At 34.6% G+C, this 72,089-nt stretch overlaps 5 protein-coding genes and 2 pseudogenes across 5 annotated transcripts; 3 read left to right on the top strand and 4 right to left on the bottom strand.

Moving 5' to 3' along the window:
- Positions 1 to 10,849: 10,849 nt before the first annotated feature.
- On the bottom strand, positions 10,850 to 11,313 carry LOC125859229 (uncharacterized; annotated as a pseudogene).
- Positions 11,314 to 15,460: 4,147 nt separating this feature from the next.
- Positions 15,461 to 18,054, bottom strand: LOC125859228 (F-box/LRR-repeat protein At3g03360-like). Its single transcript, XM_049538926.1, has 3 exons — positions 17,515 to 18,054; positions 16,423 to 16,691; positions 15,461 to 15,542 (listed from the first exon to the last, which is right to left on the bottom strand). Exons 1-3 carry the CDS (start codon positions 18,052 to 18,054, stop codon positions 15,461 to 15,463), a joined length of 891 nt encoding a protein of 296 aa, XP_049394883.1.
- A 7,536-nt stretch (positions 18,055 to 25,590) lies between these two features.
- LOC125859227 (F-box/LRR-repeat protein 25-like) lies at positions 25,591 to 28,272 on the bottom strand. The gene is made up of 5 exons (XM_049538925.1): positions 27,374 to 28,272; positions 27,253 to 27,327; positions 26,701 to 26,821; positions 26,497 to 26,594; positions 25,591 to 25,645 (listed from the first exon to the last, which is right to left on the bottom strand). Exons 1-5 carry the CDS (start codon positions 28,270 to 28,272, stop codon positions 25,591 to 25,593), a joined length of 1,248 nt encoding a protein of 415 aa, XP_049394882.1.
- An 18,178-nt stretch (positions 28,273 to 46,450) lies between these two features.
- LOC125859226 (uncharacterized) lies at positions 46,451 to 48,285 on the top strand (annotated as a pseudogene).
- A 5,062-nt stretch (positions 48,286 to 53,347) lies between these two features.
- LOC125859765 (uncharacterized) lies at positions 53,348 to 54,345 on the top strand. Its single transcript, XM_049539581.1, has 2 exons — positions 53,348 to 53,488; positions 53,585 to 54,345. The coding sequence occupies exons 1-2, from the start codon at positions 53,432 to 53,434 to the stop codon at positions 54,170 to 54,172; spliced, it is 645 nt and encodes a 214-aa protein (XP_049395538.1). The 5' UTR covers positions 53,348 to 53,431; the 3' UTR covers positions 54,173 to 54,345.
- Positions 54,346 to 59,475: 5,130 nt separating this feature from the next.
- On the top strand, positions 59,476 to 60,539 carry LOC125859971 (uncharacterized). Its single transcript, XM_049539830.1, has 2 exons — positions 59,476 to 59,591; positions 59,802 to 60,539. The coding sequence occupies exons 1-2, from the start codon at positions 59,535 to 59,537 to the stop codon at positions 60,393 to 60,395; spliced, it is 651 nt and encodes a 216-aa protein (XP_049395787.1). The 5' UTR covers positions 59,476 to 59,534; the 3' UTR covers positions 60,396 to 60,539.
- Positions 60,540 to 60,919: 380 nt separating this feature from the next.
- On the bottom strand, positions 60,920 to 64,632 carry LOC125860419 (probable leucine-rich repeat receptor-like protein kinase At1g35710). Its single transcript, XM_049540377.1, has 4 exons — positions 64,076 to 64,632; positions 63,047 to 63,307; positions 61,821 to 62,693; positions 60,920 to 61,701 (listed from the first exon to the last, which is right to left on the bottom strand). The coding sequence occupies exons 1-4, from the start codon at positions 64,494 to 64,496 to the stop codon at positions 61,220 to 61,222; spliced, it is 2,037 nt and encodes a 678-aa protein (XP_049396334.1). The 5' UTR covers positions 64,497 to 64,632; the 3' UTR covers positions 60,920 to 61,219.
- Between the last annotated feature and the right edge of the window lie 7,457 nt (positions 64,633 to 72,089).

The raw sequence follows: 72,089 nt of genomic DNA, 5'->3' as shown, positions 1-72,089 counted from the left end.
GCTATCCCAATCTTGCCGCGAAAAAACTCAAATGAAGCTTTTGGAATTGACTTGGTGAAGATATCAGCAATATTCTCCTGACTTCGTACCTCCGACGTATATAAAGTTCCATCAAGAACGTAACTTTTTCTCAAATGATATGATGTTCCACCTCAATGTGCTTAGTTCTTGCATGAAATACCGGATTGTTTGCGAGCTTGATGGCACTTTGGTTGTCTCCAAAGATCATAGTTGACTTTGATATAGATAGATGCAAATCTTTAGCAAGTCCATGGAGCCATACACATTCTTGAGCAGTAAGAGCTGCTGGCTGCTGCTTTATATTCCGCCTCCATAGTTGACAAAGAAACTGAGTCTTGCTTCTTACTACACCAAGAAATACCTGTTCCACCACAAAAAATATATCCTGATGTCGATCTTCGATTATCCATATCACCAACAAAATCTGCGTCGGTATATTTGATTAATACCAAATCATTCTTTCTTTTAAAAAATAGACCCATATCTGATGTTGAGTTGATATACTTCAGAATCCTCTTTGCAGCTTCCAAGTGAGACTTTCTTGGTGAATGAATGAATCTGCTGACATATCCAACAGAAAAGGCAATGTCTGGACTTGTAATAGTCAAATACAAGAGACTTCCAACTAGAGCTTGATAGGGCTTGGGATCTACAAGAAGTGAGCCTTCTTCATGCCTTAGCCTCATGCTAGTCTCCAGAGGCGTAGAGCACTTTTTTCTTTGTTTCACCCCAAACCTGTCCACAAGCTTCTTGGCATACCCTTCTTGGGTAACAAAGATCCCTTTACTTGTGTTTGTTACCTCTAAGCCAAGAAAATGATGTAATTCTCCCAACTTCTTGATATCAAATCTCAGGGCAAGCTCTTCTTGAAGCCTTGCAACTTCACCATCAGTGTTTCCTGTTATTATTATGTCATCCACGTACAAGAGAACAACCACATGCAAATCTCCTTGTTTCTTAACAAACAAGCTAGGATCTGAATGTGATGTGGTATAGCCACAAAAATATAGATATTGAGAAATTTTTCCATACCATGCTCGTGGAGCTTGCTTGAGTCCATAAAGTGCTCTTTTTTAAGTTTGCAAACATAATCAGGATGTAAGTTAGAAACATACCCGGGTGGTTGCTCCATATAAATATCTTTGTCGAGTTCTCCATATAAGAAAACATTCTTCACGTCAATTTACCATAGTTTCCAACCATATGAGGCTGCCATGGCTGGTACAACTCGAACTGAGATCATCTTAGCCACCGGACTGAAGGTTTCTTCGTAGTCTTCACCATATTTTTGAGAAAAGCCTTGAGCAACCAATCTAGCTTTATATCTGTCTATGCTTCCATCTGCTCTTCTTTTAATTTTGTGAACCCATTTGCAAGAAACGGGCTATACATCTCTTGGCTTTGGCACAAGGCTCCAAGTTTGATTTTTCATTAGTGCCTTCATTTCATCATCCATGGCAAGCTTCCACTCTTTGACTCCTTTAGCTTTTTCAAAAGATGAAGGTTCTTTATCGTCAATTGGCCCTGCAAAGAAACAAGAATACATACTAACAAAGTTTTCATCTCTGAAGCGAGCTGGCTTAATAATAGTTCTGTTTGGTCTTTGTGAAACCAATGCATCATCTTCTTGTTGAGTTTCTGGGCTCCCCCTTTCGCTTAGCTCCTCAAAAACTGTATTATCTAGAGAAGTGTTACAATGAAAATGAAGAAGAACTTCAGGTCTACAAAGTGTAAACAGTAGGAAATAGGAGCTGTAAATTGCTACAGAAAATCTGAAAGTGAAGAAGGCGGCTTAAGTTTTCTTGAGTTCAATTTTTTCACACTAGATGTTTCATTACATATGGTGTATTTATAGATAAAGTGTGAAAATTACAACCACATAATAAGCAAAATATCTCACACCAAACTATGTACCTATGTGGCTCACTAACCACCACTTATTTTAAATCAAGACTAACATATCTACTACAAAATATCTCCAACCTAGGAGTTTCTAGACAATTCCTACTTTTCTAACATATCTAATACAAAATATCTCCAATCTAGGAGTTTCTAGACAAATCTTAATTTTCTAACAAGAAGCACTTGTGATAGGCAAGTTTGAAACTCCAGGGTTCAGTATTTTAGAACCCTCTCCTTTTGATGCAACTCCATAATACAAGGAGGTTTCATCAAATACGACATCCCTAGAAACAACAAAACGATGTGTTTTCAGATCCATGCACTTCCAGCCCTTTTTCCTTTCATTGTATCCAACAAAGATGCATTTTCTTGCCTTGGGATCCAACTTGCTCCGTTGAGAATCAGGGATATGAACATAACAGATAAAGCCAAACAATCTTTGGTTTTTTATATTAGGCTTTTCTCCAAACATTAATTCATAGGGAGACTTCATGTTGTTTGGAAAAAGTGGCATCCTGTTGATCACATAAGCTGCACATTTCATACCTTCAGCCCATAGGGCTCTAGGTAGATATTTGGCATGAAGCCAACTTTTAGATGTCTCTGTTAAATGTCGATTCTTTCTTTCTGCCACTCCAGTTTGTTGTGGAGTATCAGCACAAGTAAGTTCTCTTTAAATGCCATATTGACGACAAAAGAGAGAAAATCTTCAGAAGTGTACTCACCACCATTATGTAACATCTCACAATTTGAAATAACTAGGAAGAAGCTTATAAGTGGAAATAGTCATTTTTGGAAAGAATTAAAAATCTGGAAATTTGTCAAGTAAGGAAAAGTTGAGTTTTGGTCAACTTCAAACGGCCATAATTCCTAGTTCAGGATGAGTTAGGTGTACTTCCAAATATGGTTGCAAAGCTCTTGGAAGGATCTTTCTAACGCCGCCAAGTTTGCGGAAATCCGAGTTTGTATGAGTGAGTTATGCCCTTTGGAGGTTGGGCTATTAGAATAAGGAAAGTCCAATCCGGATTTTTAAAGGGTGGTTTGGTCTTTTCCTTACTCTTTTGGAAGAAGGGTTAGGGTTTTGAGAGAATAGAAAAGAAGAGGAGAAAGAAGAAGAATCGCCAAGATCGTCGAAGTTTAACTTGTGGAATTCGTCGGGGGTGATCCCTACAAAGTATGTGAGATCTTTTCGTGTTGGGTTAGTTCACCCACACACCAACTTGTTTCAATCCAATTGTTTTGAGTTGTTTACATGTTGAAGAAGTAAGGTTCTTGAAGAACAAATTGTAGAATTCTTGTTGGTTGAGTTTTTGATGCTTGGGGGTGACTTGATTCATGTTTCCGAGTTGTTTTTAGAGTTAGATTGGTTTTATATTGAGGGTACAATTGATCCTAGGTGTTTGGGGAAGGAACTATGGAAGTTAGGGAGGTTTAGAGAGGAAGAACGGAAGAGAAGAGTCGGAAGTCGCTGGGCAAAAGGGTTGAGGCGCTGCGCCTGCCAGAGCGCGACAAAAACATCTCTGAAGTTTGGCCTCTGGCGTGTCGCGCCAACCAGACCTCTCTGAAGTTTGAGGGCTGGCGCCTCGCGCCTCTCAGAGGGCTAGGGACGCCAGTTCTCCCCATTCGTTCCCCACCTTTTCATACTTGTTCCTAAGCAATGTACCTATGTTTTCTAGTTAATTCCAACACTCTAAGGTACATCTAAACATCATGAAATCATCCATAAACATGAGATCATGAACCTTGAATCCATAATCCAATTAAAGGAAAGTTAAGATCAAAGTCAAAGAAGTTAAGAGTCAAGTCTAGAAGTTAAGAAGCATGTCAAAGCAAAGTTTCTTATAGTTTTCAAGAGTTTTTATTAAACATTTATACTTCGTTTTAAGGCTCAAGTTTCAAGTAAAGTAAAGAGTAAAGATTTGAGTTCATTTCTCAAAAGTTATTAGGGAACTAAGTATTCTTAAAGAAGTTTATAAATGTTTTCACATTTGAGCAAGAAATGAACTATGATTTTTCAAAGAGCCTTCGAGCTAGTTTTCAGAAAAGAGAAATAGCTTTCTAAATGAAGGGAGCAGGGAAACTAAGATTTGCAAGATAGCCTTTGAGCTAAGTTTTTGAGCACTAATCTCAAATCACAGAAGAAGTATGTTTCAAACATAAAGAACTAAGTATATTTTTGGGAGTAGTATTGAGCACCGATATGGGGATGCGAATTCATATTAACTCAAGTCTCCATAAACCATGTAGCCATCATGGGTAGAAAAGGGTCATACTTTTTAGATGAATGTTTTTCGCATATGTGGATCCACTTAGTGAGTTAGCTTCCTATATCATGGCAAGGTATAGGATGGGCCTCGGCAGCGTGAGGTAAAGCGTTGTATCATCACTATAGTTCTTAAGTGATGGTTGTCGGTTAGAGAAACTCCCACAAGAGTAGTAGCATGGTTCCTCAAGGGGTTCTGCTTAGTGTGAATGGGGGTATGGGACTTCATTCATGCATTGCACAAGTAGACTTTGAGAGGGAGCATGGTTTGTCTTTTTATGATATTATGATTATGAATTAACAACATGTTTTCAACAGTTTTCTTTATATTGCGCTTGTTTTAAACTGCTTTATAATGAAATAAGTTTATTTAAGTATTCAGGAGTTGAGAAGAGCCAAGGTAAGTGTTTCTTTCATAATCTCTTTCAAGCCTATGTTGTTTTAGCATTCCAACTTGAATACTCGTACATTCAATGTACTGATGCCAGTTGGCCTGCATCGTATTATGATGCAGACACAAGTAACTAGGATCGACATCCGGCGCATTCGTTTATCCAGTGAGCAGTTCAGAGTCTGTTGGTGAGCCTCTTTGCATTCCAGAGGACTCCTTTACATTGCTTTCAGTTTTAGTATTAGTTCATTAGGATGTCATGGGCCTGTCCCGACATCCATCTCAGTTGTTTAGAGGCTTCATAGATAGTCAGACAGTCAGTTAGTTAATTCAGTTGTCTTTACTTTTCATTTCATATATTAAATACTTGAGTTTGCCTTAATGGCCAGTGAATGTTCTTTATAACATTCTAGTTACATCTTAAATGCGTATATGATGAGTTAAGTCTTCCGCTAAGTTAGTAAGCCAAGCCAAGGGTTTGCTTGAGGACAGTAATGGTCTTCGAGTGTCGGCCATGTTCAGGGTGTAGGCTCGGGGCGTGACACGTTATCTGTTCGCAACCTCCTCATTCTTGAGCCAAGATCGCGTTCAACTGTTTCCTTGAATTCTATAAACTTGTTGAGAATTTCTGACTTGTGCTTCACAAAATAAACCCATGTGAATCTAGTAAAATCATCTATAAAAATTAGCATATAAGCACAACCAGAGAACGAAGGATTTCTTGTTGGCCCCATCAAATCACTATAAATTAGCTCTAGTGGAGCAATGCATCTTGACAAGGCTCTATTAAACAGAAGACGATGTGCCTTTCCGTATTGACATCCTTCACAAATTTCTCCTCCACCAAAATTGCTTAAGTTAGGTAATCCTTTTACTAGATTCAATTTTACCATAACTTTTAATTTTTCCATGTTAAGATGCCCAAGTCTAGCATGCCATAGATATGCAGTATCTACGCTACTCATCTTCTCAATATATGAATTAGAGGCAGATAAAACATATAAATCATTAACTCTCTTACCGGTATGAATGACATTTTCTGTAACACCCCGTATTCAAAACAAACCAAAAATGCAGATTTTGAGAAATTTCAAGTGCAACTTACGGTCACCATCCACGGACCGTAGGTCAGACCACGGCCCGTGCTGGTGGACCGTGGTTCACCACTGCAACCCCTCCCCAGCCAGCTCAGAAAAATTGACTAAGTCTTGACCCACGGACAGACCCACGGTCCGTAGATCAGACCACGGTCCGTGGTCTGTGTCCGTGGATCAAGACCTCCTTACCCAGCCTCTGACATGAACTACGGTTGACCAGCACGGACCGTCGTTCGATCCACGGTCCGTAGGTCTAACCGTAGATCGAAGGATAGCAGCCAGTTAGCTGAAAATTCTGATGGGTCAACTTCAGATGGTCATAACTTTTAGCACAAAATGAATTATGTGTCACATGACCTATGGTTAGATAGATAATTGAATTACCTTTCCAACGCCACCGAGTTTGCTAAATTCCGACCTCCGAGTAAAAAGTTATGCCCGTTTTAGTGAAGACCTGTCGGGCAGACTCGAACTACGGACCCAATCTACGGACCGTAGATTGACCTACGGCCCGTAGGTCCATTCCGTGGATCACTCCGACAGCAATTAATTCAGGGGTCTTTTGGTCTTTTCCTATTTCGTTTAACCCCTTAGATACGTCGTTTAAACCCTAAATCATGAGGTTTTAATCAGTTTAAACCTAGAAACATAACTAGAACTTATCCAAGTCAAATCATTAATCAAAACTTAGAAAATTAGAAGCAAGAAGGGAGAAAAAGGTCAAGAACCCTAGTTCAAGAACGCAGCAAGTTTCCTTCAGTTCCAGCCCCGAAATCGAAAGATTTCTCCGTGGAATTCGTCACCAGGTATGTGGGATTTCACTAGTGGGTTCCTTTCGCCCATTAGGTCCCTAGAATTCAGTCAGATTCTTGATTCCATGATTATGAACAGACCTAGGGTTTCTAGAATTACAGCAGATCATCATGAATTAGTTATTTAAATGTTCCAAATCAGATTATCATGTTATTGCTCAGTTTATCGCATGAATTTCAGAACCCTAGCTATGTATTTCTTTAGTTCTTGAATTACACATGCTAGGTCAGATATTTCAGTATTCAGTTTTACATGCCTCAGTTTATGAATGCATCATTATCAGATTAATTGTTGCATTCTCAGTTTGCATGTTCAGTTTCGAGCTATCCAGTATTTACAGAAATTCAGTCATAACCAGTTAACCACTTAATTCATTGGGAGTAGCATAATACCGAGTTGGACTAGGGTTTCAGCGTACCCATATAGTCCCAGAACTACGAGCCACGTAGGTGTAAGTCCCCTCTGTGGGCAACATCAGTTTAGTGATCACGCCAGCATGCCTCTATACCTCTGGCAGGGTATATTGGGTCCTCTCGATGGGGCGTATACATCGGACTCCACATTTAGCTCATGTGGTTTTATGTCGGTTATTAGTAGCTCCCACAGTTCAGTCAGACTCTATTGCATTGACCATATTTCAGTACAGTCAGTATTCAGTCTCAGCATGTTATAAATTTGGTCATTGCATCAGTTAGCTCAGTATTCAGTATTTTCAGTATCTATATCATGTTCAGATTATTTCATTGCTTTATTGCTTTGTTCAGTTATATGTTATTTCAGCTTTACTCTATCCTGCATGCTCAGTACCTTTCAAGTACTGACGCATACGTGCGCTACATCTTCTCGTGATGTAGGTTCAGGTTCTCAGTATCCAGATCACGCTTAGATCGATTCCCGATCTTCAGTTCAGCAGCATCAGTGGTGAGTCCTCATTCTTCGAGGACAATAGTCATGAGTTTCTTTTCAGTATTTTTAGTCTTTAGTTTCAGTTTTGCTAGATCTAGTTGGGGCATGTCCCAACATTTCTAGTCAGTTTAGAGGCTTATTTCAGACATAGTTAGATTCAGCTTAGTATTTGAGTTTGATAATTCTTTTGTATTAAACTCTCAGATTTCATATATTCAGTTACAGTATATGGGTATTCCCATTTTTTTTCCAGATTTATTTATGAATTAGCTTCCGCATCAGTTTATTATCTTTAGTATGCTCATGATCATGCCAGCAGGGTTAGCTTGGGATCACTTGTGGTCCTAGGTCCCGTGTCCGCGTCTTGGGGGTAGCTTGGGGCGTGACATTTTCCTTGAGTTCTTTGATATTTCGAAGGAACTTCACATCATGTGGGCCAAATAGGACATAACTTCCTGCATCCACGACATTTGCAATGGAAAATAGATTTTTCCTCAACCCTAGAACACGAAACAAATTGTTGAGAGTGACTAAGTCTTCCTGCTTCTCATTGATGACGACCGTGTCATCCTTCTCTACGTGCTGAACTGTATTATCTGTTGTTACAATGACATCACACCCATTATATTTATGAAAGTCGAAAAATTTAGATTCATCATTTTCGGTAAGATGATGCCCACATCCTGAATCGACGATCCAGTTGTAACATCCGACAATTTGAAATAACTATGAAGAGGCTTAGAATTGGAAATTTTCATTTTTTGAAAGAATTTAAAAATGAAAATTTGGAAAAGTGTGGAAAATAATGAATTTTTGGCCAACTTTGAACAGTTATAACTCCTATATCAGGAAAGTTCATGGATTGGTCTTTCCAACGCCGCTGAGTTTGCTCGTTTCCGAGTTCGTATGAGTGAGTTATGCCCTTTGAAAGTTGGGGCAGTTGGCAGGGAATCCGTCCGAAAATTTGCAAGGGCATTTTGGTCTTTTCCCTAGCCTTTTCTTTTGGATATATATGAGTGTGTTGGACTGGTTTTGATCAGTTTGTCTCATTTTTAAAGAGTGAAAGCAATGGTTTAAGAGTGAAGAGGAGAAGAAGAGGAAAAAGAGAAGATCAAGCTAGGTTTCGTTAAAGATCATCGTGTTTTTCTTTGGGGGTGATCCCTATTAAGGAATGTGAGTTCATAGTGTTAGGTTGGTTCTTTCCCCCACACGCCAAGCTCATTTAATTTCGAGAAAAGATTGATTATGTTTGATTGAAGTTGTTGGTTGAAATTGTTGAAGTTGTAGTTGTGTTGTGTTGTAGTTCTTGTTGGTTTGGTGTATGTTTCCGGTGGTGTTTTTGAGTTGAAACTAGTGTATGTTAAGGGTTTTGATGATCCTAAGTGCTTTGGGGTTGAAGCTTTGAATATTGGAAGGTTTAGAGTTGGAGAAATGGAGGAGAAAAGTCAAGTTTTCGGGGAAAAGGGCTAGGGCGTCGCACCAGCCAGCGCGCCCCAAGAGGGACTCTGAGGTCCAGACCCTGGGGCGCCGCCCCTACCAGAGCCCCAACCAGACCTCTCTGAAGTTTGAGGTCTGGCGCTCCGCGCCTCTCAGAGCGCCAAGAGCGCCAAGCTTTCCCATTCCTTCCCCACTTTCTCATACATGTTCCTAGGTGTTATACCTATGTTCCCTAGTTGTTTCCAACACCCCAAGGTACGTTTAAACTTCAAGAACTCATCCATAACATGTGATCAAATACCTTGAATCCATGATTCCAATTCAAGGAGAGTAAGTTTCCAAGTCAAGGGAAGTTAAGAGTTGAGTCTAGAAGTTCAAGAAGGGAGTCAAAGCAAGTCTTTAAAGCTTTCCAAGAGTCTTTGTTGAATGTTTTAACTTCATTTTTAAGGCTCAAGTTTCAAGTTAAGTCAAGTTTCAAGTTTCAAGTTAAGTCAAGAGTTTAAAGTTGAGTTCATTTCTCAAAAGTTATTAGAGAACTATGTATTCCCAAAGAAGTTTCCAAATGTTTTTACATTTGAGTAAGAAAGGAACTATGATTCCAAAAGAGCCTTTAGGCTAGTTTTCAAGAAAAAGGAACATTGTTTCCAAGTGAGCCTTCGGGCAAAGTTTTGAGTAATTATCTCAAATAAAGAAAGGTGTGTTTAAAACAATTATGAGCTAAGTATTTTTGGGAGTAGTCTTGAGCACCGAATTGGGGACACGAGTTCATATAAACTCAACTCTCCATAAGAACCATGCGCCAACATGGGAGTTAACGGGTCATACTTTTTAGATGAATCCGTAAGATTAAGCTAGTGGATCCACTTAGTAAAGTTATCTTCCTATATCACGGCAAGGTATAGGATGGACCATGGGCAACGTGAGGTAAAACGTTGTATCACCACTAGGGATCATAGTGGTGATTGTTGGTTGAAAGAGTCTCCCACTAAAGTTATATTACTTTTATATAAGTAAAGTTGAGTTGTTATTGTTTTATCTTTAACAAGCTAAGTTGTCTACACTATTTTGCAAGCTTTATATATTGCATGTGTCGTATTGCTTTATATATTGAGTTCAGTTATTCATGAGTTGAACAGAGCCAAGGTAAGAGTTCCTTTGTACTCCTTCCAAGTTTAAGTTGTGGTTTAGCTTTCCAGCTCGCATACTCGTACATTCAATGTACTGATGCCAATTGGCTTGCATCTTATTATGATGCAGACACAGGTACCCAGGGCCAGCATCCGGTTCGCCGTTGATCCAGTTGAGTACTTCAGAGTCAGTGGTGAGCCTTTTTGCATTCCGGAGGACTCGGTTATTTTGTTCCCTCAAGTTTTGTTTTATTAGGATGTCGTGGGGTCTGTCCCAACATCCATCTCAGTATTTTAGAGGATTCATAGACAGTCAGTCAGTTGGTTTGGAGTCTCTCATCTAAGTATATATGTAAATATTCTATTTTGAGACTCGAGTTGCCTTTTGGCTAGATTTTATTTCAGTCAGGTTGTTTTAAAACCTTGCATTGCATTGAGTTTTCCGCTGAGTTAAGAAAGCTAGACCAAGGGTTCGCTTGGGGGCCAGTAATGGTCTTCGAGTGCCAGCCACGTCTAGGGTGTAGGCTCGGGGCATGACACCAGTCTCTTTCAAAATTAATGGATGTCATGCGTCTATTGCTCGAGTTTCAGTTACGAAACACTTTCCCCAGTCTTCTTCTCCTTCAACAACTTTCTCAGTTTGAGCCATATTGCTTTCCTTGGTTCGACAAAATCCTTTTATGTGTCTGATTTTGCCACACTGATAACATTTGAAAGTCTTATAGTTATTAGTAGACTCTCCCTCATTTCCTAGCGGAATTGAACAACTTTGGAATTGAGAGTGTGGCCTATCTCTTAATGTTTTTCCTTTAAATTTTCTCTTGTCGGCTACAAGAGCATCTCCTTCTCTATCTTTGACAAACACACTACCCAACTTCTCTGCTAGTAATTCCTATGACGACAACAAATTTTCAAATTCCTCCAAGGATGGCTGTTGAGCCCATCCTTGAATCGACCTCACAAATGGAATATATTCAGGTTTCAACCCAGGAATGACTATTCTTCTCATTCGTGCTTCAGAAATAGCCTCCTCTGGATTCAATAAACATATCTCAGAACATAAGTTCTTAATCATTACAAAATATTCGGAGATAGAAAGATTACCTTGAGTGGTGTTACCCAATTCATTCTCCAATATCTGCAGCCGAGCTTCATTCTTCTTGTTGAACAAGAGATCGAGGGTCCTCCATATTTCATGTGCTAATTTACACTTTATAATATAATCAAATAAACCAGAGGAGATTGTCCTCTTCAGAATGAACTCCGCCTTCGCATTAATCTGCTTCCACTTCTTGTATGCGCTACAATTTCCCGGTCCGTCATCAGGAGGACTTGTGTCATTCCCATTAACAACATCCCACAAATCATCTCCCACAAGGTATGCTTCCATACATGTCTTCCATACCTTGTAATTGGACTGAGTCAACAACTATATCTCTAGTCCATTAACATGATCGCTAAAATACATCTACAAAAACTAGTTGAATCTACCACCAACCCGATCTTGAAATAACTCCCGCAAGCCAATCTACGGCTATGGCTCTTATACCATGTAGAGAATAGCAGAAGAAAAGTATAATTCGGGAAGGCTTCTGCTTGCCCAAGATGGTTAAGTAAGATCAAAAGATTCAACTAAAGAAGAAGAGGAAGCTAGAAAGTGAAAGAAAGAATTTGGAAAGAAGAACTTTGTAGTGGAAGAAGACTCTTTAATTGCTTTGACTTTCCCTTGAATACAAATGTACAAGGTCATCCCTTATTTATACTTAGCTATGGATGGTTCTAGAAACTCTTCTAGATACATCTACAAGAAAGTTCTAGTGACCTTATCTTCTTGTAATTACTCTAAATAGCTAGATATTTCTTCAAGGCAACTACTCTAGAATATCTAGATATTTCTTCAAGACAATTTCTAAGTTTCTACACTAGGACATTCTAGAGAAATCTATGTTATTCAAAAAATCATCTTAAACTTTTTTCACACTGAAAACATTAGTTCCTAATCCTGAACTGGATTCAAGGTGCTCTTTACTACAGTTACTCGTACTTTCTGAATAAAAGAACTAGGTAAGAAAGAGACACGCACAAAGTCCATTTCTACTTGTCAGTTCAATGAGGGAGAGTATGTATGTATAAGCTGGAGTGTGCACGGTCGCAAGATCTAAAACATGCTAAGTAAATCCAAGAATATTTTGTATTATACTTTCTATCAGTGATAAATGACAAACGGAAGAAATGAAAATGAATGAAGACAAACGTAAGACTTTGATGATTTGGGCACTTAAAAGAGTAAAACGTGGTATAATATAAGGGTTGGTTAATCAACACGAGTTCCATGTATTCACAAAAATAAGCGCTAAGGGATAAATTGCTAGCGAAAAGTCAACCGAACACAGTGAAAAACCACTGGCTGACAGATACATGCACTGGGAAGAAATATTTACCAAAAAGCTAGGATTCTTAAATGGCTTGAATTTCAAAAAACAAATGTGGGATATGATCAGTGTGCATTGGAAGAAATGATTACCAAAACTTAGGCTAAAAGTAGAAAGTTGTAGTTAAGTAGATTCGGTCTTTCAGAGAATTCTCAAGTATAGAGATTTACCTAATCATCTACTACTATTACTAACAACAACAAGTGGGGTGTGGGAGGGTGAGATGTATTTACACCAAAAAGTATTTTTCCTTTCCTGAACCTATTGGATATCTGACACATTCAAAGTAAATCATTGAGGAGTTACATTTACATTGACAAATAAAAGGGAGAAAAAGGTAAGTAAAATTGCCAGACAAAGGTTAAATGGAATGTCTACCAGCTTTACAGTCCTATGAACCATGATCTTGCATAACTGAAAGCATTAGTTCCTAATCCTGAACTGGATTCAAGGTGCTCTTTACTACAGTTGCTCGTACTTTCTGAATAAAAGAACTAGGTAAGAATGAGACAGGCACAAAATCCATTTCTACTTGTCAGTTCAATGAGGGAGAGTATGTATGTATAAGTTGGAGTGTGCAGAGTCGCAAGATCTAAAACATGCTAAGTAAATCCAAGATTATTTTGTATTATACTTTCTATCAGTGATAAATGACAAATGGAAGAAATGAAAATGAATGAAGAGAAACATAAGACTTTGACGATTTGGGCACTTAAAAGAGTAAAACGCGGTATAATTAATGTGAAACTCCAAGAGCTCCTTTGGTCGTCCACAAGACCTAAAGTTGTAGACCAAATCAGTCAATTGCTGGATGCTCTTCTCCTTTGCTCTCTTATACCGACTGATCAAACACTCGTAACAACAGCTCTCTCAAAAAGGTGGTGCTATCTCTGGAATTGACTTGATACCTTTTATTTTAGTACTTTTAATTACCATGAACGATATGTATCCTATGTTCATTATGTATTAGGTTATTCCGTTTCGTCCAAAATTAAAAAATCCAACTTGATAGCCTTGAGCCAGATGCACACAGGTGGAAAATATGAAACTCCAATTAGTTTCTGAAGAAGAGGTTTGTGCATTGCCCGAATGTTTATGCACTTGTTCATCGTTTATAACACTAATTTGGGATTTTGATGCTAATATGTCCATAGCATGAAAATCTCTAAATACATAAAATTGAAGTGGATAGTGTTATCCAATGGCCATATTGTGAACTTACTGTTGGGTTGTCCTGCATTAGAAACTATGGAATTATCTTGTTTTAAAGATTTTAGTCGCATGGAAATTAGGTCTTCAAAATTGAAGAGACTGAATTTGATATCATACAATGATGATGAAGAAATTGATCATTCCTTGGAAATGTGTCCATAGCATGAAAGTCTCTAAATACATAAAATTGAAGTGGATAGTGTTATCCAATGACCATATTGTGAACTTACTGTTGCGTTGTCTTGCATTAGAAAGTATGGAATTATCTTGTTTTAAAGATTTTAGTCGCAAGGAAATTAGGTCTTCAAAATTGAAGAGACTGAATTTGATCATACAATGATGATGAAGAAATTGATCATTCCTTGGAAATTGTTGCCCCCTATCTTCATCATTTGGAAACTTCAAGAAGTCTTCATGGTCTCAAGTGTAGGCTAGTAGACATATATATATCCTCCATGGTTAATACTATGCTTACGTTTGACATTACATGTATCAAAGACATGTAACATGTGATATAATATTGGATGTCATTGATGGATGTAATGTCGAACATAAGCTTGGTATTAACCTCAGATGATATGGCTACAAGCGTACACTTAAAAACATGATGACTTCCTGAAATCTCTAAATAATTAATGTACTATAGGAGACAACAATTTCCACGAAATGATCAATTTCTTCATCATCATTATATGATATTAGATTCCTCTTCAATTTCGAAGACCTAATTTCAAAGCGACTAAAATACTTAAAACGGAATGATTCCATAGTTTCTAACAGAGAGCAGTCCAACAATAAATTCACAATATGGTCTTTAGATAATACCACCTACATCAATTTTACACTACATAAACTTTCACGTTATAACCACATGGACATCAAAATCTCAAAATTAGTATTATCAAACAAATGTGTATAAACATTCCTGCAATGCACAAATCTCTTCTTTAGAAACTGACCGAGTTTCGACATTTTCCCTTTATCAAAGTTGTCAAGTTGAATTTTTTTAATTTGGGAGAGAAACAGAATTACTTAAGCCATAATCAACCTAGGATACATATCCTTCGTGGTATTTAAAGTTACTAAAAGAGAAGATATCAAGTAAATCTCAAAGATAAAGCTACATGTTTGAGAGAGCACTTGTTACGGATATTTGATCCCGTTAGAATAATAGAGAGACTGTGAAGAAGAAGAGCTTCAGGCAACTAATTGATCGGTCTACTGTTGTTCCTTTTCGCCGGATTCCATGACTGGATTTTGGTTACAGCTGTTGTTTCTTCTATTTTCTCAGCCCGAATCCATGGCTGTTGTTTCTTTTATCTTCTCGCCAGAATCCATGGTTGTTTTTTCGGCATAAGATGTGTATGTGAAGGAGAAGAGCGATCCGGCAACTGATTGGTCGATCTACAGCTTTTGTTTGCCGGAATCCAGAAATGCTTAGAAGGTATCGCCCCCCTTTCCCTTCAGTTTTAACTTATGCACAAATGAGCAAATTGAGTGATATATTGGCATCAATTTGTACACTTTTGATCCAATTTTGATATAATTATTTAGAAAAAATGCTTTTAAATTATGTGAAATTGAACAAAGTAATTCTTAATATGTATTTATTATTAATAATTTAGTCTATAAATATTCATACTGATACTTAATGGGTCAAAAATGTTATTTTCCTGATAAAAATTTTTTTAGAAAAAACACATTTTATTCCTGATAATTTTTTTTTTAAAAGAATGTTATTTGGTTTATTTTGTTGCACTCCCCAAAGCACTAAACAGCCAAAAGTCCTTAAGAAAAAATATCTCTCTATTGCAGGCATTTTGTGTAAATTTTGTTCCTACATTGATTCAATCTAGACTCTAGTCCTTCAAGGAAAATAAGACCCAAAGCATTGAACTGGCTAATGAAGAAGAAACTGGAGGAGGTTCAGGACCAAACCGGCTAATAATTAAATAAAGATTGAAGACAATATGTTTAAGAAAAGGGTGCTACACGTACTATCTATGTCCTAGCAGCGTGAATCCGGATTAGTTAGCTCAATGGGTATACTTATGAAACTTGTCTTGCACAAAGTTAAAAAAAAACAATGATCTTCATGTTCCTATCAATGAATTAGATGATACTTCATTTTTTTTAACAAAACCTTTCCAATAAGAAATTTCCATATGTTCATAGATGGATTATTTTACACTACGAATTCAAGATTATCTTAATAAAAACTGAAGGTACTTTCGAAATAATGAATAAGACAGATTTTCTTAATTCTAGTTCAAGTTTTGGTAAAAATGGTGAATGTTGCCTAAAAAAGTTTGAATTTGCAGTGCCTTAAATATTTGCAAAACGAATCACTTTTCGTTTGGAAATTACTCATGAAATTGTACGCCTAAAAATGGATATATTAGAGTTCGGTAAAAATTATGTAAAGATTCTCGTTTCTAAGCAAAATCAGAAACAACACTTTTGATTTTGCCATTTAAAACATATATTAGATTAGCTGTGCTAATTGATTAACATATGCCATCAAAGTGAATAAAGAAAATGCTTCATAAGGAACCAAGATACCATAACATTTGGTATACCACAATGGTAATTCCAATAGTAATTAGTTACAAACATACATAAGTTAAGGATTCCTTGAGTAGTTTATCAGAAACTCAACATTTTAGTATCTTGAGACATGAAACGACTAGTAGTGAACTCATGGAAAGCTCACTCCCGGAAGATAATCTCAGAATTGGTGGACGATCTTGGACAACCTAACAATTTGTTAGCCAATCGAGATAAATATTGGGATAGACAGTTCATTGAACATGTCACGCACCTTCTTTTCTTTGATATGATAACAAACTTCTCCAAAACCGGTGCATTCAATAACAGAAATTCTGAAAGTTTGGAAAGCTTTTCAAAGCCCCATTTGACATGATCTTTCAAGCACCGCTCCGGGGAGATGACAATCTTAACCTCCTTGAGGTTGCGAAACTCAACGAATGAAACTCCACTCAGCAAATCCATATTATGTCCTTTGGCCAAATCAAGTAACTCAGAGTTGCAGCGGGAATTGACAAGAAAGTCGACGGACCAATCATCTAACTGGAGACAAAATATAATCAAGACCAAATGCAGTCAGATCAAATGAAATTGTACAAATGTGACAAAAACTTCAACCAAATGAAAAGATGTAAAAAGAAGAGATAATTTCCAGGAAGTTACCACCGTAGTTTCCAATTCTATGCTGATTGTTTCCACATGTGGCGAGGCTCTCAAAAGACCAGCTACTCCATACAAATTAAACTTTTTTCATATGCAACACCAGCGTTAGATATTTGCAATTCAATTCTGAAACGGGCAGCCCTTTGAATTGCAACATGCACATGACCTGGTGCAGTAATCCCAATGAAACTAGTAAATAATGGAGAAAGCAATAACAACAAAAGGGAAGTACTTCACAAATCTAATTGTCTAAACACAGATCTAAGAAACATCAATGTAAGGACTTTCGAGTTAAAGACAAACCTGTGTGAACCAAGTTCCAAATGTTAGATCAGTTACATAACATAACTCTTGAAGATTATCTTGGACGAGGATATATACTACTTGATGATAGTCATGGCAGCAGTACTCTTCCACATAAATACTTGGGAAGTCTCTGATACAGGCAATGCTGAAAATAAGCTTAGCATTAACTACAGAAGACACATCAACCAGCCTACACTTGAGATCTATTCCTGATATTTCCAAGTGTTGAATATACGGGGCAAGAATTTCTAAGTCTATCTCGATTTCCAGCAAACGTAAGATAATTTTTCAACTTTAGTGTCTTTAATTTTAGAGAATTAATTTCCAGGCGACGGAAACCAAAATAGCTATATAATTCCATTGTTTCCAATGCAGAACAGCGTGAAAGTAATTTCACCATATCATCATCGGTTAGCTTCAAATGCCCCAACTTTATACTCTTTAAAGAGTTCCACGCTATGACTGCTTTATTAAGGTCACAATTTTGAACATCTAAAGTTATCAACGAAGAACATGTGCAGAGAGATTTAGGCAATGTGAACCTATTACTATTCTGAGACCACAACACAACATTTTCCACTTGTCTTTCAACAGCAAAACTAAAACAACGACTGATTAGGGTTTCATACTCAGGCCTGAAACTGCAGTCTGATAGACGTAAGTAAGTTAAGTCGAGTTGGAACTTTATAATTTTGGAAGAGAGGGAATGTGCTAATGCATTATGAATAAAGGATAAATCTTCTCTTTCCCGGCAAGTGAAATTGAAGCTATGAATTAAAGTGAGGAGACGCCGCCACGTTGTAGAGACTAGACAAGTTCTGAATGCATCCTCTGTTGGGAGAAGTGAGAGAATTTGAACGAGGAGTGGATCCGGCAACTTATTCATTGGTGCTTCTTCCTCGATTACCTTTTGTTTCTTCAGATTTGTCAATTCCATGATCCGGCAACTTATTGATTGCTTTCTTTGTTTTTATCTCAGGCAATAAAATGCTTTGACAAATCTTCTATATATGTATATATACACACTATCTTAAAAGTCACAATCTTCAGAATTTGAATTAAAAGTTAAATTACTTAAATGCCCCTCTTATAAAAACAGGAGCCACTTCAGCAAATTCGTAATGTTTAGAAGAAAAGTTGCCACTGTGTATTGAAAATCAGAGTTGTATTTCTCCGTTATTGTAATTTTCTCAACATTTAGTTTATTTCTCGACATTGAAAGTATGAGTGGAGTGGAGCTTTTACTCTTAAGAAATTAGTAGTAATTTAGATATGAGTGGAGTTGCATTAGAAGAGGTTTAATTTGTTCGGAGCAGGGCAGAGACACTTAAGATAGACATGGATATTACATATCATTATCATTTCTCAACTTCATATAGATTTGTTGGTCCTGATTATATTCTGTCTCCAGTTTGATGGTTCCTGGAGCCAATTTGAGTCAAATTATTTGGTCAAAGGGGGGGACCCTACCTCAAGAACGTCGACTCTTCTGGATGTGTTTGAAGGATCATTTTAAACATGGTTATGAAAAAAATTTCAAAATTTTAGAATGTAATTGTTTTGGAGAAGTTCATTATCATGTCAAAGACAACAAAGTGTGAGGGTTGTTCAATGAACTGAGTCATTCAAAATTTCAGAATGTAACTGTTTTGGAGAAGTTCATTATCATGTCAAAGACAAGAAAGTGCGAGAATCGTTCAAAATTTCAGGATACCGTGGGCATGCAGATACATGTAGTCATTTATCACCCAACAAATTTCTTCTTATTATTAGCAAGTCAATATTTTTACCACTTGATCTCCTACCAGAGTTTGGCCTCTAACTTTGAGCAATACTCGACGCCATTTAAATGATGATTTAGGTGTACCATTAAATTTCTTTCACTGTGACACCAAAACAATCAATGGATGATAACTATTATTGCCACAAACAAATTGAAAAAGAATCAACACAAATCCACATATATTAAAGCTGATCAGAATAACTATAACTTAATACAAGCACTGGGAAGAAATAATTACCAAAAAGCTAGGCTAAAAGTGGAAATTTTTAGTTGAAACATTCAGTCTTTCAATGATTTCTTAAATGGTGAATGGCTTAAATTTCAAAAAAAAAAAAAGTGGGATATGATCAGTGTGCATTGGAAGAAATGATTACCAAAAACATAGGCTAAAAGTAGAAAGTTTTAGTAAAGTAGATTCAGTCTTTCAGAGAATTCTGAAGTATAGAAATTTACCTAATCATCTATTACTAACAACAGCAAGTGGGGGTGTGAGAAGGTTATATGTATTTACACCAAAAAGTATTTTTCCTCTCCTGAACCTCTTGGTTATCTGATGCATTCAAAGTAAATCATTGAGGAGTTACATTGACAAAATAAAATGGAGAAAAAGGTAAAGCTGAAATGGAATGTCTACCAACCTTACAGTCCCATGAATCATGATCTTGAGAAACTGTAAGCATTAGTTCCTAATCCTGAATTGGATTCAAGTTGCTCTTTACCATATAGTTGCTCGTACTTTCTGAACAAAAGAACAAGAACTAGGTAAGAAAGAGACACACACACAAAATCCATTTCTACTTGTCAGTTCAATGAGGGGGAGTATGTATAAGTTGGAGTGTGCAGCGTCACAAGATGCACTTGGCCTGGCTTACTTACTCAGCGGAAGACTCTAAGCATTATTACAATTATCAACTTAGAATGTTTAAAAGTCAACATTCAACTTGGCCAAAATGGCAACTCAAGTCTCGACTTAACTGAAAAGGAAAGTAAAGACTTATGAACTAACATCAACTAACTCTGTCTATGAAGTCTCTAAACAACTGAGATGGACTTCGGGACAAGACCCACGACATCCTAATGAACTAAAATACTAAAAGCAATAAAAAGGATCATCTGGAAAGCTAGGAGGCTCACCAACTGACTTTGAGTGCTCAACTATAACACCCGGCAATTTGAAATAACTATGAAAAAGCTTGAAATTGGAATTAGTCTTTTCTTTGAAAAATTTAAAATCTGGAATTTGGTCAAGTGTGGGAAATCAGTGAGTTTTGGCCAACTTTGAGCAGTCATAACTCCTATCTCAGGATGAGTTAGGAGTAGTTTCAGTTATTTTTGGAAAGCCCTTGGAATGATCTTTCCAACGCCGCCGAGTTTGCTCGATTCCGAGTTCGTATGAGCGAGTTATGCCCTTTGAAAGTTGGGCAGTTGGCAGGAAATCCGTCCGGAAATTTAAGGGCATTTTGGTCTTTTCCCTAGCCATTTCTTTTGGGATTATATTGTTGTGTTAGGCTGATTCTTGGATCATTTTTAGTCCCATTTTTTTTAAGAGTGAAAGCTAGGGCTTGAGAGAAGAAGAAGAGAAGAAGAAGAGAAGAAGAGGAGAAGAAGAGGAGGAAGAGAAGATCAAGCAAGGAGTTTCCGTCAAGGATCCTCGTGGATATCGTCGGGGGTGATCCCTACTAGGCATGTGAGTTCTTAGTATGGGTTGAATCCTTTCCCCCACACACCAAACTCATTATTATTGAGAAAGATTGGATATGTTGTTGAAGTTGTTGGGTTGTGTTGTTGATGTTGTTGATTGTGTTGTTGAAGTTATTGTTGGTTGTGGGACATGATTTGGTTGTGTGTTTGAGTTGAATCTCTTGTATATTGAGGGGTTTTATGATCCTTAGTGTTTGGGGTTGAATCCATTGAGGTTAGAGAGGTTTAGAGTGGAAGAAAAGAGGGATAAAAGTCGGGTTTTCTGGGGAATGGTCCGGCGCGTCGCGCCTGCCAGCGCGCCCCAAAGGGGACTCTGAAGTCCATCCCTTGGGGCGGCGCGCCTCTCAGAGCGCCAGCAGGTGCCTTTTGAGCTTCGAGGGCTGGCGCTCCGCGCCTTGCAGAGCGCCAAGGACGCCATGTTCTCCCTTTCTTTCCACACTTTCTCATGCATGTTCCTAGGTATTGTACCTATGTTTCCTAGTTGTTTCCAACACTCTAATGTACATTTAAACCTCCCGAACTCATCTATAAATGTGTGATCATATACCTTGAATCCATGATTCAATTCGAGGCAAGTTTGGATCAAAGTCAAGTGAAGTTAGAGTCAAGTTAAGCAAGTTAAGAAGTAAGTCCAAGCAAGTCTTCAGAGTTGTTCAAGAGTCTTTATTGAACGTTTTAACTTCATTCTAAGGCTCAAGTTTCAAGTCGAGTAAAGAGTATAGAGTTTCAAGTTAAGTCAAGAACATAAAGTTGAGTTCATTTCTCAAAGTTATTAGGGAACTATGTATTCCCAAAGAGGTTTTAAAGAATGTTTTTACATTTAAACAAGGTTGGAAACTGAGATTTCCAAAGAGCTTTCGGGCTAGTTTTTGAGTAATTATCTCAATCAGCAGGAAATCAGATGTTTTAAAAAAAACATAGGAGCCAGTACATTTTTGGGAGTAGTATCGAGCACCGAATTGGGGGAGCGTTCAAAGAACCCACAGCCCCCATAGAACCATGTTGGCCACCATGGGTAGAAAAGGGTCATACTTTTTAGATGAATCCTTTTCCAGATAGACTAGTGGATCCATTAGGCAGTTCAAGTCTTATACCTTTGGCCGGGTGTAAGATGCTCTGGCAGCGTGAGGTCGATCGTTGTATCATCACTATAGCTCTTAAGTGATGGTTGTCGGTTAGAGAAACTCCCACAACAATTATTGTATTTTTATACACATCAGATCATTGTATTTCTATATACATCTCAGGCTTATTGTGTCTTTATATACACACAGAGTTTATAGCATGTTTAAAGCAGTCTTTCTTTATATCGCTCTTGTTTTAAATTGCCTTATAGTGAAAGAAGTCAGTCAGGTTGAGTTGAGTTGAGCCAGATAAGCTATTCAGTTTCTTTCAGATTTCCTTCTAGCCTTTGTTGCTTAGTTTTCCAGCTCGCATACTCGTACATTCAATGTACTGATGCCAGTTGGCCTGCATCTTATGACGATGCAGATACAGGTACCCCGGATCAGCATCCTGCACGTCGTTGATCCAGCTGAGTAGTTCAGAGTCAGTGGTGAGCCTCATTGCTTTCCGGAGGACTCAATTATTTTGTATTCTTAAGTTTTGTTTTGTTAGGATGTTGTGGGGTTTGTCCCAACATCCATCTCAGTACTTTAAAGGCTTCATAGACAGTCAGTCAGTCAGTTAGTTTGAGTCTCTCTTTGGTGTATATATATATATGTAAATATTCTATTTTGAGACTCGAGTTGCCGTTTTGGCCAGATTTTATCATTTGGGTTGTTTTTAACCTTTCCTTGCATTGAGTTATGTTGTTGAGTTAAGTTTCTGCTGAGTTAAGAAAGTCAGGCCAAGGGTTCGCTTGGAGCCAGCAATGGTCTTCGAGTGCCGGTCCCACCCAGGGTGTAGGCTCGGGGCATGACATCAACTAGATCAACGATGCACTGGATACTGATCCTGGTTACCTGCGTCTGCATCATAAGACGATGCAGGCCAATTGATATCAGTACATTGAATGTACGAGTATGTCGGTTGGAATGCTAAACATAACTTAAGCTTGAAAAGAATCTGAAAGAAACACTTACATTGGCTCTTCTCAACTCATGAATAACTTAACTCAAAATAAAGCAATGAAACACATGCAATATATGAAAATCTTTATAAAACGGTAAAAACAACTTAGTTTGTTAAAGAAAATGCAATAACAAACTCAACTTTACTCATATAATAAAGGAATATAATTTATGTGAGAGTTTCTCTAACCGACAACCACCACTATGAGCCTAAGTGGTGATACAGCATCTTTCCCACGCTGCCAGAACTGTCCTATACTTTGCCGTCATATAGAACGCTTAACTAAGTGGATCCACTAGTATATGCTAAAAGCATCTTATGGAGTCATCTAAAAAGTATGATCTTTTACTACCCATGATAACTACTTGGTTTATAGGGGCTGTGAGTTATTTGAACTCTCCCCCATATCGGTGCTCAATACTACTCCCAAAATACTCAGCTCATATGTTTAAAAACATAACTTCTTTCTTTGGTTTGAGATAATTACTCAAAAATTTAGCTTAAAATCTCTCTTGGAAATCTCAGTTTCCTTTCTTGCTCAAATGTGAAAACATTTTAACTCTTTGGGAATACTTAGTTCCCGTATAATCTTTGAAAAATGAACTTTACTCTTACTCTTTACTGAAAACTAGCTCAAAGGCTCTTTTGGAAATCTCAGTTTCCTTTCTTGTTTAATGTGAAAACATTTACTCTTTGGGAATACATAGTCCCGATATACTCTTTTGAAGAAATGCACTTCAAACTTTACTCTTTACTCAACTCAAAACTTAAGTCTTTAAATAAAGTTAAAACATTTGTAAAAGACTTTTGGAAAACTTTATGAACTTCTCTTAACTTGACTCTTGACTTCTCTTGACTTGACTCTTAACTTCTATTGACTTGACTCTTAACTTTCTTGACTTGACCTCTTAACTTCTCTTGACTTGACTCTTAACTTTCCTTGAATTGAATTATGGATTCAAGGATTGTGATTTGTCATAGGAAAGATCTCATGATGTTTAGGAATGATTTTAGATAGCTAAACATGAGAAATGATCAAGAAATCACCGCATGGAACCTAGTCCGCGACGCAGAGGTGTATTTAAATTTTGGTCTCGAAAATACTTTTTGAGGCAGAACGGTCCGTGACCGCTCTGTGACACGAGGAAGAATTTTGCGAAACTGGGGGCAGGTTCGCAATGCGGCCTGGAGCACCAGAATTGCCCGACATTTTTCTTCTTCGTTTTTCCAACCCCAAATCGCCTAAACTCGATTCTTTTTATCAAATTACCTTTAGATTCAAATACCCAGTATGTATACACAAGAATCTAAGTCAAACAACTCAAGAAACAACACTATAACCTCAAGGAACTCCTCAACCTCAACCTAACTCAAGAACGAAGGCCAATTTGCAAGAACACCATTCAAGATTCATCAACTTTCAACTTTCTAGAATGAACTTCGCTGAAATAAACATGCTTGGCGTGTGGGTGAGCGAACCCAACTCTATGAAAGACTCACATACCTCTTTAGGGATCAACCCTTATCGAAATCGACAAGCTAAACCTTCAAGAACGACGAACTTTGCTCTTTCTCCTTTTTTCTCCTCTTGCGTTCTTTCTCCAAAAACCCTAGCGTAAATCTCCAATTACCTAAACTGAACCAATTCAGTTTTGACCCTTAATTAATTCACCAAAAACGAATTAAAATAATAGGGTATGGAAAAGACCAGAATACCCTTTAAAAATCTAGATTGGACATTTTCTTTTTTGAAGAGCCCAACTTCCAAAGGGGATATCTCACTCATATGAACTCGGAATCGCGCAAACTTGGTGGCGTTGGAAAGATTATTCCAAGAGCTTTCCAACCATACCTGGAAGTACACCTACCTCATCCTTATCTAGGAGTTATGTCCATTTGAAGTTGACCAAAAACTCAAACTTAACTTAACCAATTATCAAGATTTTTATTATTTCCAAAAATCACTCTTTCTAATTCTAGCTCTTTCTAGTTCTTTCAATTTGCGAGATGTTTCACCTAATTTAGATATGAGTGGAGTTGCATAAGAAAATGTTTAATTTGTTCAGAGCAGAGACACTTATCATTTTACAACTTCATATATATTTGTTGGTCCTGATTATATTCTGTCTCCAGTTTGATGGTTCCTGGTGCCAATTTGAGTCAAATTATTTGGCCAAATTAAAGGGGGGACCCTACCTCAAGAACGTCGACTCTTCTGGATGTGTTTGAAGGATCACTTTAAACATGGTTATAACAATTTTTTCAAAATTTCAGAATGTAACTGTTTTGGAGAAGTTCATTATCATGTCAAAGACAAGAAAGTGCGAAAGTCGTTCAAAATTTCAGGATACCGTGGGCATGCAGATACATGTAGTCATTTATCTCCCAACAAATTTCTTCTTATTATTAGCAGGTCGATATTTTTACCACTTGATCTCCTACCAGAGTCTGGCCTCTAACTTTGAGCAATACTCGACGCCATTTAAATGATGATTTAGGTGTGCCATTAAATTTCTTTCACTGTGACACCAAAATGATCAATGGATGATAACTATTATTGCCACAAACAAATTGAAAAAGAATCAACACAAATCCACATATATATTAAAGCTGATCAGGCTAACTATAACTTAGTACATGCACTGGGAAGAAATAATTACCAAAAAGCTAGGCTAAAAGTGGAAATTTTTAGTTGAAAGATTCAGTCTTTCAATGATTTCTTAAATGGTGAATGGCTTAATTTCAAAAAAAAAATGTGGGAGATGATCAGTGTGCATTGGAAGAAGTGATTACCAAAAACTTAGGCTAAAAGTAGAAAGTTTTATTAAAGTAGATTCAGTCTTTCAGAGAATTCTGAAATATAGAAATTTACCTAATCATCTACTACTATAACAAACAACAAGTAGATTCAGTCTTTCAGAGAATTCTGAAGTATAGAACTAGGTAAGAAATAGACACACAAAATCCATTTCTACTTGTCAGTTCAATGAGGAGGAGTGTGCAGCGTCACAAGATCTAAAACTTTCCAAGTAAATCCAAGAATGTTCTGTATTATAGTTTCTATTCACACCAAGTAAAAGCAAGGGGAAATGGAGAAATTTGAGGGAGAGAGCAGTGATAAATGACAAATGGAAGAAATGAAAATGAATGAAGAGAAACGTAAGACTGTAACAATGTGGGCACTTAAAAGAGTAACACGCGGCATAATTAATGTAAAACTGAGCTCCTTTGGTCGTCCACAGGACCTAAAGCTGTAGACCAAATCAGTCAATTATCAGATGCTCTTTTCCTTCACTCTCTTATACCGACTGATCAGACGCTTGTAACGGATATCTGATCCCGTTGACATAAGAGAGAGAATGTGATAAATGACAAATGGAAGAAATGACAATGAATGAAGAGAAACAAAAGACTTTGACGATGTGGGCACTTAAAAGTGTAAAACGTGGTATAATTAATGTGAAACTCCAAGAGCTCCTTTGGTCGTCCACAAGACCTAAAGCTGTAGACCAAATCAGTCAATTGCCAGATGGTCGTCCACAAGACCTAAAGTTGTAGTGCCTGAATCACTTTTCGTTTGGATCATTACTCATGAAATGGTTTTCTCATGTAAAGACTGCCATTTCTAAACAAAACCACAAACAACACTTCTAATTAGCATATGCCAGCAAAGTGAATACAGAAAATGTTTCATAAGAAACCAAGATACCATAACATTTGGTTACCACAAGGGTAATTCTAATAGTAATTAGTTAAACACTACATAGAGAAGACAAAGATTCCATGAGTAGTTTATCAAAAACTCAAAATATATAAGGCAACATTTCTAATATCTTGAGACAGGAAACTACTAGCAGTGAACTCATGCAAAGCTCACTCCTGGAAGTTAATCGCAGCATTGGTGGACGATCTTGGACAACCTAACAATTTGTCGGCCAATAGAGATAAATGTTGGGATAGACAGTTCATTGAACATGTCTCGCACCTTCTTCTCTTTGATATGATAATGACGAAATTCTCCAAAACCGGTGCATTCAATAACAGATATTCTGAAAGTTTGGTAACCTTTTCAAAGCCCCTTTTGACATGATCTTTCCAGCACGCATCTGAGGAGATGACAATCTTAACCTTCTTGAGGTTGTGAAACTCAACGCTTGAAACCCCACTCAGCAAATCCATATTATCTTCTTTGGCCAAATCAAGTAACTCAGAGTTGCAGCAGAAATTGTAGATCGGGAAATCATCTAACTGGAGACAAAAAAAATAATCAGGACCAAATGCAGGTCAGATTAAATGTGACAAACATTTCAACCAAATGAAAAAATGTAAAAAGAAGAGATAAGTTCCAGGAAGTTTACCAGCGTATATTCCAATTCTATGCTGATTGTTTCCACATGTGGCGAGACTCTCAAAAGACTAGCTACTCCGTACATATTAAACGTTGTCATATGCAACATCAGCGTTAAATATTTGCAATTCAATTCTGAAATGGGCAACCCTTTGAACTGCAATGTGCACATGACCTGGTGCAGTAATCCCAACAAAACTAGTAAATAATGGAGAAAACAATTACAACAAAAGGGAAGTACTTCACAACAGACAGATAGTACTTTGACAAATCTAATTGTAAGGATTTTCGAGTTAAAGACAAACCTGTGTGAACCAAGTTCCAATTGTTAGATCAGTTGCATAACATAACTTTTGAAGATTATCTTGGACGAGGGTATATACTACTTGATGATAGTCACGGCAGCAATCTTCCACATAAGTACTTGGAATGCCTTTGATACAGGAAAAGCTGTAAATGAGCTTAGCATTCACTACCGAAGATACATCAACAAGCCTACACTTGAGATCTTCTCCTGATATTTCCAAATGCTGAATATACGGGGCAAGAATTTCTAAGTCATCTCCATTTCCATCACTCCGAACATAATCTTTCAACTTAAGTGTCTTCAATTTTAGGGAATTAATTTCCAGGTGATGGAAACCAGTATAGCTATATAATTCCATTGTTTCCAATGCAGGACAGCCTAACAATAATTTCACCATTTCATCATCGGTTAGCATCAAATGCCCCAATTTTATACTCTTTAGAGAGTTCCACGATATGACCGCGTTATTAAAGCCACAATGTTTAACATCTAAAGTTATCAAGGACGAACATGTGCAGAGAGATTCAGGCAATGTGCACCCATTACTATACTGAGACCACAACAGAACATTTTCCACTTCTCTTTCAACAGCAAAACTAAAACAACGACTGATTAGGGTTTCATACTCAGGCCTGAAACTGCAGTCTGATAGACTCAAGTCAGTTAAGTCAAGTTTGAACTTTATAATTTTGGAAGAGAGGGAATGTGCTAATGCATTTTGAATAAAGGAGAAATCTTCTCTTTCCCGGTCAGTTGAACAAGTGAAATTGAAGCTATCAATTAAAGTAGGGAGACGCCGCCACGTTGGAGAAACTAGACAAGTTCTAAATGCATCCTTTGTTGGGAGAAGTGAGAGAATTTGAAGGAGCAGTAGATCCGGCAACTTACTGATTCCTTGTGGTGCTTCTTCCTCTGTTACCTTTTGCTTCTTCAGATTTGTCATCTCCTTCGGCAAAAGAGGGGAGATTGATTGATTGGTTTGTTTGTGTTTATCTCAGCAATAAAATGCTTTGACAGATCAATATTACCTACCACACATATATATACTATCGTAAAAGTCAAAGATCTTCAGAATTTAAATTTAAAAGTCAAAGATCTTCAGAATTTAAATTTAAAAGTCAAAGATCTTCAGAATATAAATTTAAAAGTTAAATTACTTAAATGTCCCTCTTATAAAAACAGGCGCTGCTTCAGCAAAAGACCCATTTTTAGAAGAAGAGTTGCCACCGTTTTTTGAAAAGTCATAATCTTCTCGAGACGGAAGAGTTCATTGCTCAACATTGAAAGCATGAGTGGAGTGATGATTTTACTTTTTAAAGAGATTAGTTAGTAATAGTTAATTCATGCATTGATTACTTGTGTTTCAGGTTGTCCTAATTTAGATATGAGAGGAGTTGCATACGGAAAAGTTTAATTTGTTCGGAGTAGAGCGGAGACACTTAACATAGACATGGATACTTTCAGATTTGTTGGTTCTGAAGTGTTTGTGTGCCAGGCACTTCTACTTTGAAATCAATTTCCATTAGGCTAACCTGCAGTTGGTCCTGATAATATTATGTCTCCAATTTGTTCCTGGTGCCAATTTGAGTCAAATTATTTGGCACAAAGGGTACCCGACCTCGGGAATGTTAAGATTGTCGACTCTTCTTGGTGTGTTTGAAGGATCATTTCAAACATGGTTATGACAAACTTCTCAAAATTTCAGAGTGCAACTGTTTTGGAGAAGTTCATTATCATATCAAAGACAAGAAAGTGCGAGAGTTGTTCAATGAACTGTACCCTTGTCGCGTACCAAATGTTATGCTATTGATATTTTCTTGATTATCATCAAAGTCTTATGATTATATTGATGCCAAAAAACTCTGAATTTCATAGAGTCATTATGACATTTAACATTATATTTCTTTTCAGGCAAAGTGAATTGAGAAAGAAGAATGCAATGGAAAAAACAGATGATCAACTGGTCTGTACAAACATTTCACAGCATTCCGTCAAATCTGAAAAGATATCGTATTTTATGATGTAGATGTTGTACATTTCTCCCTTTTGAGATAAAACTGCTCAGTATCCGAAGGATGATATTGATTAAATAGGCATTCCAAACAAACCTTGTACCTCTTCCTCAAATGCGGTTCATTTTTTCATCATATGCATCTAATATTTCATCTGATATACAATAACGATATGTTATACATCAAGATTTTAAACTGATTGGGAATCTGAAATCTGAAAGGTCTGGACTTTAAGTAAAATGATGAGCAAGTTGAAGCATGATGATTGGAACGTTGGAGTTATTTTTAAGATGCATTTTTCTGCATACTTTATAACTTTATGTCCTCTTTTGTTAGGAGACAAATATATTGTCATACAACTTGGATGGGTTTCATTAATTTTCAAGGTCTATGTAGTTAACTACGAAATTTTAATGGAATACTGATTGTTTTGAATATAGCTGAATATTTGTGTGCTTAAATTCATTACTATTTTTGGATGTTAAAAGATAACATGTAATTACAGAATGTAAAATAAAAGCAATTATAATGACCAAATTTGTTATAGCCATTGAAGGATTTTAACGACTTGAATGATAAATTTGGTTGCTAAAAAGGAATATAACATAGAATCCGATCATTACCTTTTAACGACCTGACTGAGAAAATGTAACAAACTAAACTTTGAATTGATTGATAAAGAAACTTATTAGTAGTAGATTGTGTTGGGATATATACTATTAACCATGTGTTTAGATATAGTATTTATTATAGAATTTATTTATTTTTATAGATCATATATTCGTTTATGGTGCTTGTTTACTTATATAGTTGATGATTTAGTGTATAGAGTTTAAGCTTATACACAGAGGATTAAATCATCGGTTCTTATAAGTATAAAGTTTTTTTTTTGTTCACAATCTAAGATGAAAATTGGACATGCCATCGGGACGATTGTAGCACAAGTTTATATGTAGTTTATCTTGATTATGGGAATGGTATAGGTTCAACTTCTTGTGCTAGTGCATTTTGTATGTATTGAACGAGACCAAGTAGAGATAGTTGCTTTAGACTGACTGACAAAAGCATATTCTCTAAACTATTAAATGTACTTATATTCTTAATCCTGATATAACTATTATGATATGTATATGTTAATCATCGTTTTGATTTATTAAACGGTGAGATTCTAAGATGGGTCAATATTCCTGGTAGATTGGGTAATGATAATATATATTGGTGAAATAATAAGTTAGTTGATGGAATCCATGTCTCGGTATAGAGATTGATGATATGCCTTTTGAGAAGCTTAAAAGTTTTCATCGTATCAAACCTTGCAAGTGGATTTAAGAATCCGACACATGAATTAAGTTAAGCAATGCTCTAAAGGAAATTGATCATTGAATTAAGTTCGTCAGTAATTTAATTTATTGATTAGTATCTGTAATCTTAACATGGGGAATTTCGAAATATAAATAGAGGAGTGCAATTACGAATTTCTAGTGGAATGATTTGTAATTTATTATGGTAAGAATAATTCAAATTAATTATTTGGAATTATTTTCATAATAGGAAGCCTCGGTAATTAATTATGTGGTCCCTACCGTGCACATATTTATCTAGAACTCAGAATTTATTGTAAAGGGAAAAAAGAGAAGTATGTGTCTTTCTCTATTCTAAGGAAAGGGAGAAGTATGTATCTTTCTATGTTCTAAGGCAAGGGAGAAGTATATCACTTTTTCTATTCTAAGGAAAGGAAGAAGGACATGACTTTTTTCTTTTCTAAGGAAAGGGAGATGTACATGTCTTTCTATTCTAAGGAAAGACATGGTATTCCTTTTACTTGGACTAAGAAGAAATCTCTATAAATAGGGATTCTTCTAACCCTTGAAAAATAATTTTTTCCATAAAATATTTGTCCACCCAAGTATTGAGAGGGTTCGGAAATCAACTTGGGATCACTGTAGAAGACCGTAGAACTGTGGTCTAGTTTGTGGACTAGCTTATGAATTTGCTTGAAGTTTCTAGCTTGTCGACTAGCTTGTGGATTCACTTGAAGGTATCGGCTCACGCTTCAAGAGGTAATTCTAAAATTAAATTCAGAAAGTTTATATGCCCTAACATGATTGTACTTGTTCTAGTATAAACAATGTATTGTCTATTATTCATGTAAGTTGTATGATTTTAGTATGCTTCCGCTGTGCATATAGTTTTTCCAACTGATTGTTCATCAATTCAGTAACTAGAGGAAAAATAGAAAATGGAGATTCCATAAAATAGTCATCATTATTTTTTTGGGAAAAGGGCCAAGAATATATATAAGCTAATTGGAAATGGCTAAAAAATAGCATTTTCCATCTTTTGGTTTAAAAATATTCTTTACCATTATTTTTTATTCAAAAATATCCTTCAACAGTTATTGCCTTCCTGCGCGTTGACTGCACGCCTGATACATTTTCTACGCGATAGCGCGTGTCTAAAGCCTCTTAATAGCCATCCAAAGACGTGATTCACTTTCCTAGTTCAAAAATTTGCTCTAGCAAGAAAAGCTCTCAAGTATTCAACTAATTTCTCTCGGGTTCATCCATCATTCAAGACAAGATTTGTCCATAGAATATTGATGATTTCTTCATATTAACACAAATTAATACCTTTTACCAATGGAATCCGTAGGATTTCAAGAAAATTCACCTCTAAGGTTCAAGAAACGAATTATTGTCATGTTTTCCTCCAAAGATCACACCTTTCTCAAGAATTTGGAGCATATAAGGTATGTAAAACTATCATAGTGAGGAAACTAAATTCTTCCTCACGCCCTACATCTACAATTTCAATTAGTAAGGTCAAAGTTAGGATTCTTACCCCAAAGTCCATATTTTGAATTCTTCTATTTCGAATATGCCCATTGATTGTTACATTATTGAAATCATTTTACTTATGTTGTTAGTGATCCTTGATTGATTTAGAGTTCATGTTATTCTACCACATGATACCTTTTAGCTAAAACTATTTAAAAACTTTGTCATATTATATCTTATGCATTGTTTCAAGAGGTACTTCAAGAAAGTATTCGTTTTAAACTTCAAGTACATTATTTCAAGAAATAGTTCAAGAATGTATATTTATATAAATACATATTTTAAAGATTGTGTTTTGAAAAAGTTTAGTAAGATTCATTATGAAAGTTGACGATTCTTCACACTACAATAATTACAAATATGATATATATAGCTATGAATTTATTAGCTACGACATCAAATTCGTCACCAATTGTTCATATTTAGTGACAAAATTTACTTTTTGTGCTTAAATATATGAGACACATACTTTGTAACATCCGACAATTTGAAATAACTAGGAAGAGGCTTAGAATTGGAAATTTTCATATTTGGAAAGAATTTTAAAAGATCTGGAAAATTTGGCTATGGAAAATAATGAATTTTTGGCCAGCTTTGAACAGTTATAACTCCTAGCTCAGGATGATCTAGGTGTGGTTCCAGTTATGGTTGCAAAGTTCGTGGATTGGTCTTTCCAACGCCATAAATTTTTCTCGTTTCCGAGTTTGTATGAGCGAGTTATGCCCTTTGAAAGTCGGGCAGTTGGCAGGAAATCTGTCCGGAAATTTGTAAGGGTATTTTGGTCTTTTCCCTAGCCTTGTCTTTGGATATATATTAAGGTGTAAGACTTAATTGTGATCAGTTTTTCCCTTTTTAAAAAGAGTAAGGTTTAGGGTTCTTGAGAGAAAGGAGAGAAAGGAGAAGAAGAAGCAAGATTTCGTCAAAAGATCGTCGTGGATATAGTCAGAGGTGATCCCTTTTAGGTATGTGAGTTCATAGTGTTGGGTTTGTTCTTTCCCCCACACGCCAAGCTCGTTTAATTTCAAGAAAAGATTGTTTATGTTTGATTGAAGTTGTTGGTTGGAATTATTGAAGTTGTAGTTGTGTTGTAGTTCTTGTTGGTTTGGTGTACGTTTCCGGGGGTGTTTTTGAGTTGAAACTAGTGTATTAAGGGTTTTGATGATCCTAAGTGCTTGGGGGTTGAAGCTTTGAATATTGGAAGGTTTAGAGTTGGAGAAAAGGAGGAGAAAAGTCAAGTTTTCGGGGAAAAGGGTTGGGGCGTCGCGCCAGCCAGCGCGCCCCAAGAGGGACTCTGAGGTCCAGCCCCTGGGGCGCCGCCCGTACCAGAGCCCCAACCAGACCTCTCTGAAGTTTGAGGTCTGGCGCTCCGCGCCTCTCAGAGCGCCAAGTCTTCCCATTCTTTTCCCACTTTCTCATACATGTTCTAGGTGTTGTACCTATTGTCCCTAGTTGTTTCCAACACCCCAAGGTACGTTTAAACGTCAAGAACTCGTCCATAACACGTGAGAAAATACCTTGAAACCATGATTCCAATTCAAGGAGAGTAAGTTTCCAAATCAAGGGAAGTTAAGAGTTGAGTCTAGAAGTACAAGAAGGGAGTCAAAGCAAGTCTTTAAAGTTTTCCAAGAGTCTTTGTTGAATGTTTTAACTTCATTTTTAAGGCTCAAGTTTCAAGTTAAGTCAAGTTTCAAGTTTCAAGTTAAGTCAAGAGTTTAAAGTTGAGTTCATTTCTCAAAAGTTATTAGAGAACTATGTATTCCCAAAGAAGTTTCCAAATGTTTTTACATTTGAGTAAGAAAGGAACTATGATTCCAAAAGAGCCTTTAGGCTAGTTTTCAAGAAAAAGGAACATTGTTTCCAAGTGAGCCTTCGGGCAAAGTTTTGAGTAATTATCTCAAATAAATAAAGATGTGTTTAAAACACTTATGAGCTAAGTATTTTTGGGAGTAGTCTTGAGCACCGAATTGGGGACACGAGTTCATATAAACTCAACTCTCCATAAGAACCATGCGCCAACATGGGAGTTAATGGGTCATACTTTTTAGATGAACCCGTAAGATTAAGCTAGTGGATCCACTTAGTAAAGTTAGCTTCCTATATCACGGCAAGGTATAGGATGGTCCTTGGGCAACGTGAGGTAAAACGTTGTATCACCACTAGGGCTCATAGTGGTGATTGTCGGTTGAAAGAGTCTCCCACTAAAGTTATATTACTTTTATATAAGTAAAGTTGAGTTGTTATTGTTTTACCTTTAACAAGCTAAGTTGTTTACACTGTTTTACAAGCTTTATATATTGCATGTGTCGTATTGATTTATATATTGAGTTCAGTTATTCATGAGTTGAACAGAGCCAAGGTAAGAGTTCCTTTGTACTCTTTTCAAGCTTAAGTTGTGGTTTAGCTTTCCAACTCGCATACTCGTACATTTCATGTACTGATGCCAGTTGGCCTGCATCTTATTGTGATGCAGACACAGGTACCCAGGGCCAGCATCAGGTTCGCCGTTGATCCAGTTGAGTACTTTCGAGTCAGTGGTGAGCCTCTTTGTGTTCCGGAGGACTCGATTATGTTGTTCTCTCAGTTTTGTTTTATTAGGGTGTTGTGGGGTCTGTCCCAACATCCACCTCAATATTATAGAGGCTTCATAGACAGTCAGTCAGTTGGTTTGGAGTCTCTCATCTATGTATATATGTAAATATTCTATTTTGAGACTCAAGTTGCCTTTTTGGCCAGATTTTATTTCAGTCAGGTTGTTTTAAAACCTTGCATTGCATTGAGTGTCCCACTGAGTTAAGTAAGCCAAGCCAAGGGTTCGCTTGGGGGCCAGCAATGGTCTTCGAGTGCCAGCCACGTCCAAGGTGTAGGCTCGGGGCATGACATACTTTTAGCGACAAAACATAAAAGTTCGTAGCAAAGTTTTGTCCACTAAAGTTTTCCACCAAAAAATTAATTGACGCCATTTGTTAAGTAGTGTTAGTCACAACTTTAAAGTTATCAGTGACACATTATTTCGTCACTAATAATGTATCTAATTCATGACAAATTATTTTTTGTCTGAAAATTTATTAATTTTTGGACACAAAAAAATTTCAACTTAAAAAATATGTTGTTACAATATCAACAAATTAGAGTTCGTAGTTAATAATGTAAGTTTTAGCTATAAAAATTTAGATATAATTATGACATTTATTTTCGTCACTAATAGTATAAATAATTTGTGACAAAAATTTTATTGTCTCTAATCAATCTGTGATTTAGTGACAACCAAAATATTGTCACGAAATATGTAAGGTGTTAAAGAGCGATGACTTAAAATTTGTAGTGAATAATCAACTATTTGCTACGAAAAAATTCATAACTAAATACAATTTTTTTTGCTCCAATTATTCATAATTAAAAGTGACAACTTACAAAGAGAATAATGCAAGTGCTTCATAAGAAATAGACAGAGTCCATTTGTTAATTGGCGAGGGAAAATATTAAAACCAACGAATTCGGTCGATTTTGTAAAAATGAAAAAGTTCAATTCATCAATTTTCTTAAATTACACAATTATAAAATGCATCATTTGAAAAAATACAATCCAAATTATAAGTATCGTGAGTGGGGTACAGGTCTACCACTAGATCACTAATATTTGTTGATTTCACACTTTTGTTTTTTATTTGATACATTTTCATCGATAAAGGCAATAGAAAAATAATTTCTCAACTCTTGGTGCTAATTTTTGTGCGTGTCTATTGATTTGTGATTGGTAAACTGCATAGACTAAGTCGATCTATTTGCTTGTATCTAAAAATATGTACATATTTAATAGTAATTCCACATACGTACATAGACCAACTATACATACATAACATCGACTTACAAACTTAGACTTTGCAAAGGTGCAAAATATTTCATGAATTTCTATTAAATTTTTCCATCTGTGTGAAAGTCGAAATAAACTAAAAAATGAGGCAACAAATGAAAGAAATGAACCAACTAGGATTGCAAATATATTATGATGAAGTACTATAGTTATGGGAATCGATGTTTTTTCAAAACAATTGATTTACTGATCGAATTGAACCGATTATTAAATTTTTTTAATAAAATCGATAGTTTAATTTTATATAAATTTATAATTGTACTAAATAATTTTTAAAATTTATAAAAATAAATAAAATGACAGAATTGTACTAAATATATTTAAAGATATTTTTAAAAATATACAATTTAATTAAAATATAATCTACATTTGAATGAACTGTGGGTGGTAAATTTCATGCATTTGTGTATGAGTATAAATAATCATATAATATATAATATCTACACAAGTTAAATTTGGAAGAAGTGAATGAAGTTAAAAATAAAATAAAAATGAGAGACATGAGAGAGTTGATCGGATGGTAAGCACTCCTAACTTCCATCCTTAAGGTTGTGAGTTTGAGTCCCCAAGAAAGCATAATGTGGGAGCTCCTAGGGAGGGGTTAAATTAAATTGAGATGACAGACAATAGGAAAATTACCTTTTTTTGTAATAATAAATTTGTCCCTAATAAATACATTTAAGACAAAATATTTTTTTGTATATAAAATATAGTCATTAGTGACGAAATTAGATTTTGTTCAACTACGAAATACATATAACTTTAGAGACAACTGATGTTGTCACTGATTGAAGTAAAATAATTAGAGACGATATAATTTTGTCGATAATAATAGCCTTTTTTGTGACAAAGCATACTATTAACTACAAAAAAAAAATATTTTTTACGACAAATAAATTTGTCACAAATGTTTAAGCATTTGGAGACGATTTTTCTTTTTGTAGTTAATATAATATTTTTGGAGACAAAGAATTAAATCGTTTTAGTATACTTTTAGCGACACACATTTAGTGACGACTGATTGACAAATTACTTTTCGTCTCACAAGATTTTTAGTGATGAAATATGATTTATAAATGACAAAATTATTTGTCCCTAATAATCGAATTTGTTGTAGTGGATCATTACAGATAGATATATGATTTTCAAAAAAAATTGTTCTTTATCATGAGAACTCAGAATATCCGTGTGTTTCAGATATTTGTGAGCATAGTTTCACCAGTTGTATAGTCTTACAAATTTGAGCAAAGACTCGCCATATGTTTCCAGTTACAAATTTCATGATATGATATGAGCATATAGAAGTATATTATTTTAGGAGGATTATTTAGTACTGAGAGGATGTGGATTTAGAAAAGTCAAATTTCCTAACTACGTGCCACAATAGGATTTGAGAATGTTGCTTTGACGGTCAACTCATTTAGCCAATAGTGGCTCAAATTAGTGGATCTACATTAGACAGACAGATTCTAAACCAATTGGTATGACAGTCATCCCCAATTGGATTTGTAAGTTGGTGTATCAAGAGCTCACATGATGTATGTCGGTTGTCCGTAACTCTCCACATAAAGATTATGTATATACATTATAGTTTGAACTGGTATGATTATCTATGTAGTATATGTTTTATTCGAAAATATAAATAAAAAAAATGACTAAGTTTTCAAAAAATTGATTAAACTTATGATCTAAGAGAAATCAAATTTCCAAAAGAATAGAGTCGCCACTTCAATTTTTAGTAAAAATCAAGAAAAAACTTAAGGTTTTCAACAGATTTAAACAGATAAAATCAATTGAAAATAAAAGGGTTCGAAGTTCAATGTACATTCTGAGAAGGTGTTAGGCCCTCGAAATACCCGTTAACTCGCGGTTAACAGGCGATTTGACCAAAAATGATTTTGACTAACTTTGAAATTTTAACTAAGTAAAAAAATTCATCACGACTTTGACTAATTTTGAAATTTTAACTAAGTAAAAGAACTCATTTATTTTAACTAATTTTTGAAATTTTAACTAAGTAAAGAACTCATTTATTTTAACTTATTTATTTATTACTATTACTATTTTTATCATTTTTATTTATCTTAAGGGGAATGAACTAAATGGAAATTTTCTAAAGAAGAATAGTTCATAAAATGTCAACAAGACAAATGTTAAAATAAAAACTAAGTAATAAAATATATATACTTTAATTCGAAAAATAAAATGAAATGGCCATTCTTGGGAAATTTAATTAAATTAAATCATAAGATAATCAAAACGTTAGTCAAATATAACAAAATAAATAAGAGCAAGGAGAGGAATATCAAATTTGGGCCTTTGGCCCAAATCTTGGACTTGCTGAAATTCCCTTGGGCTTTTGGCCCCCATTTTCCTTAAAGAAATCTGTGTATACGCATCGCATATACCATTGTATACGAGCCGCATCCAACATCCGAAACCTGTATTTCCCCTTCAAACTTCATATTTTTTGCACTCCTCGACTCGTATTTCCATGTTTTGCCCCCTGTATACAGTATTTCCAGCTGTATACAACAATCATATCAACGTATACAGGCTATTTTCAGCCTTATTTTAGCTTTTCAGGACAGTATTTTGACTCCAATTTTCCAACAATGACTAGGGCCGACTCAGGAAAAACTCAATGATATGCAAGGGATGAGTCCAAGCGGACTCTGATTGACGTCGCATGTATCAAAAAAAATAAAAGCAAAAAGAAAAAGAATTAGAATTGGATAGAGTCTGGAAACTCAGCATATTATTCAAATCACCAGCAAGGGAACTAAGTAGTAATTCATGTAAATAAATGCTAAATAGACCTCCAATTTTATATATATAAAAAAAAGCAAGATCACCTCAAATTTACAAAAAGAGAAATAAACATGGGCAACTAAAGTAAGTGTTACTGCATGGTATTTTTTAAAAAACAAATAAGACACAACTTTATGTACATGGCAAGTGTTTGACAAGTAAATGATATAAAAAGAAATTATTAACTATCACTACAAACGGATAAATTATAAGACACAACATGCTTCTGATTACAGTAACTACACAGAGAACTAAAAGTGACAAACTTTTATGACCGACTAATCAATATTTAGATATGATAAACTCAACCACGAGATCATCTCACGGTAAATAAATCATGCTTCGAGATACCGATATCTATTTAAAGGTTCTAAATTATTGAATTAAAGGAAGAGGGAATTATCTCATATTATCAAAATTAAGACAAGATTTTGAATAACAAGACGACTATTGGAGCATTTACCGCATAGAATAAAAATCAAAATAGGCATAGGCCAAACTTCAAACAAGTCATGAAACTGGAATGAATACAACAGAGGAGTCCCAAATCTAAACTAGACGCAGAAAATCACTGTATGGGGGAGGGGGCAACGAATAGCTTCAAAAATGTTGGAAAAAGAAGAAGCAACTTTCACATTTGTATTAAAGCAAACAATCAACTAGTTCGCAAATCCCCATGAAATAGAAAGGCTTCAACCAGATTACATGTTCGGAACATTAAATCAAAACCAAGTCGATTCGAAATAGTTGTTATCAATACTAAACAGATCAAATGCTATTCCACCTACATCAAGACTAAGCGACTAAACTCGAGCAAGAAGAGAGCTGGGTAAGAATTTAAGACAAGATAGACAAGCAAGAAGAATCAAACCTCGGCTAGACATGAAAAGAAACACTAAACGACTCATGAGTTTAAGCAAAATGGTTCGCTACAAGGCACATATAATGAGCAAGAACAAGTTGAGACGATAGCAATACTAACGAATATATGAAATCGACCCATCAAAGGAATGCCAAAGAAAACTGAGCATAAATTCGGACTACAATTAAAGCACACAGATCAGTGACAGAACTCGGATGAAGACTGGGAAGGAGTTTACCTTCTTCGGAGCAGCGAACGGGACGGGACGAGCTAGGAGACAGCAGCGAGTTCCACACCGACTTTATACTCGGATAGCCGACTCAGCGGCTCAAATCAACTCCCCAAAGACCCCTCTCCGGACTTAGAAATAGTAAAAAAAAATTCGTATTTCCGATTTCTTTAAGTAAAATCGATTGTTCCAAACAAGAGGTCCCAACTTTTCTCTCAATCCCCTGTCTTCTGCCCAATTTTTTTTTAACTCAAAAATCTCCCCCCATACACTAAAACAGAGGGTAGTATTTATAGAGGGGTTTTAGGGTTCCAATCCTTTTAGGGGGGAAACGGATAGAATTCCGGATAGAGAAAGCCCAATTCAAAATTCAAACACTCAAAAACCTTTCACCAATTCGGACAAACACCATTTTCTCTGAAATTTCGACACATTCCGAAAGAGGAAATGGGATATGGACGCCTTAGATTGATTCCAACGTCCTTGGCGAGCTACGTGGCGTGATCCCGCAACTGCAAGGACGGTTCTTGGCTGGAAATGGCACTGGTACAGTACTGAGTTGCTGCTGCTTTGTCGCGTTGAACTGCTGGGTTTTCTCTTATTGAACAGAAAAATGGAGCTGGGTCGGGTTAAGGAATGGGCTGGGAATTGAAGTGGAAAAATAAATGGGCTGAATGGAGGGTGAGTTGGGTCGGTGGGGCATTAATGGGGCTGAGTTATAGGAATTGGAAATAGGGAAATTTTTCAAAAGAGCGATATAATTTGGTCTAGTATAGGACTCTTTTCATAAATAAAATACTAAAATCTGAATACATATTATTTTATAAAAATATTGTCATTCTGTCATTTTAAATAAATATTTTAAAGTATTGTTATTTTGACTAATAATGTTAAGTATTATGACTTAATTGCTAATTTTCCCTTGAAAATAAGAGAATTGGGCTGCTGAAAAATGAGAAAAGGGCCCAAAACTTTAAACGAGTTAAGGATAAAATTTGATTGATTAGAATCTGAATTTAACCTTTAGCCACATGAATTTAAATTATAGGCAATTAGAGATTTAAAAGGTAGTCAAACTTAGTTAATTCGACTAGCAATTAAATAAGATGAATTAATATAATTAATTTACGAGATTCTTAATCTTAACAAAAATAAAAATAATTAACTTACTTATGAAATAATTAATTCGAATATATAAACTAAAATCAAATGAGCTAATTAACAAAGCACTTAAAAAGTAAACTCTTTTTGAAATGATTTTTTTTTTTGAATGTTCGTAAAATGTAATAATTATATACAAAATTATATATAAAATATATATATATATATATATTGAATTTTTGTAAAACTAATTATTTCAAATCATTGAAAATTAAGAAGCTCGAAAGTTAATTCTTATCGGGGAGGATCAAAATTAGGTGTCAACGGTATAATCTCTCAAATTTATAGTTTTAGACATGCATGTATTTAGTTCAAGTTATACAAATGGTTTGACTTTATCATCAGATGATTAAAGTATTGTTAAGCATCTTGCATTTATGTTTGTCTTTTCTAAATCTTACATATTCAGATATCACGTTTGAGTTAATCAGTTTTAGAAAATCTCTAAGCTTTCAGTTGATAATCTTAGTTTATATTATTGAGTTGGCTGTTTAGTCTATCTTCAGAGCTACTCATTTAGTCCAGTATGTTCAGTTATTTCATTTCGTTATTTTATATATCATACATTTCGTGTATTATCGTCATTCGACGTTGCATCTTTAAATGATACAGATTTAGGTATTCGGGATTGACAACAGATGTAGCATTAGAATCACTTTCATCCATTTTTGGTGAGACCTCCCGACTTTTGGAGGACTCCTGTTTATTTATGTTGTTAGTACAATATTCGGTGTGCTTAGGGTCTTGTCATGGTAACCTTTCTTCAATATGTTAGAGACTTCATAGATGAGTCAATTGAATTACGATCATAGTTGTTTTATAAGCATATGTCTACTATAACAGATTTCAGTCTTTTATGTATAAAGTTGTTGGGTTTGTTTTTTAAGTTATTGTATTACATGATCATCTTTTAAAAGCGTTTGCATATATAGTCTGTATTAGGCCTCATTTGTTTGCACTTAATGGAAATCTGAATGGTTCAGACCTAAGCCCATTAACTGCATTTGTTTTTTTTTTAAATAATCTCTTAATAGGTTTGAATACATTTGGCCGAATCAAATTTATGAAAGAGTCTTAATACCATTCAGACTTAAAAATTCATGCTCTTATTTTTTTCTCTCAAACTCACACTTTTTTTTTATTTTATTTTTCCTCAGAGCAATTTCATTCTTCCTCATCGCTTTCAACTATCAATCAATCAAGCTAATATATATTTTTCTCTTGAATCAATAGATTATCAAATTCTGTTTGGATATTCTCGAATCCAATTCCCCATCTTTATTCTGTATTTTTTCTTGAATCAGTAAATTGTCAAGTTCCATTTGGGTATTCTCGAATTCAATTCTCCATCTTTATTTTGTATTTTTCTCTTAAATTAGTAAATTATCAAAATCGGTATTCTTGAATCCAATTCTCCACATTTATTCCGTATTTTTAATGCTAGTTTTCAATTGTGAAATTAGAGTTAAAGAGACCAACAAGATGTCAACTTAAGCGTAACAATTATTTTGTATTTTTAGTGCTAGTTTTCAATTGTGAAATTAGAGTTTAAAGAGACCAACAAGATGTCAACTTAAGCCTTACAAAGGGAAAGTAAAGCTTCCGTTTGGATATTCTCGAATTTAATTCTCCATCTTTATTTTGTATTTTTAATGCTACTTTTCAATTCTGAAATTAGTGTTTAAAGAGATTAACAAGATTTCAACTTAAGTCTAACAAAGGAAAAACTAACTTAAGCTTAACAAAGGGAAAATTTAAGCCTAACAAAGAGAAAATAAAGCGTCGAAATTTCTGTGAAAAAATAAAGAGAAAGAAGAGCATTGAGAGTAGATATTTTACCATTAAGAGTTATCTTTAAGCTACAAATTTTGAAAACGACTGAAATTTTTGGATATACCTGAGTTATCTTGTGTATTAATTACACTCTGCGGATATAACTCTAAAAATGACTGAAATTTTTGGCTATACATGAATTATCTTGTGTATTAATTACACCCTGACTGAAATTTTTGGATATACATGAGTTATCTTGCATATTAATTACACTATGAAATTTTGGAATATACATGAGTGATCTTGTTTATTAATTACACTATGTGGATATGCTCTTTCTTGTGAGAACTGAGATGTTATGATCTTTCTTGCGAAGAACTGAGATAGTTTGCTACTATGGTAGTCTAGAATTTGTACTTTTCATTATGTAGTTACAAAATTCCTACTCTTTTCAAATATATTACACGGTTAATTATATTTTTATTTAAATTATATACTTATGATATTTAAAAATAAATAAATTATGCATATTCAGGTATTGAAAAACAAACGATCGGTCATAATCATTTAGTGTTCAAATGTAGAGACAACATCTTAATAATTCAGAAATGCGTTCAGATTTAGACGTCTTAATCTTAATGAAAACAAACAAGGCCTTACAGTATGTCAAGATTCACTCGGACAAGCAATGATTTCGAGTGTCAGTCACATTTAGGATGTAGACTCGGATCGTGACAATAAATACCTCTTTAATTTTGTATAATAATGTATGTTAGGTGTAGGGGCGTACAAAACCGAACCAAACTGCAAACCGAGTCAAACTGGAAAAAAAAAACCGACTAGTGGTTGGTTTGACTTGGTTTGGTATTGAAAAAAAAACTCAACTATATTTGGGTTGGTTTGGTTTTAACTAAAAAAAAACAACCCGAGACCAAACCAATCCAACATTATATATATAATTTTAAAATTTTATTTTATACATAAAAATATTTACTTTGATATAATTTTTAAATATTTCTATAATTTTTCATAGTTTTTATCTTTTAACATATTATTTCAAGTTTGAAACTTAGAATTTTGAATGGTTCAATAAAAATCATAGTACACAGATGTTGGTAATTATAATAAAGCTTAAATTAAAAATCAAATTAATACTAATGCAAAAAGAAAATCAATTCAACACTAAGAATGACAATAATATTGAATATTTGTTCTTTGGTTTTACATTGGTTTAGACAATTCAAATACATAATCTAATTTTAATTTCCTTTAATGTCTAGTCATGTAACTAATACTTATTAAACTTGTTTTAGCATGATTTAGTACTTTTAAATTAGGAAAAATACATAAAAAAAAAAAAACCTAAACTTGGCATGAAAACTTACTTTAGTACTTAAACTACACGGGTGTTTATATACCCCCCTTATCTTTTATGTGAATTATTTTCAACCCTTCGAACACCAGCCCAGTTGAAGGCTGGGCATTGTTACACACGTGCGTTTTCTTTTGTCCATGTCGCTAAGGGTTTAAAAACTATCTTACCCGTTTTATATTTTCTATAACCCACCCGTTCCCAAAATACAACCCGACCCATTTCTAAACAAATATCCTAAATCTCTAAGCCCGATTCTCATTCTCTCAAATCTACAAGACCTAATCTGAAGATTTTTCTTTCGTTAGTATGAAGGATTTGCTGAGTTTAGGGATTTGCGTGAAGAAACAAAGTTACCAGCTTAGTAATCTTCGTTTAGATGATTGTAGCATTTGACCGAGTTTAGGATTTTCGTAAAGCTTAGTTTTTTTTATCTTTTCAGTTTAAGGATGGATGTGTACGTTACCTTAAGGTTTCACCATGGTAGAAAACTACAACAAAAACCTCGTATTAAGTATGAAAGAGGTATTGTCACTGATTGTTTTGATGTAGATGTTGATAAATTGTCCTATTTTGAATTTGTTGATATAGTTAAAGAAATTGGCTATAATTGTTCTGCTTGTGTTGTTTATATTAAACCACCTAAATGTCGACATGTTGTTGAAGTTAAAAATGATAGGGATATTATCGGTATTGTACCTCAGTTAAAAAAATGGAGATATTATTAAACTTTATGTGACTCATTTAGTTGAAGAAGTTGTTGTGCTCCCCCCCCCCCCCCCNGGATATCTAAATGATGTGGGTGGGGAATCTAATGCTACTTTTGATAAGGAATCTAGTCAAACTTTTGAGGGTAGTGAAGGTTTAGGGTTTGAAGAGGTTGCACAACCTGAAGAACCTATTGTGGGTAAAGATTTGGGTAAAGAGTTGGGTGAAGTGTTGGATAGGACTTCTGCTAGTGCTGGAGAGGACTTGGGTAGGGCTTCTGCTGGTGTTGGAGAGGACTTGGGTAGGGCTTTTGTTAGTGTTGGAGAAGACTTGGGTGGTACTTCTTCTATTGCTGCATCTGATATTCCAGAAGTTGGATTGGGAAAGTGAAACAGAAGCAAGTGATGATTCAGACAATGTAGATTTGTCTAATGAAGGAGAAGATGAGTATGGTAGTGACGTTCATGAGGAGGTTATAAATCTTAGGAAAGAAAAAGGCCTGCTAAAAAAAAAGGGCCCTAGATCTGAAAGAGTTGATTTGGGATATGATGAATATTTATCCAAGAAACAAACTATTTTTTAGGGTAAGATAGCTGGAGTACTTTGATTCAGATGAAGTTGTTAGTTTTGAAATAGATACTGATGAAGATGTTAATGAGGAAGATGAGGTTGAACAACCTATAAGAAGACAAAGAAAAGCAAGAAGAGCAAAAAAAAAATAGAAAGAAAGTTGTATTTGATCCTACCTGTTAGTTAATAGTTTGGGAGACTGGTCTTATTTTTGAAAGTGTTAAGCAGTTTAGAGAAGTTATTACTAGATATGCAGTTCAAGAACATGTTGAATTAGATAAATATGTTAATGATGCAACTGGGGTGAGGGTAAAGTGTACAGCTGATTGTCCATGGTTGTTGTTTGGAAGTATTAATTCAAGAACAGTACATTTTGTGGTGAAGAATTATAATCCATTACATAAATGCAATGGCACAACCAAAAATAAATTGGTGAATTCAAAGTACTTATCAGAAAGGTACAAGAACAGAATTATTTCGGAGCCTGGAATTAGAGTTTTTCAATTTCAAAGTTTAGTGAAGAAAGAGTTGAATGTGTATGTAGGGAGGACTGTAGCAAGGAAAGCTAGAAACATTGTGTTGAAACAAATTATGGGTGATCATGTGGAGGAGTTTAAGAGAATTTTATATTATAGAGATGAGTTCTTAAAGACTAATCCAGGCAGCACATGTGTGGTGAGACTTATTGAAGAAACTTTTGAAGGTGGCAGAAAAATGTTTCAATCATTTTACATATGCTTTGATGCTTTAAAGAAGACATTCAAATCTAGCTAGAAGATGTATAGGATTTGATGGTTGCTTCTTGAAAAGTGTTTCTAGAGGTCAATTACTTGTGGTTGTTTGTAAGGATGGGAACAACGAAATGCTACCACTAGCATGTGCAGTTGTTGAGGTTGAAAACACATTCGCTTGGAAATGTTTATCAAGCTTGTAAGACATGATCTTGAGCTAGGAGATGGAATAGAATTGACAACCATTACTGATATGCAGAAGGTATTTTTATTTTCTTTTTTATTTATTCATTTATTTTCTTTTTCATTTATTCATTAAGTTAGATCTCATGTTATTCTAAATGTTGTTAAAGGGTCTTGACAAAGCTATTCAAGATCTTCTGCCAAATGCAGAATAAAGAATGTGTGCAAGACATGTTCTAGCCAACTGGTCTAAGAATTAGAAAGGCATTAAAAGAAGAGATTGTTTTTGGAGATGTGCCAAATCTACATATGAACAATAATTGACAAGAAATTTGGATCACATGGAGAAATTAGGCACTGGAATATGTGATGACTTATTGTGGTACAATATAGAGAGGTGATCTAAATTATACTTTAAGTTTTTTAGTTGTTGTGATAGTGTTGACAACAACATGGCTGAAAGCTTTAATTCATGAATTTTGGGGCCAAGACACAAAACTATCATCACAATGCTTGAATAAATAAGGATCAAAGTGATGAGAAGAATAGGACAATTGAGGGAGTTCTGTGATACTTGAATAACAGACAGATCTCCAATGGCCGTAAAGGTATTGACAGAGAACACAACAAAGTCAATGAAGTGTAACCTTGAATGGAATGGTGAATATGGTTTTGAGGTTAAAGACAGTTGGGATAACACATTTGTTGTGAATCTAGGCAATCAAACATGTACTTGTGGATCTTGGATGCTAAGAGGTATACCTTGTTGCCATGTTATAGCTGCACTTCATTTTAGAAAATTGGAGCCCATTAACTATGTTGCACATTGGTATAGCAAGGAGACTTATCTCAAAGTTTAAAGTCACTACATTCAACCAATTACTAACATGAAAATGTTGCCACAGTCGACCAATCCTTCTTTTATACCACATGTTATAAAAACACTACCAGGAAGGCCTTGAAAGTGTAGGAGAAAGGAGCAGAATGAAAACAAAACAGGAAAATTGTCCAAGAGAGGTGTTGAGATGACTTGCAGTCTTTGTTATGCAAATGGTCATAATAAGAAGGGTTGTCATTTGAATAATCAAGCTAATGCAGGTAGAGGAAGAGGAAAAGGGAGAGGAAGAGAGACTAGTTCAACAAGGTCAAGTGTTGGTTCTTCTACAGCACCAACTGAATCACAATCAAGCACAAATAGAGGAAGAGGTCGACCAAGAGGTTCTACAAAACAGGTAATGTTTATAGTAATTCATTTAGTTGTTAATTTATATCTTAATCAGTCTAATATTTTTGTTGATCAACTTATGTTATAGGCTAGTGCTACTGGAAAGGGAAGAGGAACTGCAACTGGTAATGGAACAGGTATTGGTGTTGCTGCTGATGGTTCTGGTGCCACTGAAAGGGGAAGAGGAACTAGAACTGATTTAGCTGGAAGGGGAAGAGGAACTACAACTGGTGTAGCTGGAAGGGGAAGAGGAACTAGTGTAGCTGCTACTGCTACTGATGTTCTTGGTGCTATTGGAAGAGGGAAGAGGCCAAGAATGGTTGGAATGAGGATACTACATACACAGAGTGATTTTACAATCCACAATGTAAGTTGTCTTAATTATTTACACACTTTTCAATTTTAACATATGAAGCATCTAAGACAACATATTTTTGTGAATCTAACCTGGAATGCCTATGAACTCTTCAATAGTGACTGAAAATCTTGGACATCATAAACCAAGATCAGGCTTAAAATGGAAAGGAAAGGTTGTTGTAACTCAACAAGGTCTTCAAGAGATGAGAGAAAACAAAAGAATGAGAACAAGGTCCAATGTTGCTGAAGTTTGATATGGAGACTACTTTAATTTGATATTTTAGCTGTTTTTGAAACAATTATGCAGATGTGACTGCATTAGTTTGATCTGTTTGTTTTTGAAACAATTATGTTGTAGTTGCAACTGCATTAGTTTGATCTATATTTGTTTTTGAAACAATTATGCAGTTGTGACTGCATTAGTTTGATCTATGTTTGTTTGAAACAATTATGCAGTTGTGACTGCATTAGTTTGATCTATGTTTGTTTTTTAAACAATTATGAAGTTGTGACTGCATTAGTTTGATATTTTAGTTGTCTCTTTTTGAAACAATTATGCAGCCAGTTTTGCATTACTTTTATGTGTACAATTATGCAATTGTGATTGTAATTTAGTGAATGCAGATGTAAATAAAACACAAACGAAATACACAAACCAGCAAATTACATTAAGAGAATAAGAAGAACACACAATTCATTACAAAAGAGTCTTGCACCTAATTGATTACAACATAAACAGTGCTGCACTACACCAACATTGATCTCACTACATCAAGAGTTTAAGGCAACTTCATTGAACCTTTCTTCGTTTATATCACTCAGAACCAATAGCTTATAGCTATAACCACAACACAACAACAAGCTACAACAAAAAAAGCACATTCTGCCATGTTCTTCTTCATTTATTCTGCATTACTTTCATCTTCTCAACCTCTTCTTGCAACATTTTCAATTTCATACCTAGACAATCATTATCTTGTTTGAAATCTCCCGGCTTGTCAACTTCTTCAGTAACCTCAACCAATTCAAATGCAGTGCCTGAGGTTTGAGAGGATTCTACTATATTCTCAAGCTTACTCAATTTCTGTATTAGTTTAGGAATCACAAATTTCGACCCCGGATCAATATTTTCTTTATCCTTCCAACACCAAAAGTTGCAAGATCTACGACCCTTCAATAAAGAAAAAGGATGAAGGAATTAGTGGTTAATCAAATTCCTAATCGGCTAAAAAAAATTTAAACAAAAATGATCTTCACCCCATAATAAGGACATGACTAATATTTTCTTTCGGGGTTATTTGAAGTCCAAGATGTTTTCAAACGCACCACAAGTCCATGATTACAATAAACTTTTTTTCTTCGTAGTATAATCATATTCTTCCATACAAAGATTTGTCAAATTAATTGATCGCATTGTGTGCTACAATTTTGTGCAAGAAGTAACGAGAATCTGGAAAAAACAGAAAATAAGAAAAAGGGAGGAAAGAAAATCAAAATAATAGATGAAGAAGAATAGGTTTGAATCTTACATTTTGAAGAACAATTATTCCTTCAAAGATTCAACTTTTAGGTTTGAAGAGCTAAGATTTGAGAAAAATCAAGAAAAAATAATGAATTAGGTCACCATTTTTTGGATGATTGGGTTGGTGAAAGAGAAGAGGTATTTAGGGTTCTTAAAAAGTGAAGATTGTTCTTCAAATGGGTAATGGATCGGATATTACCGTTGGAGGGGAAATTTTAATTTTAAAAAAAATGTTAAAAGATGACTAATGCGCCGTTCTAATAAAATCAATAGAAAAAATAAGAGAAAAAACAATGAATGTAGGTAAAAAAAAGTTTCAATACAAGGTAAAAAAAAATGTGTATCAACTTAATTTAAATACAAGATAAAGAAATAAGAATATTTTTTAAAAAAATTAAAGATTTGTTTTTTACAAAAAAAAATAAAAAATCATTATTTTTTATTTTTTAAAAAAAATAATTAAAAAAAATATTTACATACGTGACGGGTGAGTGTGTACAAACACAATCAACTTGGGTGGTTGAAGGTGCCACATCAGCACATAAGGTGCACAAAAATACAAAAAAAAAATGAGTTTAGGAGGGTAATAGGACCTTAGTTAAGTTTAGGTGTGTCTCTGGAATTTCGATCATAATCTAGGGATACTTATGCCTTATCCCTATTTATTTGTATCGTTTAATTTGTTTTTGTTTTTTCTATTTCCCTTCTTGGATGAGAAAGTCAAATAAATAATGATCATAATGGAGACACATCTTCAAAAGGATTCCATTTAGTTCATGATATATACCTATTTAAAATTATGTGTTTTATTTTTCTTTTTAATAGTTAAAATAACCACAATGTGACTTTAGCTTGTCATGTATTCTAAAAATAAAATTTTATTTTTACTTGTGACTTTTAACATATCAAGAAAAGATAATAATAATTATTTTTCTGTTTTACCCTCGACATTAATTACTTATTCCCCAAATCATTTTTCAAGACCTAAAACAATACATCAATCCGTAAAATACTCATCATATGCATATTACTTCATTGTTTCTTAAGAAGCATGAATGCATGCATAATTCAAAGTAGACAAGTAAGCGTGTATCGAGGAAGTATTAATAAGGTGAGGATGGAGCATTTCTAATGGAGTCAATATGATCACATGAAAATTCTTTAATTTCATTTACAACAATAGATATAGTTTCATGGTTCCACATGGAAAGATGCATGCATGAAGCCAAATATGAAGAGGGAGCCCCCTTATCAGAAAGATATATAGATGCATTGCAGCAGCCTGGCATGGTAATGGCAAATGCAGCAGAGACATCATATCAAAGTTACCTTTTATGAAGCAATATAATATATCTACTGGTCCAACTTCCCAACCCCATGCACATATGTCCCTTTTATTACAACTACTCTTTCTACCACTTATTTACTTTTTTTTAGACCCATAACTTGTCCATATATATTTCTTCAAACTTATCTTCCTCATTCTTCCGATTTAATCCATTCAATATTCTTTTGGAAATATATATATTCCTTTTATATCTGCTTAAGTTGTCCTACATCAATTGTGGGATTTGGACTTGGCCCATTTTATACGTGGTTTTGGACAATTATCGTCTCATGAGTTATTAGTATATATAGGGCTGAGTTAAATCCAAAGTCAATTTTTCTTATATACATATATACCCGAGTTAAACTGATTCTTGATTTACCGTATATAATTGGGCTTCCCATTATGTTGTTCACGCTCCAATTGGAAAACATTGTGTGTGGGGATGTTAAATTTTCTCACATGCATTAATTATAGGATGTGGATTTGGTTTCCTTATATGGTCTGATCAGGAAAATATTCACCTCCTCAAGCTGGTTTTTAGAGTTGAGTTAGGATTCAAAGTATGTTTCTTATCAATTATACGATACATATGCTGATGAGAGATGATAATTACTTGATGGAATAGTTGAAGTTTGCACAAGGTGACTCAAACAGCACGTACCATTATTAAAAGAAAAATAAAACTAGGAACAAGGACATATTAATTATACGTGGGTGAGTAGTGGCTTCACCGCCACAAGGCTAAGATATACTTAAAATTATAAGAATTGTAACAAATTGGTCCCTCACAAATGAAAGAGATAATACTATAAGACCACTAGATATCAGATTGATACTTAATTGGACTATTCCTTGCTTTGTTTTCAGCGTTTGTATATACTATATAGTGTGTTCAATGCATGAACCTCCATGCAGTTTATCCTTGGCTTTATTATGTCAATTATTTAACATGGTGACAAAATAAATCTGTTTTTATTGACTTGAACGTGTTCATTCATTTTGACTACTTTCCGTATTACTGGGAAAAAGAGAGTTATTTTCATGAAAAAACACTTTCCTTCGTGAAAGAAGAAACACAATCCAACATAGTGTTTATAGATGCTCTTGGGACACATATTGCTTAATTTTTCTTGAGTAATTAAATTCCACTAATTAATTATTTTTAAGAGAAATCAACCACAACAACCAATTTCTAAGATATTTAAGCTAACAACCAAATCATGACTAAATGCATTATTTCTTGAAGGATTTTGAATTGAACCGTACGTACTCTAAAAGGACCAAGGCCGGACAAGACCAATTATATACCTATAATATTTAATTAATGATTAATAATTCATATAATAATTATTTTTTTTAAAAAAAAAACTAGAATCTTGAAAAATACAACAAGATTGTTGGATGGGTGTCAGGTCTAACATGAACCTCATCAGTTTTGTCTCTATGAGAGACTAATTTGATATATATAAATATATTAATTGCTTCGATAATATAATCCTACTTACACATTATAATTAATTTTCATTTGTCTCCCTCATGTACAACACTACAGCTAGCTAATTAATCGAATATTTTGGTAATGCCAATCGTTTTATATATTAATGCAACGCACGGTGTAACCGGAAAATAAAATAAGAGTTACTCCTAAATACTCTATGATATTAAAGAATTTTTACGCTATCAGATCTCCTAAATGATAGTAATTACTCGATTAATTATCGGTATGAGAAGATTTAGACTTCCCTTGATAGTCCCTAACCTTAGGATTAGGAAGAAATAAAGCCTCATGAATTGGTCTTTGATATAATGATATATATATTGCTGATAATTTGTAAATTTTGTGGAGGTAATCGTGGTTAAGGTAAAATCTAAAAAGACCTCATATCTCGTATCTCATATATCTCTTAGAAGTTATAACAGTCGGACTCCCTCGTCTCTTTCAACGAGGTTGGGCTTCATATTCCTATATCGTATATGTATTTTGCTACGTTCTATTAATCTACAAGGTAGGGGTCTAGCCTAACCCTCTACCAAGAAGGGTTATATTGTTCATGTGTATATGAAAGTTAAATGTTTTAATTAATTAATACTTTCTCCGTTCATCTTTACTTGTCCACTATATTATTTTGGAATGTCCAACAATACTTGTCCAGTTTATAAAATCAATGAATAATTTACGATGTTGTGCTTATTTTACCCTTGTTATTAAATATTATTCATGTTCAGATGACTTATATTTAATACTAAGAGTGATTTGGTAAAGTTATTTCTATTATTTACTGGCTCTTAATTCTTGTGTCAAGTTAATAGTTAACAACTATTGTTGGACAGATGGAGTAGTACAAAAAAATGCCTATTTTATCTAGTTTTGCCTTCATATTCGGACGTTGCTACATTGATTGGACAATTGGACCCTTATGTAACTCTTTGCCCATAACTACTTCCCTATCTTTTATGCTATATATATAGCTAAAAATACATATCCATTATCCAGGGCACTCAAGAGTCACAATCAAATTTCCAAGGCAAAAAAAGTATAGTAAGAAAAATGGCCAGCTGGTCAGCTGAAAATGCTACCAAAGCCTATCTTAGAGCAATTAAAATGGTTAGTATTACTTTGCTTACATCTTTTCTACCTTCAATTTCCAATTTATAATGTTGTACATTTTCTAATCTTATATTAAATTTGTAATTTTTTCAGGGAAAAAGTGCAAAGGAGCCAGAGATGGCAGAGTTCATTTCAGCACTAGCAGCAGGCAACAATGCACAACTTATGGTTGTTGCATGTGCCGGTGCAGCAGACCCGGCCACCGTGTTAGCTCTGGTGGTTGCAGCCCACCAGACAGGTGGCCGAGTCATCTGTATCATTGGATCAGCTTGTGAGCTGATCCAATCAATTGAATCTCTAGGGCACAACTCAAGATATGTTGAGTTTGTCACTGGAGATGTCAACACATTACTAATGAGTGACTATAGAGAAGCGGATTTTGTACTCATTGACTGTAACCTCAACAACTGCGAAGGCATCCTTCAAAGAGCGCGAATGATGGGAGAAAATGTGAGTGTTTTGGGATACAACGCGCTTTGTATGGATTCGTGGAGGTGCCAGAGCTTCAATGCTCATTTGCTTCCTATAGGAGAAGGATTGTTAGTGACTAGTAATAAAACGGCGAAAAAAGGGGGAAATTTGGGAGTTTCAGGGAAGAAAAGTAAATGGATTGTGAAAGTAGATAAATGCACAGGGGAAGAACATGTTTTTAGAATCAGGGGAAAACAAGTTGAAGCCTAAGTGTCACAGAGTCCGAGTTTTGCTAAGGCTCCGTGCGGCACTTGGTGGCGGGTGACATAAGCTCTCTGTTTTGTAAACTTTATTTAATAGATTGATTAGTAGTATTGATTAATTAGGGAAAAAAGGATTTTTCCACCATGATTTTGAACTGTATATAGCTGCAATATTGATTAATTAAGCCTATTGATTAGTAATTTAGTATATACTGTCATTTTGCATAATGCAATTCTCCATTCAATATTTCTGTTGCCATAATTTGAGATGTAGCATATGGTAATTAACATTCTCTACAAAGAACCGTACTTCATTATAACCGTGCGAATTACTCAATGTTCACGTCAAATTAATGAATATGTTTTATTATGATTACGTAATTATGGTAAATTTATATGATTTTGTGTAAACATTGTACGTGAATGGGTAAGTCTTTTCCCTCAATATGTGTATGGATTTTAGATGGCATAATACATTAAGGAACATGTCCTTTAACTTGGCTTCATTTTACATTCATGCCCTCCAACTTTGGACGTGCACAAGTAGACAATTAAACTTATATAAAATTGAACAAATAGACACACATGTCCTACGTGGCATCCTATATGGAAATTTGTGTCCTACATGTATTATGCTACATAGGACTCATGTGTCTACTTGTTCAACTTTATGCAAGTTTAAGTGCCTACGTGTGTACACATGTAGCTTGGGGGCATGAATGTGAAATAAGACCAAGTTAAATGACATATATATGTATTATGCCATTTCAGATTTAATCGGCCAGCTTTCAACAACTACATACTTTGTTTTTTTCTTAATCATAGGGGTTACAAGTCTAATTTGGTGGGCAAATACCAAATCAATAATCTAAATTCTAAAGTATGAAGTAGATCAATAATGTTGACTGAATTTATTTGAGCTAATTATAAAGAGGATCGTGAAAAGATGCTTATGATCTGCATCTCATCCACATGAATAACAGCGCTACACGCACGTGTGCTTGTGGCAACATAATAGCTTGTCTCTACTTAAATTTGTTGGTTATGGTTACTAAAAATAATTGATAATAATATAATCAAGATAGAAAATATTTTTTTCTCACTTTTATCATTTCTCTAATAAAATGTGGAAAGAGATTAAAATAGTGAATGGAAGAGTTAAATTGATATCAAAGGATAAATTAGGGTAGTTTAGTCAACTCAGCATTTTAGCAAATGTTTTCTTAACGAGTATGCAAAAGGTAAACATGACAACTAATTAAAATGGATCGGAGGGAGTAGGTAGTATCTATTCCACACGGGTAATTGAAACAACATATAAGCTATATGAATATTTTTTAGTGATGTGAGGTATTTTGGGAAACCAATATGGGTTTGGCCCAAGGTGAATAGTATTGCATCATGTTAAGAGTATTTTTAGGTTGATTTAGTCAAATAATGGCTATCAAAGCTAATGATTCAACGAGATGAGTATGATATGAAGAAGCAATTGCCAATTGGGTATTGCTCGGTTTACTACCTTTAATATGTCAAGGATATATAGCTTAGAGACACACACGCACAAGAAGAAGTTATGGGCTTTGATGGACATAAATAGTCAATCATGTGGATGACACTTAATGAATCTTGTAAATATATGAGTGGATCATAATATATAATGCTCCACAAAGTACTTAGTTCGAGGAGAGACCCATAGATCGATAGGGGCAAACCTATCCTATTAGAAGGAGATGCATGGATATCCGTTAACTATGGAAAAAACCATATCTACTGGATTGGGGAATCTGGTCGTCATGCCCCTTAGGCCTTGAGCGTGAGTGTGAGATCGGAGTTCGAGTCTCAACTACACCCGTTCGTATTTTTTATGGTGTTTGATTAATTCTTTTCTTTAATTGGTGTACTAAAGATAGTGGTGCTCCCGTCACACTCATATTCTGGGTCGGCCTCTGCCCCATAGATTGTGGTGATGGACCACATGGAACTTAGTTCGAAGGGGGAGATTGTTGGCCTTGCCAACAAATTGAAAAATTATATATAAAGTGGAGAGATACTTTTTTTTAGTATGAAGAACTTAAGCAAAAACAAATAATATCAGAACATGTTATAACTATTTTTGAGCTAGCTTTAGCTTAATGAAAGAATACTAATATGATTTCTCTACATTAAGGACACGGCAAGTTGGTGCAAATATGTCCACCATTAAGTTAACACTTTCTATACAACATCCTAATATTTAGGTCACAGCTTGCATAATCATATTACAAAATATTAAACTTATTGACTCAAATCTCTCTTCTGCCATTTCCTTTTTTAAAAAAATTTTATATCATATAAACTAGAATAAGAGAGTAAGTTCCAAGAAGTGTCTTTTTGTGGCCTATTGGGAATAAATAGTAAAATTCTGTTTTTTGCATCACTTACTACAAGTGCAGAATCAGAAGATAATATATAATGGGTCCTGGCCTGTAAAGACCGGGGGACACAGAATTTATGCACGTTGTTTCTCTGTTAAGACAACAAGTCTCAACTTGATTGGATCTACATCTATGCTTCCCTATCCACAGGCAATACAAACTCTGACTTGTTCTGCTTCTGAACTACCGGCTATTCTTATGCTAAATTGTCATTTCATATTCAAGAGTCAAGGGGTGCGTGTCGGATTCACCAAAAATAGTGTATTTTTGGAGAATCCGACACGATGTGGCATTGAAAGTAAAGAGTTAGCGCAATTAGATTCATACAAAGTTAATATTAATTTCCCCTAGCATATCTATGTGGTTTACTGAAGGGTAGCTTTTGCGCAATAGCCAGAGTTGTTGTATGATCAGAAAGTCATATATTCAAGTGTGAAAGTTGTCTCTTGTGAAAAATAAAACCTATGTGGTTATTTTAAGCGGAACGAGTATTATTGTGATTTGTCTGAAGATTGTTTTTATTAAAAAGAGAAATACTTGTGAATTTGTAGATTAAATGAGCTCTTTTATACCTAATAGGTTAGTCTTTTAGGCTGAACACTCATATTCAGATGATAGCAATTGGTATCAGACTAGATCGATCAATACTTGAAGCAGCGATTCGAATACTAGTCTAGCCTGGTAGATTGTCAGGAGTGGTGGGGTACTGGCCATAACAATTGGGACCAAAGTAAAAATTAACTTTGGTCTAATACTTCTTTGTGCTTAATCTTTTTCTTTCACTCACACTCTAGCAATTCTTTTATGGCTCTCTCTCACACTATATAGTCTGGATGACTCACTTCTTTTTTGTTTGCTAAGAACTCAAATAATCATCTCTATTTATAGATGGTGCTGAAAGGATCTAGTTAGAGATATTTACTACTCTCTAGAGTACTTCCAATAATCTTTTCCTAGAATCACTCTAATATAGTTTCATTCTAGAGTTGTTCTTTGAAATTTCAAATGCACACGCCAGAAGTTTTAGTCTTTTAACATGTGTTTCAGTTATGTATGTCTAAGCGCAATAATATATGAAAAATTAAGTCATAAATGTGTTTGTTAGATATGTTGTTAATTATTTGATAATTTGATGATTGAGGATTGTTTTTTATGATAAAATGTAACTTATGTTCAAATTATGTTTTTGTAGATTTGGATGTTAAAATTCAAAAATAAAATTATTATTTTGTTGGCAATAAAGTTCACACGCTTGAAACTTCAGTCAAATTTAACTTGTGCGTAAAATGGGTTCGTTAAATTTGTTGTTATTTTGACAAATTAATAGTTATAGTTTGTTCTTTATAATATATGAATGTTTTAAATTTGAGCTTCTTTGAAATAGATTTGGGGGTTGAATTATTGAAATTTGAAAAATAAAAAACTTTTTCGGCAAAATAAATTTAGGCTCACATGCTGAAGATTTAAGGCAATTTTTACATATATATCAAACACGAATTATCAACCTCAAATCTTAATAGTGTATGTTTGAATTATTTCCAAAAACGAGAAAACTTGTATTAAAAAAAAAAGAATTGTACAATAGGCATTAGTTAAATGGCAACTCCAAAAATTAATATTTGTGCACTTCACCCCACCCCTAATGCTAAGTGCTTACAAACAAATCACTAAAATCATAAATTGATCACCTCATAACTTACATTTTCCAACTTATAAAAGCTTTCGTTTTGATCAAATATTTTACCATTTAATCCCTTTTATTTATTTATTTTTAAATCTCAAAATAAATTGCTTATTTAACAAATCACTTTGAGAGAAAAAAAAAACACATTAAATGTTTATTAGCTATTCTAAATCAGCTAACCCAAAGTGGCTCCTAATTTTTTGTTTTTTATTTTAAGCCAAGCACTTGAAGTTTCCATGATAAACTCTTATTTATGTTTTTTCAGAAAAAACTAAAAAAGGCATAGCAAACTAGTAGTATTACAATCCCAGCAACCTAATAGTCTTGATTCTTGAATCTTCTCAAAAGACAGCTGTTAATACAAAGGAGAACCTGGTTTTGGTTTAAGCATATTAATTAGCACACTGTTTGTACCTTAAAACATGCTAATACTGCTTAGTGAAGTAAAAGCTCATTTGATAGGGGTATAAAAATAGCGTTAAATATGATGTATTAGTAATGTTGATATTAATAATGCAGGCATTAGTTATGTCGAAATTGTTTCATATGTAGTATTTGATTTTGTATATAAAAATATTTGTTCACAAAAATATCTTTTATACATTCGGTGGAAAGGATGTGGAAAAGATTTTGATGGGTAATTATGTCTTTAACAATACTAATGCGTGCATTAGCAGGATTTTCATGTATTAGCTAATTATATATATCGTAATACCAAATAAAATATATCTAAAAAAAGTGTGTCAAACAACATACTAATAATACGCAAAGTAAATATATGCATTATTTTTTTTAATACACCCACAAACGACCCCTAAGTTTCAACTCTATCCACATTATAGAGCTTAATGGACTCCTCGTCATCAATTATTTTATCAATTTTTTCAGTCTCCAGGAAGGTCGCCTTAGGTCATTGATAACATGGCCTTCACATTACTTTATGCCCAACAACTTGTGACTCAAAATATACATCCAAATTAAATAATAATATACTAATTCAATCTTGAGACCTAGTAGCACTATTTTACCCAAATTATAATCTACCATATCTGGATCAAGAATTTCAAGAATAATAATAAATAAATAAAAAGGTATCCCATTTTGTAATTATTTTTCATATTTTATTTTAGGTAACGCCAAGTTGAGAATTTTTACCAAATCAATTCCACATGGACACACTAATTAGGTTGCGTCTGTCCTGTATATAAATAAGTTGATTACATCTCTAGCTCTCTACTTTTTCAAGAATTCATAAAGAAAAGTCAAGAAAAATGAGTTGTTGGTCTGCTGAAAATGCCACCAAAGCCTTTCTCAAAACAATGAACATGGTAAGTACTACTATGATGAAATCGAGTCAAACCTCTCTATAACAGTATTGTTTGTGTCACGATGTTTTTTTAACTTCTATTGCGAAATGTGCTATAGAGAATTATTGTTATAGAAAGGTTTGATCGTTTATGTTAGAGAATTTCCTTAGAAATGATTTGTTTTCCAATTGAATTTATTTGCTAAAATTGTGTTCATTTTGATTGATTCAGGGAAAGAGAGCTAATGAGCCAAACGGAGCAGAGTTCATTTCCGCACTTGCAGCAGGAAACAATGCACAAATCATGGTGGTTGCTTGTGCCAATGTTGCAGACTCAACCACCCTTGCCTTGGTGGCTGCAGCTCAACAAACCAGAGGACGAGTGATCTGCATCCTCCAGGGTATAGAAGAATTACATCTCTCCAAAATGGCTTTAGGCACGAATTCTAGTCACCTTGAGTTTGTTGTCGCGAAATCTCAGACTCTACAGATGCTGCTGCCAAATTACTACAAGGATGCTGACTTCATAGCTGTGGATTGTAACATTCAGAATCATGAAGAGATTCTAGGATCGTTGCGAAAGAGCAGAAGGGATAAAAGTACCATTGTTTTGGGGTACAATGCTTTCTGCAAAGAGTCATGGAAGAGCAGCCCTTTGAGGACACAATTGTTGCCTATAGGAGAAGGGCTGCTGCTGACCAGAATAGCTGCAAAGATGAAAGTGGATACTGATTGCGGACACTGGATTGTTAAAGTAGATAAATGCACAGGGGAAGAACATGTATACAGAGTAAAATCTCCTCGAAGGAGAGTGGTTGAAGCCTAAATCGCGATATATTGTACCAGATAAGGCAGTCTTTTAGTAGATTGGAATTGTAAATAGTTACTTGATGTAGAATTGAACTAACAAAGAACAAAATATGTATGAGGAAAAGTTTTGATTAACCTAAAATGACCAACTTTTTCTGTATTCTTATTAATCGAAGATAAATCCCCTAGGAGTTGCTTGAATGGTAAGCACTCCTCGCTTCCAAGTATGATGGACAAACCATGGCCATTAGCCGTGGACCATGGCCTTCGGGTCTTGTAGCCTATACTCGAACTGGTACAAAATGTTACCTATCATACAAAAGGCAAAGAGAATGGCTTTTGCAGTGTCCATGAGGATTTTTTTAGATTTTTAATCGTAAAATACGAAAGTAGTAGGAGAACATCTCCCACAATCACTGATCAATTCAAGCACATCTCTCTGTTGGGACAAAATATGCCTCAAGCTTCTTCAAAATGTTTTTAAGCAGCAAACAATGTAGAATTAATAATATGAAAGTCCAGGCACAAAACGAAAACGAAAACGAAGCAATGATCCTAGGTAAATGGAAGAACATTCATCTTTTTACAAACAGATTAATTAGAATCCATGAGATAAACAGAGGAAAATCTTCCAACATGAGAAATCCTAAGGTTAAATGGCATACGAGATGCAAACATTCACAAAATGGTCAAGTCCTCAGTCGAAGAAGTTCTCAGACTGACTAAATATTTGAAGCTCCAATACTCGTGAGAGGTTAGTACGAATCTATCTCCAGCTAATAAGTTAGGAGGACTGAAAATTTGCCACAGGCAATAGTTGATGGAAGAAGATCATTAGCATTAGGAAGGACTACCTAAATTACCAATTTCTCGTACGATTGTTTCCATGGTTGGTCTCTCCTCTGGACATTCATGTGTACATAACAAAGCGGTTTTCGCTAGTTTTGTTGCTTCAGACTCAGAGAACCTTCCACGGAGATTCATGTCCATCAAGTCGTGGAATTTGGACAATTCAGCAGCAGCACGCATTGAACTGGTGAATTTTCTCTTGCCAGATAGAATTTGGAAAATGAGCACTCCAAAGGCATAAATATCACTCCTCTCAGTAAATCGGCCTGTAGTGGAGTACTCTGGAGCTAAATATCCCATGGCAGCACTTGCCTTGAGTGTTGAAAAGACGGTATCATTTGTGAGGAGCTTATGCAGGCCTGAATTTGAAAGCAATGGTTTGAATCGTTGATCAAGGAGCACGTTTTCAGCACAGATATTCTGATGCACTAGAGCTGGCTTATTCACCTTGCACCCGTGCAAATACTCAACGCCTGCTCAAGATAGATAAAAAGGCATTATTGAATTGTTGACAGTAAGCTCAGAAAAAGTAATATAATGTCAAATTACTGTACTTTAGATCTTACAAGATAGAGTTGATTCAAAAACTGACCTTTTGCAGTGCCACTAATGATAGATACCCTCATGGACCATTCAAGAGCTCGAGCTTCGTCCTCCTTCAAATCTAGGTAGTGCAACAAGTTTCCTCTTGGCACAAAATCATAAACGAGAAAACATTCTCCCCGGCTTTTAGAGCAACAGAAACCTCTCAGCCTAACTAAATTATCATGTCTCAGAGATGTCAAAATGTTTAGTCCTCTCAAAAACTCAGCTTCTTCTGACTTGCAGCTAATTTTGGCAATTCTCGTAACAGCAACAAGTGATCCATCTCTTAGAGTCCCTCTATATGTAGTTGAAAAGTTGCTCTTAGCCAATAGATTCTTATCAGCAAAGTACTGTGTAGCTGACTCCACCTCTTCCAAATTGAATCTGTATCTCTGCAGAATCTCTTCGGAAACTCCACCATAACGCCGGCCCTCAGCCAACGGATCCCAACCAATTGAGTACTCAAGACTGACTAGGGGAGAACCATTCTTCCTATTGACTTCCTTGGCCTGGTCAATACTGAGACGGCTATCACACATTTCCAGTCCACCTCCAAGTTTCTGCTTTCGTCTTCTATAGTGCGTGAAGGAAAGAATTCCTATAGCAGATGCAATAATAGTAACCACAATAACCCCTACAACAACAGATGCCTGTGAGGTTTTAGACGACGTTGTGCAGGCATTTCTGCTGCAATTTAGATTGAGATTAGCTGTTTCTGGAATATCTCTAGTAGATAAACCACTTGAGCCAACTCCATAGGGTTCTGGTCTATTAGGATTCGAGCGATCCAAAGATGTACAAACTCGCAAGGATGGGAAACCCACACCGCATAGTCCTGGATTGTTCTCATACTGGAAACCTTCAACTAATCTCTTCAAAGCTTCATAAGACAGAAAACAAAAGACCAGATAAGATATAATTTACCAAGAAACTATACATACGACTCTTATGGGGCTACATATACATAACTCCCTTTGTCTCAACTTATGTGACACAGTTGGAATTTCAAGATTCAAACGTCTAAACTTTGACCATGAATCGGACATAGAAGCTTTAAGTTTTTTGAAAAAAAAACTTATATATTTGAAAACTACTTATTAAGTACTATGAAACACAAAAATTAACAACTAAAATTATCTAAAAGGCATATATGGAAATGCCACTAAAAAAAACTTGGTTGACTCTCGAAACTCCAACGGAGAGAGTACAATGTAGGGCGAGAAAATTCATTACCAAGAGGCACATTGCCAGAAATCTTGTTGTTTCGGATATCCAAGACTTCAAGTAGGGGAGCATCCGCAAGTTTTGAAGGAATTGAACCGAAAAGACTATTATAACTCAAGTCCACCCTCATCAACACTCCCAAGTCACCCAAACTAGCCGGGATCGCACCAGTTAACTGATTGGATTGCAGAGCCAGGACATTGAGCTTTGTTAGAGTCCCTAGTTGAGTGGGTATGCTACCAGTAAAATGGTTATAGCATAGTTGCAAAACTGTACAATACGGAACAAGACAATAAACTAAAGTGAGACAGACTCCATTATCAAAATAAGGTTGTAAATAAACACCCAAAAACAAAACTTAAAGCCACCTTTAGAACATACAGGGATGAACTACAACAACAACAACATACCCAATGTAATCCCACAAAGTAGGCTCCGGGAAGGGTAAAGTATACGCAGACCTTACCCTTACCCTTACCTTGGAGGTAGAGAGTTTGCTTCCAATAAACCCTTGGCTCAAGAAAAAAAAGTTCAAAGTAGTACAGAAAAGGAAATAATAGAAGAGAAGAAGTCAGGGCAAAATACTATACAAAGCCTGACAAATCATTCTATGCAGTAACAACAACAAAATCATACGATAACCAAAATACAAAATCCTAGAACAAGAAACTAGTAGTATGAAAGGAATACAAGGGATGGAACTACTAGACTGAAATTGAACTATAAAACAATTTGGGGGAAAAAAAACAATCTTTATGATTTCCCAAATAGAACAAGTTCAAGTTTGTGACTTCAATTTTTTCAGTGAGACATAAAAGATTAACAGCAGAAGCCCCTACCTTTTCCAACTAGAGCTCAACACATTTGAACAAAATATTCAGAAAGAACAAAGAAAATGTAAAAATATCTTCTTTTTATCATAGTAACAAAAATTCAAATTTTCAAGTTTCAAGTTTGTAACTTCAAAATCTAAAATAACCCAAAAACCAAGCAAAACATAATGCACAAAACAGAGAAGTTAGTTTCTTAGTCACTGACCTTGCAATTTTGACATGTTTCCAAGTTCTTGAGGGATCTCACCAGAGAGATCATTAACATTCAAATACAAATCAGTGAGTTCAACCAAATTAGAAATTTCTCTTGGTATCTCTCCATACAATGAGTTATAATGCAAGTAGAGTCCAGTCAAGTGAGTTAGCCCAGCAATGGCAGGTGACAACTTCCCTTTAAGGCCTTTACCTTGTAGAGAAATGTTAGCAACTTGACCCTTTTCATTACAAGCAATGCCTTCAAAAGAACCATCACATGGATTACCAGAAACAGTCCATGAAGTGAGTAAAGCATTTTCAGGGTCAAGACTGGCTTTTAAGTCCATTAGAGCTTGTAACTCAGCATTTCCACTTACAGAGAGTGAAAAGAGTATGAAGAGAAAACAGAGGAATAATGGAGGAAAACCCATGTTAGTTGTTACCCACCTTTGACTGGAAATGGTGGGAGAGTGAGGTTCTTGCTTTGTTTCAGAGATGAAGTACTATACTGACTCAGTTGGTTTCTTTTTTTCTTTTGAGCAGTAGTACTAATGTTTCTTTAAATGTGTCTCTCGGTTTGTCTCTCAGTAGCTGTTTGGCATTTGTTCCGAGTTTCTTATCATAATTTGATTATTTTTTTTGTAAAAAAAAATCATAATGTCTTTATATTTCTGTAAACTTAGTAGCATTCATAATGTAGTCATAGAAATTTGAGAGTTTTATATAGGGGGTAATTCGTGAAACACAAGTGTGAACCTCTTTTTATTCTGAGTAAATTTGTGAGATTATTGTTCTCAATATTGTGTTCTTTTTTATATGGTAGATTGTTCATTTCTTTTGTGGACGTAGGTCGATTGACCTAACCACATTAAATGTTTTTATCACTTTTGGTATATTTCTCGTTTATCTTCTTAGGTCTTTCAAAGTTTGCATTGATAGATTACGTGTGACATCTGATAATCTCGATCCTAACAATACGGATGAACTATAATGGAATAATTGAAATTTCTTCACTTTTAATCAGAGATTTTAAATTCAAGTTTTGAAAAGAAAATTATTGGAGTGCTGCCCAAAATGAATTCTATAATAATTAACTGGACTCGAATACAGATCTGGTAGGAAATGAAAAAGAAAAGTGTTTGCTTTAATGTTCGTTATTTTTTATGAACCAAAAAAAAGGAAGAAACTGTTCTTGTGGGGTGTTTGTGGTGTTGTCCTATGTTCTTGGCATGATAGAACAAGAATCGAGGGTTAAGCGTGCAGTTAAGAGAAGTGAAAGTAACTCTTCAAGCCAAAGCAAAATCTCTTTCTATTTTGAAATGGGATTAGACAATAAGAAGGGACAAAATTATAGAGATGTCCCCATTGCTAACATTGGTTACAAAAATATAAAGGAAAAAAATATTTCTTTCATAATATTAACTATTTATTTCTCTATATTTTTCTCAGAAAAATTTAAGATTATATATCAATTAATTATTACTATTATGATATAATACTCATATTAATTTTTATAATATTTTTAAGGGTAGTGTAAAATTTAAAATGGAAAAGTAAAACCGAACGAAAGTATAATAATTTTGGATGTGGCTGTACTTGGTTGGGAGGAAAATATTTTTTAATATGATATCAATGTTCATAGCGGTAAGTTACTCAACATCAAACAAGAATCAAGAATATAATATTTAATAAACAAAGTGCTCCTTAAGGAAAAAAATATTAGTATAGCATCAATAAATGGACAAAATTGCAGTACAAATTATTGAAATTAGGGAATGAAGGAGATTTCCCCAAGTCAGCAAAATATGCAGGGACTTGTTTTGGGAAAATAAGAAATATTCTATTGAAGTTGTTATTGGCCATTGCCCATATATGGCACAGTACATTATTGTAGAGAAAATTATAGTTTTTGCCATGTTGAAACTATGTGGCAATTTTTTATTTTATTGCTGTTCTTTTAAGAATCTTTAATTTCAGCTCAATTAGTGTAGATTTTCAATTTTATAACTATAATAGCTCTTCCGTTACCATCAACGAGGGTTAGGGTTGTGGTAGAGTAATAAGTACTTCTTCATCCCCAATTAATAGATCTCGGATTTGAGTTCTCTTGGGTATGGAGTCACTTTTATTAGGAAGCATTTTACCTTCAATGTGGAACTTTCCGGCACTTTACCCCCCAATGTGGAATGGACACCGAGTGGGAAACAAAAAAAATCGACGTTTTACACCTAATGTGGAATTTTCCGGCACTTTACCCCCAATGTGGAACGGACACCCGGTGGGAAACAACAAAAAATCGACGTTTTACCCCTAATGTGGAACTTTCCAATATAAATTCAAATTTAGTCGGGCTTCAACGTGAGTATCCGACACACTGAGTGGGAAATTAAAGGAAAAACTTTTCCGCTGCCGACAATTTAATTTTCTCTTTTCTTTCTATTTTGAGTTTAACATGTCAAACAGAATATTGTTAATATGTTACCATTAAATGTATTGCATTGGGTTGTTGATTTAAATATAATTGTATTATACTGTATCGTTAAGTTCATTTTATATAATGATTAAAAAAAATCTCATTTTATATAACAAACGATTTTGACGTGATCGCGTATTACCTTTTTTTTTCTTATTTTGTCTTTATTAATTATTTAACTATATTATTTTTATATCTTATCTTACTTTTTTATAATAATTTTATCCGTATCTTACTTTCTTTTTATAGACTTTTCATTTAGATTGTAATTAAATGTATGATATTATGTAATGATAAAAATATATATAATACAATCTATTCAAATATTATAATTATCAAAACAATACAACACACAAAGATAACATTATAAAAACGATAGATAACAACTATCCAAACCTAGTGTACGATATATGCATCATCAATATAAGTAATTTAATGTAAGCTAAATTCGAACCCCACAGTGCCCACATAAGCCTCTTTCCCACGTTGTGCATTTTACTTCAACTTGAGTTTCATCAATTATGAATTATGATGACACACAAAGGGATTAAAGTTTTTTAAAAAAGTAATTTTTTTATATTTAGATACATACACGTATATATAAAGTTATGGATTCACTATGTATGGTGATTTTCAAGTTCAGCATTGGCTAATGCCATGTCAAAAATATGTAATCCACTAAATTAAACATTTTACTAATTAGCTAGTGATATATACTTTGGACCAAAAAATCCACCAAAAGTGGCTTTATTTTTTTACAAGCAAAAAGAAAATATGAACAGGGGAAAAGATAAAGGAGAACTTGTCCACACTCTATTTCAAATATAATTTGAAAGAAAATGGGAAAAAGATAAAAGGAGAATTTGATTATGGTAAATTTTAATAATGAGATACGTTATTTCATATATATAATATAATTTATTTCTAACTAAACGGACCTTTAAACTAGTTATTATCCTTATCGTGTCGAGACAGACAGCTTATAAATCTCATTTAGATTGAATTTGGACAGCGCATAAAAAGTAGTAGTAGTACTGTACTATATGTGGATGAAGCTGGTGGTCCTCCAATGAGCAAACTAGCACAGTAAATTGAGTAATAAGTAATGTTTTTTTATGGGAGGCTCTGACACTAATTTGACGGTTTTTAATTGTCTTTGCCCCTTGGGACTACTATTAAATAACTCCCTTTAATATAAACCAAGTCACCTACCTACCCGTTACCCATTTTGAAGGTTGTTACATGAAATGTATTAGAAAAAATAATATTATACGTTAGTTTTCTAAATTATCAGTATCAAGTTTGATACATTTTTCTCAACTTATGTACTTATATAATTAATGCAACTATCAGCTCTTTTCCAATGGTCATAACATTAGTGTTATTCGATGTTAGACTAGTTGAAAATCGAACCATATATAATTGATAACTCGATTATCAACTCTGGATACGGTTTACTTGGGTTTTTTTTTTATTAAATTTGAAAAATGTACTTGATGTTCCTACCTATAAACTATATGCCAAATAGTGTGTCACCATAGAAGGAAATATATTCAGGCAGGTACAAATTAAACTTTTCCTAGTTATAGTTTATTTGCCTGACAAGTCACAAGACCTTGAACTTGTTATTGATGCATTGATTATGAATCAAAAATAAGATACTCCTTCTGTTTATTTTAACTTGTCGTATTTAAATTTGATATATATATATATATTAAAGTATTGATATGATTATTTTATTATACTACTCTTATTAATTGATAATTGATGTAAAATGATTTGAAGAATGATTAGAAACTTCAAGAATTCACACATATTAGATTATACTTATATTTGAACTTTAATTTGATATGATGATACATCAAAATAACTCTCCAACTATTAAACTAATATTTTACTTCACAATTACAATTATCACATAGAAGTCACGTTAGCATTTTAAACAATAAACATATTTATACACCATTATATAAGACAGAACATACTTTAGTACTATAAATTACCTCGTATCAAACATTAATTAGTACTCGCTAACAAATCGAAGGCCATCACCAATAATGTCGAAACACACTGCATGATTATTATGGGGATTAATTAAGGGAAAATCTATTAGTAATATAGTTGTCTTGCAATATGTGGAGAGATATCATAATTAGTTACATCATCTATCATTAATAACAGTAATAATAACCATCATTATGACATTTAATTACATTAGTATTCTCAAACCCCATTTGATAGAAATTACTCCCTGTCTCCCTCCCATCCAATTTATTTATCATATTTTTTAAGAAAATATTAATTAAAATGGCAATTTGATCAAATTGTCCTTATTTTTTTTTATCTCAATAAATATTACTTCCTCCATCCCTTATTAGTTGTTCATGGTTTTCTTTTTTAGAGTCAAACGATAAGAATTTTGACTAACATTTTATGATGTACTTTTTATCATATTGATACACAAAAAATTGCAATTTATAGTACTTTTCGTATAGCTTTTGAATATCTATTTTTTTATTTAAAATATCGAATCAATGTAATCTAATTAAACTTTAAAATTTAGTTAAATTGACTTTCGAAAAGCGCAACATGACAACTAAAAATGAACGAAAAGAGTACTTTCTTTTTCATTATATTAATTAATCTCTCTTCACATTTATTGATTCAGGGAAAAATTAAAATAATACAATCAATTCTAGCTTGATTTTTTAAGATGACAAATACTATATATCATTTATTTTTAATAAGGATGACAAGTAAAGTAATCATCGAGAGTACATAATCAAAACAAAAACTTTGTAGCAAAGTTAAGAATGGAAGAAAATAAAAGTTTTAATTTATCCATTGTAACAACTGATGTATCGATCAAAGAAACAAGATGAATATATAGTGACAAAGTAAGAAACACAAGAATATTGATCGTTCCAACAAAACAAATTGATTTATATTCTAGTGTACATTTTAAGATAAAGTAGTGCACCGTCTGTATATTCATTTAGCCTAGAAAAACACATAAGTAAATTTTCTATTTTGTTACAGTAAACAAACACATGATTTTCGATTTGATCGAAAAAGAAGTTTTGAATAAAATGTCAGACTAAAAACAAACAACAAAAAGCTGATTTTAATTTTATTATGCATTGTTTTGTGTCGTGTTGCTTTTTAGGCATTGCCTAGATATATGTGCCTAATTAATTAATTTTAGGATAATAGTGTCGTGCCCATGCTAGCTTTTGCACTATATATGAGATGCTAACCAATATAACTGTTTTATTAAGTTGCCGGCACATGCATGTTATCCAAGACTTGGCTGGCTAAATAAAATCTTTGTCCTTGGACATATATAATCACCTACATTTGGATATTATTATTGTATTAGGGGAGTTCCCACGTAAACCGGGCCGCTTAGTTAGAATAAGAATGATAATAGTATTATAAGAAATATGAAAATAAAATTTGTTGTGGTTTAGAGGTATATTAATACGTTTTCTAAAGATAATTTGAGTCTCTCTTATGAAAGAGTTATATGTAAGTCTTACTTTTATTGATGTACAATTGTCTTTGTTTTATACATAATAGAGTACATCGACATGAAAGGAAATAAAGAACTAGTAAGGGAATTATCCACAAATAAGAAAAGCTAATAATATACATTAAGAGGGAGATATCTCTACACCAAATAAGGAGATAGCATTGAAGAGGAGGATCTGCATAACAGGAATATGGAATATTCCTGATACACCCCCTCAAGATGGTGGTCTATCAGAGACACCAATCTTGGAAAGAAACCGTTCAAAGTCATGGCGGGAGAGCGGCTTCGTTAATAAGTCAGCAAGCTGATCTTTTGTTGAAATGTGAGCAACCCGAAGCTGACCCCGTTGAACCATAGAACGGACAAAGTGATAATCAATTTCCAAGTGTTTCATTCGTGAATGGAAGACTGGATTTGTTGAAAGGTAAGTCGCACCTAAATTATCACAATGTATCACTGGTGGTCCAGAAAGAGAAAGAGAAATCTCCTTCAAAAGATTCTGAACCCAACATAGTTCAGCAGCAGTAGAAGCGACTGATCTATACTCAGCTTCAGTGGATGAGCGAGCTACTGTTCGCTGCTTTTTTGAACACCAGGAAATTGGATTTTTACCAAGGAAGACAATGTACGCACTAGTAGAGGTACGATCATCACGATTTCCAGCCCAATCAGCATCGGAAAAGGCATGTAAAACCAAAGGAGAGTCCTTGGAAAAGTAAATCCCTTTATCCATTGTTCCAGCAAGATAGCGGATAACCCGTTTAAGAGCAGCAAAATGATTTGTAGTTGGTCTGTGTGAGAACTGAGCTAGCCGATTGGTAGCAAATGCAATGTCAGGCCGTGTTAGCGCCAAGTATTGGAGACATCCAACCAAAATTTGATAGTCTTTTGAATCACTCAAATGAGCACTATCCTCCAAGGCTAGATTATTGGTAGTTGCAAGTGGAGTAGAAACAGGTTTTGCACCACTCATTGAAGCACGTTCAACAATATCCTCGATGTACTTCCGTTGAGATAGATATAAGCCTTTCGGAGTGCGAATCACTTGGACACCTAAAAAATAAGCAAGCTGCCCCAAGTCTTTTATTGAAAATCGCTTAGCAAGCTTAGCAATGAAGATATCAATTGCCTTCTGATTATTCCCTGTCACAATCAGATCATCGACATAGACTACCAAGTATATGATGACATCAAGCTTAGAATAAATAAAGAGACAATGGTCAGACTGAGATACTGCAAAATCCAGAGAAAGGAGATAGTCTCGCAATTCCGAGTACCAAGCCCGTGGAGCCTGTTTGAGACCATATAATGCCTTATGCAGTTTACAAACATAATCAGGCTGAGTAGAATCAACAAAGCCTTGTGGTTGTGCCATGTATACATCCTCAGTTAAATGCCCATGAAGAAAAGCATTATTCACATCCAATTGACGTAAGCTCCAATCTTTACTAACAGCAAGAGATAAAATAACTCGAACTGTAGTATGTTTAGCTACAGGAGAAAACGTTTCAATGTAGTCAATACCTGGACGCTGAGTAAATCCTTTAGCAACTAATCGTGCCTTATATTTATTCAAGGTACCATCTGAATTTTGCTTTACCCGAAAGATCCACTTGCAACCAATCAAGTTTTGTGATTCGGATCTCGGAACAAGTGTCCATGTCCCCTGTTGTTTCAAGGCATTATATTCCTCCATCATAGCAGATTTCCAGTCCAGGTCTTTAAGAGCTTGGGAAATATTCTTAGGTTCGGGTTTGTGGGAAGAAGTAGATGTATGAACTAGAGGCGATTTGTTGGTAATTTGAGTGGAGAGGCAAAGCTTGTTGGCAGGTTTGTGAATATTATTTTTGGAGCGGGTGATCATGGAGTGAGAAGGTGGAACAGGTTTAGATTGAGGGATTGGACTTGTGGTAATGTTGCTTGGACTACTTGAAGGAGCATTTGAGGATTCAGTTTGCCATTCACTTGTGATTTGGACAGTAGTAGGTGAGGAAGTAGAGACTACTGAAGGAACATTGA

Source organism: Solanum stenotomum, chromosome 3 (genome assembly GCF_019186545.1).
Source record: "Solanum stenotomum isolate F172 chromosome 3, ASM1918654v1, whole genome shotgun sequence".
In the NCBI taxonomy this organism is placed as follows: domain Eukaryota; kingdom Viridiplantae; phylum Streptophyta; class Magnoliopsida; order Solanales; family Solanaceae; genus Solanum; species Solanum stenotomum.
This window is presented reverse-complemented; position numbering and strand designations above follow the sequence as displayed.

Bases quoted from the DNA above. Each gene is read 5' to 3' on its own strand.
- LOC125859228 (XM_049538926.1), bottom strand. From the start codon at position 18,054: ATGGAATTGACAAATCTGAAGAAACAAAAGGTAATCGAGGAAGAAGCA. The intron at 16,692-17,514 runs GTGAAATTACTT...TTTTGTCTCCAG, and splicing joins AGCTAACCGATGATGATATG to TTAGATGATTGGTCCGTCGA. The intron at 15,543-16,422 runs GTGCGTGACATG...TTTAATTATTAG, and splicing joins ATCATATCAAAGAAAAGAAG to CCGGTTTGGTCCTGAACCTC.
- LOC125859227 (XM_049538925.1), bottom strand. From the start codon at position 28,272: ATGACAAATCTGAAGAAGCAAAAGGTAACAGAGGAAGAAGCACCACAA. The intron at 26,595-26,700 runs GTTTTGGAGAAT...ACAAATTGTTAG, and splicing joins ATCTGTTATTGAATGCACCG to GTTGTCCAAGATCGTCCACC. The intron at 25,646-26,496 runs GTTGCCTTATAT...ACTGACAAGTAG, and splicing joins TGTCTCAAGATATTAGAAAT to AAATGGATTTTGTGTGTCTA.
- LOC125859765 (XM_049539581.1), top strand. From the start codon at position 53,432: ATGGCCAGCTGGTCAGCTGAAAATGCTACCAAAGCCTATCTTAGAGCA. The intron at 53,489-53,584 runs GTTAGTATTACT...TAATTTTTTCAG, and splicing joins ATCTTAGAGCAATTAAAATG to GGAAAAAGTGCAAAGGAGCC.
- LOC125859971 (XM_049539830.1), top strand. From the start codon at position 59,535: ATGAGTTGTTGGTCTGCTGAAAATGCCACCAAAGCCTTTCTCAAAACA. The intron at 59,592-59,801 runs GTAAGTACTACT...TGATTGATTCAG, and splicing joins TTCTCAAAACAATGAACATG to GGAAAGAGAGCTAATGAGCC.
- LOC125860419 (XM_049540377.1), bottom strand. From the start codon at position 64,496: ATGGGTTTTCCTCCATTATTCCTCTGTTTTCTCTTCATACTCTTTTCA. The intron at 63,308-64,075 runs GTCAGTGACTAA...CGTATTGTACAG, and splicing joins AAACATGTCAAAATTGCAAG to TTTTGCAACTATGCTATAAC. The intron at 62,694-63,046 runs GTAATGAATTTT...TGTCTTATGAAG, and splicing joins TTCTGGCAATGTGCCTCTTG to CTTTGAAGAGATTAGTTGAA.